This window comes from Thamnophis elegans, chromosome 5 (assembly GCF_009769535.1).
Source record: "Thamnophis elegans isolate rThaEle1 chromosome 5, rThaEle1.pri, whole genome shotgun sequence".
Classification (NCBI taxonomy): Eukaryota; Metazoa; Chordata; class Lepidosauria; order Squamata; family Colubridae; genus Thamnophis; species Thamnophis elegans.
In genome coordinates, this window is record NC_045545.1 from 98012517 (window position 1) to 98083977 (window position 71461).

The 71461-nt window shown below is 47.3% G+C and overlaps 1 protein-coding gene across 1 annotated transcript; it reads left to right on the plus strand.

Moving 5' to 3' along the window:
• The first annotated feature begins 8430 nt into the window (after window positions 1-8430).
• Window positions 8431-53148, plus strand: TPX2 (TPX2 microtubule nucleation factor). The gene is made up of 16 exons (XM_032217349.1): window positions 8431-8573; window positions 21817-21968; window positions 26455-26572; window positions 28348-28476; window positions 30428-30520; window positions 34176-34309; window positions 36463-36617; window positions 38144-38315; window positions 39990-40122; window positions 41876-42092; window positions 43044-43145; window positions 44378-44554; window positions 49190-49336; window positions 50010-50121; window positions 50552-50718; window positions 52782-53148. The coding sequence occupies exons 2-16, from the start codon at window positions 21872-21874 to the stop codon at window positions 52890-52892; spliced, it is 2064 nt and encodes a 687-aa protein (XP_032073240.1). The 5' UTR covers window positions 8431-8573; window positions 21817-21871; the 3' UTR covers window positions 52893-53148.
• The last annotated feature ends 18313 nt before the right edge of the window (window positions 53149-71461 follow it).

Consider the following 71461-nt stretch of genomic DNA (forward strand, 5'->3'; position numbering starts at 1 on the left):
CCAGAACTGGGTTCCCTCCCCCCACCCGAAAGGGCCAGGAGAGCATTTCCTTAATGGGGCATTTGGGGTGGGGTCTTTTCTACAAAATCCCCCCCCCCCAGCCAATATCCAGATTTAGGAACCAAGATCTCAGCAATCATGGCTTGCCAAAGCTGATTCCAGCAAGACACCTTATGGGTGGGTGGGTGGGTTTGATCAGCCCCCCAGGGGGCTTCCCTTTGTTTCCCCGCACCCCCCCCCATCCTTTTTGTCCATAACCTCTAGACACGTTGAACTACAACTCCCATAAGTAACAGCCTGCTGGGAATCATGGGACAGGGTGCCCAAGACCCCACCCCCAAAGCGCCCCATCCTGGAAAAGCTGCCCCCCCCCACCACACTACCTCCCCCCTCCCCTTCTCTCCATTCATTTTCTCAAATATTCAAATTGGGAAAAACCACGCCCCGCTCTCTCCGCGCCGAGCCAATCAGAGCGAGCGGGAGGCTAAAAGGGGAGGGCGCACCGCACGGCGACTTTCATTGGCCGGCGTCCGTGTCAATCACTCCCAATCCCCGCCCTTACCTTGAATAATGACGAAGAGGCCCCGCCTCCGGCCCCGCTTCTCTTTACCGGTCTCGTTTGCCGGCTACCTCTGAGGGGAACCGGCCGGTTCGAACCGCTAGAACGAGCCACCGAATGGGGTCAGTGGCTTCGGCGGTTACAGCTTGGCTTTTTCCCCCCCCCCGCGCACTAAGCAGCAGTTTCCCCGGCGAGTGCTGACTCGTTCTGACCGGCCGGGTGAAGAAATAGTGCGCATGTGCCACAACCGCGCCTTAATGCGCAGGCGAATAACGTAAAGCGGATGGGGCGGAGTCGTTGCTCTAATGCAGTCAACGCGCTTGCTCAGTCTGGCCGGCTGCCCAGAGAAAGGTTGGAGCGCCCTCTGTCGGCTCAAGGCCTCCATGTTAGCATTTTTATATATCTTTTTTTTTTCCTCTCCAAAAATGAAACCACCCCCCCAAAAAATCACAAGGAATTTGGTAGTACTTTCCCCCCTCAATACATTTTATCATAATAAATTCTATTAAAATGCAAAAAGTTTTTATGAGCTGCAGCTTCTTGTCGCCATAGTCCTCCACTTAATGACCACAATTAGCAATAGCAATAGCAATAGTTAGACTTATATACCGCTTCATAGGGCTTTCAGCCCTCTCTAAGCGGTTTACAGAGTCAGCATATTGCCCCCAACAACAATCCGGGTCCTCATTTCACCCACCTCGAAAGGATGGAAGGCTGAATCAACCTTGAGCCTGGTGGGATTTGAACAGCCGAACTGCTGAACTGCAGTCAGCTGAAGTAGCCTGCAGTGCTGCATTTAACCACTGCGCCACCTTGGCTCAATTGAGCCACAATTGAGTGAAAGGACACAGAGTGGAAACCTGCAGAAAATACAGCTCCGCTACACAGTTCTTTCAACGGTTCTAAAAAGGCTCCACACCCATTTGAACCGCTCAGGTGGAGCCTGAGGACACAGAGAAACCTCCAAGTGGCCTCAATGACTCCCTTTAAAAAGTGCAAATGACCAGCTATCTGCAAGGAGCATAAATCCTTCCATTCCTGACCATCCAGTCAGAACTCAACAGACTTTAAGCTATGCAATTGGGGATGAAGACCCTTGGGATGGTGTGGGGGTAGAACAGATTTCCAAAGGAAAAATTGCAGATCACAGGAACCATTTGCACCACTCCGTTGACTCTGAGGACAGAGATAAACCTCCAAGTGGCCTCAACGACCCTCTAAAAGGATGCAAATGACCAGCTGTCTGCAAGGAATATAAATCCTTCCACCCCCACACCATCCAGTCAGAGCTGAAGAAGCTTCTTGGTTGAGAAGTGAAACATCTTTAAAGAAGACACAAATAAACCTCCAAGTGGCCTCAGTGACCCTCTTAAAAGGATGCAAATGACCAGCTGTCTGCAAGGAATATAAATCCTTCCACCCCCACACCATCCAGTCAGAGCTGAAGAAGCTTCTTGGCTGAGAAGTGAAACATCTTTAAAGAAGGCACAGATAAACCCCCAAGTGGCCTCAGTGACCCTCTTAAAAGGATGCAAATGACCAGCTGTCTGCAAGGAGTTTAAATCCTTCCGTTCCCCACCATCCAATCAGAGCTGAAGAAGCTTCTTGGATGAGAAGTGAAATGTCTTCAAAGAAAAAAAAACAAGGAAGTCCAGTTGCCACTTGGGGAAAAAAAGCCCCTTTGGGACAATCTTGACCTGGATGACGAGGAATCTCTACAGACTTTTACCTGTGCAATTTGGGATGAAGGTGGTCCTTGGAATGGGGTGGGAGCAGGAATGGATTCCCAGAGGAAAAAATTGCAGAATGCAGGAACCATTTGCACCACTCCGTTGACCCTGAGGACACAGAAAAACCTCCAGATGGCCTCAAGGACCCTCTAAAAGGATGCAAAGGACCAGCTGTCTGCAAGGAATATAAACCCTTCCCTTCCCCACCCTCCAGTCAGAACTGAAGAAGCTTCTTGGATGAGAAGCAAAACATCTTCAAAGAAAAACCAGAAAGTCCAGTTGCCTCTTGAAAAAAAGCACCTTTGAGACAACCTTGACCTGGATGACGGAGAATCTCATAGACGTTCACGGGCTCCTAGTGATTTTCCAAAGTCACCCAGCTGACTCCAATGTATTTGCAACCTATCTCACCATGGGGGCTATCTCTGGGCAGCTTACAACACTAAAATGGGGGTGATGGGGGGGGGGAGAATAATTTTTTAAAATGTGAACTTAACCGTAGCGAAGAAATAAAATAATAAAAATAAACAATAATACGAAAGGAAGAAAATGGGTAGTGTGAAAATGTCAGCAAAGTGGGAAGTTCCAGGATTTCTGCGGAAATTTGGAAATAGAAGCCGGTGTAGATAGCAAAGGAAGAACAGGGAGGCTTCTGCCAATTCAAAAAAATATAACGCTTTCTTTTTATGACCCTGGAATTCCTTTTTTATCGGGGTGGAGTCGGGGCGAGTAAACGGAGCTGAGCATTGACTGGCCGGATGCCCTTCCTGACACCCATGCGAAGGTCACAGCAGATATTTTCTCTTTGCGCCCTGATAGAGAAACATCTGCCACTGGCTAGGATTGAACTCTCTTACCTTCTGAGTGGGAGGCGAGCGTCATCACCTGTAGACTTCCCCCCTCACTCCAATTCAAGAGGGTTCCACCACAAATCCACGAAGCCCTTATCCGCGGAGACATAAGCGCGAAGACTAATTCACGCCGTTCGAAGCACTAAGGAAAAACGTGACCCTACCGCGATGACATAATCGCGGAGGGCAAATCCGCGCATTCCCAAGCACTCAGTACCCTAAACCTAACCCTAACCCTAACCCTAAAACAAACCCCTAAACCTAATCCTAACCCTTACCTTAATTGAAATCGGCTTTCTACCGCGGCGCCGTTTTAAAGCGCCCTTCTGTTGCCACGCTGTTGTCGCGGCGGTGATGACGCGCGGTGATGACATCGCGGCTTTAGCGACGCGATTTTATCACTGCTATTTTGATGAGCGCGGTTTTGTCGTGCCACGATTCAAGAGTAGAATAAGAGAATGAAATGGTTGCACGCTATTATTATTATCTCTTTTATTCATTAAACATGAAACTCAGTCAACTGAACATTTAAAGATGTGTGTCACAAATACCATGGACTGGTGCTAATGGTTGATACTGGTTGCTTCCAGCGTCCTAGGTATCAACCAAGGACCTTCTTAAAATATAAGATGTTCCGAGTAGCACAGTTTTTTTGCAGTTCCGCTGGTGTTATTGCAGGAAGCTGCAATTTGTTGATGTATCTTGTAAAATTCTTGGACATGGTGCCAAGTGCCCCAATGACAATGGGCATCACTGTTACATGCTTCATCCATAGCCGTGCAGTTTCGATGGCCAGGTCGCGATATTTCATGATTTTTTCTAGTTCTTTTTCTTCGACTCTGGCATCTCCAGGAACAGCGATATCAATAAACTGTACACTTCAGCCCTCTACAAATCGTGATATCTGGCGTGTTGTGCTCCAAATGACGATCCGTTTGTATTCGAAAGTCCCACAAGATCTTCGCCTTCCCATTTTCGATAACTTTTTCCACTTTATGTTCCCATGACTTTCTGGATACAGGTAAGTCCTATTTTTTACATAATGACCAGTGGACTAATTTAGCAACTCGGTCGTGTCCAGCTTTGTAATCAGTTTGCACGATTTTGCTGCGCTCAAGATTAAGTGTGAAACAGTTTCGACTTTGTCGTTGCAAAGTCGGCAGTTTGGATTGTCGGTGGATTTTTGTATCTTCGCTTTCATGGCGTTAGTTTGTCATGCTTGCTCTTGAGCAGCCAGTATTAAGCCTTCTGTTCCTTTCTTGATGGTTCCCATCTTAAGCCATGTCCATGTCAAGTTGTCATCACATTTTCCTTCAATGTTTTTCAAGTGCTGTCCATAGGACCCCCTTCTGACCCCCTTTGTCCCACACCAACACACTCCGAGCCAAAGATAAGTTACGGCATTTAATTAACAGACAGACAGGTCCTTGGCAGCAAACTGGCACAGACAAGCTTGGGCAGCAATCCAGCACAGATAAGCCGTGGCAGCAATCCAGCCTGCCAAGCTCACAATAATGTTCTCCGACATTAGTTCCTGCGTTGACTTCTGCAAAAGGGGCGTGTGCACAAGCAGTCCTTATTATAGTCTGGAGAGGAGCCTAATGACCACCAGCTGAGTGCAATTACCTCCTGTACTTGCGTAACTATTCCTGACGCCTATTAGCTCTTCGGTGCCGGGCATCCAGGAACAACTCACTGCTGAGGTCAGGATCACACTCCCTTGTCTCCTCTCCACTGGTCCAAGGCTCAGGCGCCTCCTGGTGGCCAACCAGCCTCTCTGCGCCCTGCTCGGAGTCGGAACCCTGTCCAGGGTCCTCCACATCCTCCAGAGCTGACTCAGAGGGCCCCTCGCTGTCGGAGTCTGGTGGCAGCTCCAACGGCTCCTGCTGGGCCACAACAGAAAGCCATCTATTTAATCTGTCACCCAGTTGTTTTCCTTATATTCTGCCTTTGTTTGTGTTGTTTTTATAATGTTTTTATAATGACAGTGGGCACCACTGTTACATGTTTCATCCATAATCACATAGTTTCAATGGCTATCATCATCATCATCATCAAATTGATATAAGAGGATAGATCTAATTCTAGACACTGTAGATAGATGATAGATGGGAGTGAGAGAGAGAAGAAAGGGACAGGAGATAGATAGATAGATAGATAGATAGATAGATAGATAGATAGATAGATAGATAGATAGATAGATAGATAGATAGATGATAGATAGATAGATAGATAGATAGATATAGAGAGATAGAGAGATAGATAGAGAGAGAGAGAGAGAGAGAGAGAGAGAGAGAGAGAGAGAGAGAGAGATACAAAATGAGGACCCAGATTGTGGGGCAAGAAGCTGTAATTTGTACTAACCAAGTTTTCTTATCTGGAACTAGTCTCCAGCTTTTTATCAGTTTAGTAAACTTAAAAACTAATAACTCTTTAACATCATTTTAAAAGAAAGAATATAAACCAGATTAAAATACCAAGTAACTATGTTAGTTAACAAATAATAAAACCCATGTTATTTGTCTCTCAATGCACACACACAATTGCAACATATATACACAAACATCTTTTTGTGTTTCTATCTTCTTATTTTTATTTTATTCCTTAAATTTATGTGCATCTCACTCACTAAAGCAACACTGAAGAAAATATATATCTTGTTCTTGTGTATCTTGAATTTAGATGTCTTAAAGTTTTCATCCATAATCACAGTTTCAATGGCTATCATCATCATCATCATCATCATCATCATCATCATCATCATCTGTTGTTTTGCAAGCACATCAGTGCTATCTATACCAGAGACAAATTCCTTATGTGTCTTAACCACACTTGGCCAAATGAAGGATTCCTATTCTATTCTGCCAATTCCTGCCACGTTTGGAGGGTGTTGGGCTGGGAGAGAAAGAACAGCTGAAGCAGAAAGGTGTGATTCTCAGCGATAAAATAATGAAAATATATTTGGGGCCTGCCACATTGCGGGGCTGCGAGTTGCACATAATTGTGTTGACAAAATTAGTGGCTGTGTCTTATTTTTGTTTCAAGGAAGGTCTGCTCATTTGCAATCCAAGAAAGTAAGAGCAAAGCGAGAGGCACCAGATTTTCAGAGACAGCAACGGGGAAAACCGGGAAATGATTTCTCCAGTTCTCCTGGGTGCCTTTTCCCATACACTCAAGCTTCCTGGTTTCTCCAATGTAGGAAGATTTAATGTTGACCTTGCAGGTTGCATCAAGGGCCAGGACTGGACGGAGGAATAAAGTGAGTGAGAGAGAGAGGTGGGGGGGTAGATAGATAGATGATAGAGAACAATATCAACAGCACTTAGACTTATATACTGCTTCACAGTGCTTTACATCCTACTCTTAAGCAGTTTTCTGAGTCAGCCTCTTGCCCCACAATCGGGCAGAAACATATATAGACAGAGAAAAGTGACGGATTACATAGATGGAGAAATCGATCTATTGATATAATGCTAGAGGTACTGTAGATAGGGGATAGATGTGTGTGAGAGAGAGATAGACAGAAGATATGGACAAAAGTGAAAGATTGCATAGATGGAGAGTTACATGGATACAGATGTTATATATACTGTAGATAGATGAGATGATAGGTAATAGATTATAAATAGACGGACAGACAGAAACATATAGAGAAAAGTGATGGAATACATAGATGGAGAGATAGATATAGACAGAGATAGATATAGACAGAGGGTACAGATACTGTGGATAGATGATAGATAGATAGATAGATAGATAGATAGATAGATAGATAGATAGATAGATAGAAAGATAGATAGATAGACAGACAGACAGACAGAAACATAGAGAAAAGTGATGGAATACATAGATGGAGAAATAGACAGATGATAGATCTAGAATTCTAGCATTCGCTGGCTGGGGAATTCTGGGAGTTGAAGTCCGAGCATCTTCACATTGCCAAGGTTGAGAAATACTGCTCAAAAGTCTGGACACCTTTCTGAATTGTGTTGGAGATCTTCCTTGGTTCCAGGTTGCTCCTCTCCTTGATTAGTTTCCATCCATTGCTTCTTGTCCTGCCCTCAGGTGCTTTGGAGAATAGGTTGACAATTCCTTAAACTTCCTATGGACTAGCACTAACTCCTTCCTTGCCTAGTTAGAGTAATGAAACATCTGCAAAATTTCAAGCAAGCTCAGAGAGCACCAAGGACCCCACAATCCTCCTCCTCAAACCTCACTTCTTTCTAGCACTGATGATGTTACCTAGTTGGGTCATGAAACATCAGCAAGAAAATTGCCAAGCTCAGAGAGCACCAAGGACCCCACAGTTGTCCTCTTCCTCCCCCCCGCTTTCCTCTCCCCCTCCTCTTTCTCTCCACAAACCCTACTCCTTTCTGGTAGCGATGTTAGCTAGCTGGATCATGAGAGCACCAAGGACCCCCAGTTGTTCTCCTCCTTCTCCTCCTCCAACCCTATTCCCTTCTAGCACTGATGATGTTATCTAGTTGGGCCATGAAAGTTTGCAAGGAAACCGCCAAGCTCAGAGACCATCAAGGACCCCACAGTCTTCCTTCCCTCCCTCCCTCCCTCCCTCCCTCCCTTCCTTCCTTCCTTCCTTCCTTGATGATGTTACCTAGTTGGGTCATGAAACGTCTGCAAGAAAGCATCCAAGCTCAGAGAGCATCCAAGGAACTACAATTCTCCTCCTTCCTCCCTCCTCCTCTTGCTCCGCCATGCCTTCTCTTTCTCCTCCTCCTCTCCATAAACCCTCCTACCTTCCTGCACTGATGATGTTTCCTAGTTGGGTCATGAGACGTCTGCAAGAAAACCACCAAGCTCAGAGAGCACCAAGGACCCCACAGTTGTCCTCCCCACTCTCACTCCTCCTCCTCTTCTCTGCAAACCCCACTCCCTTCTAGAATCTAGATCTGATGATGTTTCCTAGTTGGGTCATGAGACGTCTGCAAGAAAACCACCAAGCTCAGAGACCCCACAGTCCTCCTCCTCTTCCTGCTCTCATCCCCTCTCTTCTAGCACTGATGTTGTTACCTAGTCAGGCCATGAAACGTCTGCAAGGAAAACCACCCAGAGAGCACCAAGGACCCCTCGTTTCAACCCTGAGCTGCAAATGGATTCTCTCCTTTGAAACTGACCAAGCCCCGCCCACTCAGCTGGCTGGGCTAGCCGGCTCCACCCCCTCCCTCCCTCCTCCTCCTCCTCCTCCTCCTCCTCCTCTTCCCAGCAACCCTCACGGCGGGCGCGGGCGCAAGGCAGGGTGGGAGGCGCGCGTCTCCCCGCCCCCCTCGCGCACTCCGCGTCCAATCGGCTGCCGGGAAGGCCAGGCTGGCGAGCGGCGATTGGCCGCTTTGGAAACGAGGCGGCGGTTTGAAATCTTTTAACGGCGGCGGGCCGTGAGGTAAACTACAAGGATCCTTTCGGATGCCCGCTAGTGAGGTAAGTCTGATTTGAGGGAGGGGGCAGCTCTTCGTCTGGTGGGGGGGGGGGGAATAAGGGGCCTCTTGGGGGGTGGGGGGTGTCACGCCGGGATTGGGAAACGGGGACGCGGTTTTCCTCCCGGTCCGCACTCCTTTTTTTTTTTTTCCGCCCCCTCCTTTCCTCTCCCACCCACCCCCGTCCAAAAACAAGTGGCAGGCAGTCCCGCGAGTCAACCGGGGTGAGGGAGGGGAGGTTTGAGGGAGAGGGGGGTGGTGGTGTCTGTGCGCTCCCCGCGCGCCGAATTCCGGGTGGCTTGGACTACAACTCCCATCATCCTGAGGGTTGTGTGGGGAGGGGTCGTGAGGGGAAGCGGGGGGGGGGGACACCTCGACAGCCTCTCTTCGATGTGGTGGGAAGAGGGAGCCCGATACATACATACATTGCATGGTATTACACAATAACGTCATTTTTTTTAAAACGTGGTATATATTTATTTTAGATCTAACCACCATTGATCATCATTACAACAATGCTGGTTACCCTTTATGATGCTATATAATGTTATCTAACATTGTCACCAAGAAGGGCCTGTGGGTGGCTTGGTTTTTTTGTTTTTGTTCACCCTTTTTTATAATGTTCTTTTAAAAATTGTTGGCGAGTCCTCTCTAAAGAGTCAGTGAAAGTGACCGTATATAAACCATATTTTACATTGTGTACTTTTACCTATGAATATTATCCATTTCCTACATAAATAAAAACATAAACAGGTCCCTGCTATGATTTGCAAGTGTATAAATTATATTTTGCATTGTGTACATTTATCTATGAATATTATCCATTCTCTATGTAAATAAAAACTTAAATAGGCCCCTGCTGTAATTTGGAAGTATATAAACTATATTTTACATTGTGTACATTTACATGTGAATATTATCCATTCTCTACGTAAATAAAACATAAATAGTATAATTTGTGTAAAAAATAGTATAATTTGGTATAATTTGTAAGTATATAAATTATATTTTACATAGTGTACATTTATCTATGAATATTATCCATTCTCTACGTAAATAAAAACATAAATAGGTCCCTGCTGCCTGACTCTCAACCAATAGCAATAGCAATAGCAGTTAGACTTATATACCGCTTCATAGGCCTTTCAGCCCTCTCTAAGCGGTTTACAGAGTCAGCATATTGCTCCCAACAACAACAATCCGGGTCCTCATTTTACCCACCTCGGAAGGATGGAAGGCTGAGTCAACCTTTGAGCCGGTGAGATTTGAACCGCTGACCTGCTGATCTAGCAGTAGCCTGCAGTGCTGCATTTAACCACTGCGCCACCTTGGCTCAACCACTCTGAGTGTTGATCCAATTGAGAAATTAAAAATAGCATCAAAACAGCCTATTGTTTTTATTGTCAAAAACAATAAAGATAAAAGGCTTCTGCTCTCCCTAGAGCAGTGTTTCTTAACCTTGGCAACTTGAAGATGTCTGGACTTCAACTCCCAGAATTCCCCAGCCAGCGAATGCGAATGCTGGCTGGGGAATTCTGGGAGTTGAAGTCCAGACATCTTCAAGTTGCCAAGGTTGAAAAACACTGCCCTAGAGTGTGTGTTTGTTCGTGTGTGTGTGTGTGTACTGGTGGCCAAATCTGGTTTTTTCAGGCTCATGTGTATTTTCCAATGAGACAAACCGAGACAGGAAGATTATTTTATTACAATTTATCTGAATATTCAGAAAAAGGATTCCTCATTTAAAGACCAAACCCCTAACTTTGGAATAGGATTCTTTATTGGCCAAGTGTGATTGGAGACACAAGGAATTTGTCTTTGGTGCAGATGCTCCCAGGGTACACAAAAAGTCAAGGTACATTCATCAAGAATCAGAAGGGACACTTAATAGTGGTTACAGGGTATAAATAAGCAATCAGGAAACAATATAAATATAAATAATAAGGATACAAGCAACGAAGTTACAGTCCTACAGTCATAAGTGGGAGGAGATGGGTGATAGGAACCATGAGAAGACTAATAGTAATGCAGCCTTAGTGAATAGTTTGACAGTGTTGAGGAAATTGTTTGTGCAGCAGAGTGATGGCGTTCAGGAAAAAACTGTCCTTTTGTCTAGTTGTCTTGGTGTGCAGTGCCCTATAGCGTCATTTTGAGGTAGGAGTTGAAACAATTTATATCCAGGATGCGAGGGGTCTGTAAATATTTTACAAGTCCTCAATGGAAGGCAGGTTGGCAGTAATTGTTTTTTATGCAATTCTGATTCTCCTCTGAAGTCTGTGTCTGTCTTGTTGGGTTGCAGAGCCAAACCAGACAGTTATGGAGGTGCAGGTGACAGATTCAATAATTCCTCTGTAGACCTGGATCAGCAGTTTACAACCCTTTACATCTTTTAGCTTACATCCCCTTTTATAGTTAACATAGCAAAGAAATCTGAAAGAGGAAAGTTGATTGGACCGGATAATAGCATGTATGTTTATTAAAATGAACGCCTGAAGAGGAATAAATTGTAAGAAGAAAGTTATTTTAGGGTTCACGAAAGAGATAAGCCAGACCCCAATTTGTACTAACCAATTTTTCTTATCTGGAACTAGTCTCCAGCTTTTTATCAGTTTAGTAAACTTAAAAACTAATAACTCTTGAACATCACTTTAAAAGAAAGAATATAAACCAGATTAAAATACAAAGTAACTATGTTAGTTAACAAATAATAAAACCCATGTTATTTGTCTCTCAGTGCACACACACAATTGCAACATATATACACAAACATCTTTTTGTGTTTCTATCTTCTTATTTTTATTTTATTCCTTAAATTTATGTGCTCACCGTCTCACTCACTAAAGCAACACTGAAGAAAATATATATCTTGTTCTTGTGTATCTTGAATTTAGATGTCTTAAAGTTTTCTACAGGTTTTATTGTTTTTTTCCCAATTAGATATAGATTTTTTTATTGGTATGATTGGACATGGAAGGAATTTTTCTCCTGTCCTTACTCTTCAGAGTAAATACAACAACAAAGTGATAGGTTGTAGATCATAGTTACCATCATTAATCCTAAGGTAGGAGTGATAAATCATAGATAGGAGAAGGTAGTAGAGAAGATGAGAAGGATAATAATACAGTCTACTACATGGGTAAATATATTTAGGCCTAATATACTGCTGTGGGAATCACCTAATTCCCACTGCAGAGTGATGGCACAGGGAAAAAACTACCTTTGTGTCTAATTGTTTAAAATGTTTTTATTTAATTTTTAATTATATGTTTTGAATGGTAAACTGCCCAGAGTCATTGACTGAGATTGGATGGCTGTAGAAACTAAACAAATGAATAAATGTTATTGCAAGTATAGTATAATATAATACATGCTAACCCCAAACATTGGGTTAAATGCCAGGGATGATGGAGATGAGGTTTTTTTAGGGCCTCAATTTTTCTTTAATCGTTGCCCATGTTTTATTATTTTGTCTACCATCCAAATATGGGGGGCAGCCTGTAAAGTGGATTCAGAAAATTTAAAAATAAATATTGCATCTTTATTTCCTTCAGCGCCCGTTGCTTGCTCCTGTGGAGAAAATCAGTTTTCAGATAAAACAGAATCGATTTCACCTTAAATCAAGTTGAAATATAAAGACCTAGGACATTTAGCCTTCAATCTACAGCCTGATATCTTATCGGAATGTTCCCATGGCAACCTATAAATCTGTCCTCAAGGTACCAGGCTGGGATGCCTCTCCTGGGTCATTTGGCAATTCCAAATTGCCCCCTTCTTTTGATTTATTTCTTCTCACTGTTTTGTTAAAAATAAATAGGCAGTAGACTGGCTGGAAGTAACTTTAGATCCATTCCTTATGGAAATATAGGTTGCATCATTTAACACACACACATACACACACACACACACACACACACACCTTACAGTGCATCTCTTTTGCTGGCAGGGTGTCTCGCTATCTTCTCCAGAACTAAAGGGATATTTGCACCTCAAGGTTGAACTGTAGAGTCCTTGGTGCTCTCCGAGTTTGGTTGTTTTCTTGTAGTTGTTTCATGATCCAACTAGGTAACATCATCCGTTCTACAAAGGAGTGGGGTTTCCTGTCTTGTTTATATACAGTACAAGGCTCTTGCCCTGTCAGTGTTGGCGGGCAAGCAAGGAACTTTAAACTCAGATAAATAACCAAACAACAGCCTAATCAAGACAGCACAAGAACCCTTCCGCCAACCCTGGTAGAACCAGCCACTCGTATATAAACAACAAACTCCACCCACCCTTCCAGCACTGATGATGTTAGTTAGGTAATCGAATGTCTGCAAGACTCAACTCAGGAAGCACCAAGGACCCAATGATAAACACTGAAATGAAATTGCAGGCAGTCCTTAAGGCTGTAATGGAACCTACATATTACGGTCATAATGTCAGGGTTACAAATAGCATCCAAAAGTAAATCAGAGTCCAAGGCAGAGTCCTCCCATTTTACCACAATAGAAAATGCGTAGTAGAATAATAGAATGAAATTCAATGGTGAAAAGAGTAAGGTTCTACATTTAGGCAAGAAAAACGAAATGCACAGGTACAGTATAGGTGGTGCCTTCCTCAATAGTAGTAACTGAGAGGGATCTTGGAGTCCTGGTGGACAACCATTTAAATAGGAGCCGGCCGTGTGCAGCAGCTGCCGAAAAAGCCAACACAATTCTAGGCTACATAAACAGAGGGATAGAATCAAGATCCCATTAAGGGTTAATACCACTTTACAAGGCCTTGGGAAGGCCACACTTGGAATTCTGCATTCAGTTTTGGTCACCACGATGTAGAAAAGATGTGGAGACTCTGGAAAGAGTGCAGAGAAGAGCAACAAAGAGGATTAGGGGACGGGAGGCTAAAACATATGAGGAACGGTTGCAGGAACTGGGTATGTCTAGTTTAATGAAAATAAAAACTAGGGGAGACATAATGGGAGTCTTCCAATATCTCAGGGGTTGCCACAAAGAAGAGGGAGTCAAGCTATTCTCCAAGGCACCTGAGGGTAGAACAAGAAGCAATGGGTGGAAACTAATCAAGGAGAGAAACAACTTAGAACGGAGGAGAAATTTCCTGACAGTGAGAACAATTAATCAGTGGAACAGAAGTTGCCTCCAGAAGTTGTGAATGCCCCAACACTGGAAGTCTTAAGAAGATGTTGGATACTGGAACGGTATAGGGTTTCCTGCCTAGGCAGGGGGTTGGACTAGAAGACCTCCAAGATCCCTTCCAACTCTGCTATTATATTGTATAGAAAGTGTGGCAGGCCAAATATCCAAAAGAAAAGATGGCTGCAGGCCTGACACATAACTTGTGACAACCCTAAAATTATTCGATGACCTTTCTTACTTGCAACTCACTGCAATCATTACGTGACAATTGTTAAGCAAACCAACAGTTTCCTATGGGCACGGCTTTGCTGAACTGGAAGTAAATGCTGGCTTTGGGTGAACCCACCATAAAATGCACACTTTTGAATCTGGGTAAAATGTCACCCACCTCACCCACCCACCCCCAACTCCGATAGGTCTGTTGGAATTTTGAATGGTTGCTAAATGACTAGCTGTAAGTCAAGGACTAGCTGTATTGGCTTTGAGCCCTGGAGTTTGAATTCGCGCATTCGAAGGCTCCTTGCTGAGGGCTTTGCTTTAGGGCTTCGCAAAGGAACCCGGGAAGCCTTCGTTTGAACAGAGATGCTGCCCTGGAGGTACCCTCCGCCTGCCAACTTTAGATAAAAGCATGGGTGGGGCCTTTGAATTCTCTGCCTCCCTAACAGGAGTAGAAGTACTACTGGTTGCTAGTTTTAAATAAGGTCCGGAAAAGAATATTTGTAGCTCGGGTTCTCCTTGGCGCTCTCTGAACTTGGTTGTTTTCTTGAAAATATTTCATGACCAGTTAGGTAATACCATCAATGCTGGAATGGAGTGGGGTTTGCAGGGTGGAAGAGAATGAGAAAGTGGTGGTGGTGGGGAGGACGGTTGTCTCCTCGGGGTTCACTCAGCTTGGGTTTTTTTTTTTTTGGCAGACATCTTATGACCCAACTAGAGAACATCATCAGTACTAGAAGGGATCAGAATTCACTGCCTCTTGGTGATTGGCCCAGAGTCAACCAGCTGGTTTTTTTGTGTCGTTCACAGCTAGGCTAAAATGAGAACTCATTGATATCTGAAGCCCGTTTGGGAACCAGATAATGACACTCAGCCTTAATATGGCTGATTTATTAGTATCACTATATAGTCCAGTGTTTCTCAACCTTGGCAACTTGAAGATGCTCGGACTTCAACTCCCAGAATTCCCCAGCCAGCGAATGCTGGCTGGGGAATTCTGGGAGTTGAAGTCCAGACATCTTCAAGTTGCCATGGTTGAGAAACACTGATATAGTCCTTGACTGACAACCACAACAGAGCCCCACATTTCTGTTACCAAGTGAGACATTTGTTAAGTGAGTTTTGCCCCATTTTGTGACGGTTGTTAAGTGAATCGCTGCAGTTGATAAATTAGTAGCACGGTTGTTAAGTGAATCCGATTTCCCCATTGACTTTGCTTGTCAGAAAATCGCAGAGGGGATCGCGTGGCCGCACAACATTGCAACCGTCCGTTCTGTTCTGTTCTGTTGTTCTGTTCTCTAGTCTGGTCACATGGTGGTTAAGTCAATCTGGTTTCCTCATTGACATGGCTTCTCAGAAAGTCCCAAAAGGGGGAATCACCGGGATGCAGCAACGGTCCTTAGTGGGGAAAAGGGTCATAAGTCCTTTTTTTCTGGTGCTGTTGTAACCCTGAATGGCCACTAAATGAACTGTTGTTAGACAAGGACTTCCTTTATGTGTGATTCCAAATCAGTCCTTGTGTTTTAACCACGATTTGTCAGCACATCTAACTCTTCCTTTGTAGTCGATTTAGATAAAGCTGGATGCTTCATTTGCACTAACTCCACAGTGTGCGTATGTGTAAAATAACACACTTGGACTCTCTCCTCTGATTTCCCGCGGCAACCATAATAAGAACTGCAATGAGTTTTTAAGGACTGCAAGACTTATTTTAATTTTGGGCCTTCCTTGGCTTGTGAAATCTGGAAAGATATCTTTAGAAATTGGCAAGAGTTTGTGGCTGCTCATTTAACACCGCTGTATTCTTGCACAAAGCAGCCAAAGGCAGGGTCCTCTTTACGGAATGATTGATCTTTGCTGCAACACGGCGAGAAGAAGGAGGAGAAAGAGGGAGCGGAGCGAATACAGCCTTCCTCTGAACTGCAATACATGCCACCGCTGTTGCATTGCAGATTTCCAAGACGTATATGGGCAAGGAATCATGGGCAACGTAGTGCAAAAGAGGAGAGGTTTAAGGGAGATCCCAGGTATGGAAAAGTGCCAAGCATGCAGTGGCCAATGTCTTAGCATATGAGAGAGAGGAGTCCTTCAAAACTGCTCCCTGGGGTTACATTTGACTAGGGCGAGGGTCAGCAACCTTAAACACTCCAAGAGCCACAAAGATCCTAACCGGAAGCCCCCCATTCAATTCTGGAGCCAACCGGAAGTCCGGTTCCCCCACCATAGAGTCTCCTCCTAGTGTGGCATCCTTTTTCCTTCTACCTGTTCTAACCGAAAGCCCTATCCATTGTGGAGCTGACTGGAAAACCCGCCCCTTGCCATAGAGTCTCTGCCTAGCGCGCTGTGTTCAATTGTGGTCATAAGTTGAAGACTACCTGTATTGTGGACCCAGGGTTAAGCGTCCGGCTCGGTCCTAATTTGGTTTGGAAAGGCTCCAAGATTGCCAAAGGCCTTTTCTCTTTGCTTATCGACCCCTCACTTGCGCCTGTCTGCCTATCCTGGCTCTGCTTACTGGTACAGTGTTGTCATCAAAACACAAACCAGACATCCCAGAGTCAACATCTGAAGAATGAGACAATAACCTATGAAGAAGGGTTACAGGAAGTGGGTAATCTCTGCAGACTTTTAGCTATGCAATTTGGGATGAACACCAATTGAATAGCGTGGGAATAGGAATGAATTTCCAGAGGGGAAAATTGCAAACTACAGGAACCAGGAGCACTACTCAAGTGATCCTGAGGACACAGATGAAGCACCTCCAAGTGCTTCAAAGACCCTCTAAAAAGGATGTAAATGACCAGCTGTCTGCAAGGAATATAAATCCGTCCCCTCGGTCCAGTCAGAGCTGAAGAAGCTTCTTGGATGAGAAGCGAAACCTCTTCAAAACAAAAAACAAGAAAGACCAGTTGTGGTTGTTGAAGAGATGCTGGATGCAACTGATAAAGCCTTCTGGAGGGTAACAGGTAGGAAGAAAATTGGACTGTACATTACCATCAAGTCCCCAAAGGAGGCAGCTGCGTGCAGAGCTACTCGGCTGCGGTATTTGAAATCCTGGCTGTCGAGCTGATTGATGGATTCGGCCTGGCCTGTCAGGAAGGGAACCAGGCTTGATTGAAAAGTGTTAGATTGCTAATTGAAATAACTTGTGAGGGGTCCTTGGTGCTTCCTGGGCTTGGTTCTATTCCTGTCGATGTTTCGTGACCCAACTAGGTAACATCATCAGTGCTAGTAGGGTTTGTGGAGAGTGGGAGGAGGATTGTGGGGTCCCGGGTGCTCTCTGAGATTGTTCAGTTTTGTGACAGTCATTTCATTACCCCGCTAGGTAACAACATCTGAGGTAGGAGGGAGTGGAGTTTGCAAGGAGGAGGAGGAGCCCTTGATGCTCTCTGAAGTTGGTCCTTTCCTTGCAGATGTTTTGTGACCCAACGAGGTAACATTATCAGTGCTAGGAGGGAATGGAGTTGACGAGGAGGAGGAGAATGGAGGAGGAGGACAGGGGACCTTGATGCGCTCTGAACCTGGTTCCTGTCTTGCAAATGTTTCCTTAGCCAAACTGGGTAACATCATCAGTACCTGGAAGAGTGTGGGATTTGTTCAACAGTCAGAAGTGTTGATGAAAACTCTTTAATTTCACAATAGGCTTACCCATAGTTTCAGCTGGTACATCCCATTCCAAACTAAGCAATTTCTAGCAGCCTGTCATACTGACAAATTACTAGCTATCAATAGGCACGTAGACACAAAGAAAATGTAGTCAAAAAAGGGTTCCTCTCCACAAATTTCAAACCCCGCTCCCTTCTAGCACTGATGGTGTTACATACTTCGTTAATGAAATGTCTGCAAGAAAACAACCATGCTCAGGGAGGACTGAGGACCTCACAGCTCTCCTCCTCCATCGTGCACACTCTACTCCTTCTAGCACTGATAATGTTACCTAGTTTGGGTCACGAAATGTCCACCAGAAAACAACCAAGCTCAGAGACCACCCAAGGCGCCCCCATTTCAATCCTGAGCTACAAATATTCTCCTTTATCCGCCATCCGTGGTGCCCCAGTAGTTAGAGTGCAGTACTGCAGGCTACTTCTACTGCATGTCGGCTACCTGCAGTTGAGCAGTTCGATTCTCACCAGGCTCAAGGTTGACTCAGCTTTCCACCCTCCAAGATGGGTAAAATGAGGACCCACATTGTTGGGGGCAAGAGACTGACTCTAAACCGCTTAGAGAGGGCTGTAAAGCACTATGAAGCGGTATATAAGTAAGTGCTATTGCTATTCCTTCCTTCCTTCGAAAGCACTATGAGGTGGTATATACGTCTAAGTATTATTGCTTTATTGAAACGGCTCTTTATTAAATTGGTCTATCTTTCCTCATCTGGGGCCAGCAGTGCCCGATGCAACCTGAAAGAATTCCCTGGCTCAGAAAAAGCCACCCAATATTTTGCCAGGCTGCATGGTGGCAATGAAACAGAGAATTTTTTTTTCTCTTCTCCCAGCGGGAGAAAAAGTTACCCGTCCGTTCCTGGCCCTATAAGATGGGTCATCTTAGGGACTCGCTGGCCGGGGTTTGCAGGAGGCTCAAAAAGTTTCTGTTTTTCCTTTGACACCTATTTTTAACCTGATGTTGCTCAAAGCTTGTTGGGGGAGAGGGGGGCGCGAATTACAGGGCATGCAATGTCAGGGGCATTTATTTTTGGGTTGCTGGGAAGGGAGACACGGATCTGTAGCCAGGACAGGCTGGGGGTGGGCAGCGAAGGAGCCTGGGAAATCCTGGCACCGCTTTGATCTTCCCTTCTGGACTAACGCCCGATTCCAGAAATGGCTTCGATGCCCCTTCGGGCACACCAGAGAAGCAGAGTTAGCCTGGATTTTTAAGCATAAGCCAGCCATGACTGGTAAGGGATGCGGTGGCTCAGTGGCTAAGGGTCTGAGCTTGTCGATCAGAAAAGTCGGCAATTCGAATCCCCAGCGCCATGTGACGGAGTGAACTCCCGTTACGTGTCCCAGCTACTGCCAACCTAGCAGTTTGAAAGCACTCTGGAAATGACCTGGTCACGGAGGGGGATGCCTTCCATGATCTCCCAGCGGTCCACCTCCTGTTGCCTCTTTTGCTCTCCATAAAGAAAGCCGCCATTGTCACTCCGTCACCAAGCGAGGCGCGGCGCCCTGGAGACGTTGCTTGGGCGGAGGGGGCAAACGCCACTGAAATGCGATGCCTGCTCATCATCCTTGGCAGCTCCGCTTGTTGAGCTGAGTGGGCGAGAAGAACGCCGATGACGCAGTTATGATTACAATTTTATTTTTCTTAAAGGGAGGAGTGTTGACAGTAATACGATCCCCTCCCCGGGGGGGGGGGTGAAGAACGGATCTCATTCCGGCCCGGCTGTCAACCTCCATTCGTCTCCTTCAGGCTCCGCTATGTTTCCCTTCCTTTGGGGCGCACAATTTTTGGGGAGGGGGAGGGGAGGGAAGGTTGGCATCTTGTGGTCCAAGGCTTCTGCCCCTTTGCAGCCAAGCGACGCTTGTGTGTGTGGGGGTTGCTCCCCACTTGAAGTTGGCCATCGTCCACCTTTGCAGCGAGGGGAGGCCGGGGTGTAAGGATGAGAGTGGCACCTGCTAATGGCCTGGTAATACACACCTGGGCAATGTGCCCACATGTCAAAGATGCTAGTTGAGTAAAAGCAGATAAATCCCGGGTAATGCCACCCTCAGCCCCAGCTGTCTGTAGGGAAGCTTGCACTCAAAAGCCTTTCTCCAGAGATGGCAGCGATGCTTTATACCTGGGTGACTTTGGGAAGCTCTCGCTGCCACTGTCTTGGGTGGCATCTGATGCCATCTCTAGCTTCTGGTTTAGAAGAGCCAGATATGGCTGGTCCTTGACTTACGACCATTAGTTTAAAGACTGTTCCATGAGCCCAAGACGCTGCAAACACATGAGTCAGTTGCCAAGCATCTGAATTTTGATTATATGACCCTGGGGACGGCTTCAACACTCCTAAGTGTGAAAAAAATGGTCATAGGTGACTTTTCACTCACCTTGTAACTTTGAACGGTCACTAACTGAACTGTTGTAAATTGAGGACTTCCTGTACAGCACTGGAAAATGGACCATTTTTTACACTTCCCGAGCCGCAAATTTCCATTGCTAAGCCAGGCAATGGCTGAGGGAGATTGGCCTCGCTTTACGACCTTTCTTGCTGCAGTTCTTAAGCCAATCACTGTGGTCGTTAAGTTAGTCACATGGTGGTTAAGTGAATCTGGCTTCCCCAATGACTTTGCTTGTCAGAAGGTCGCGAAAGGGGATCATGTGGCCCCGGGACACTGCAACTGTCATAAGCATGAGTCAGTTGCCAAGTGTCTGACTTTGAATCGTGTGACCATCAGGATGCTGCAATGGTCGTAAGTGTGGGAAACGGCTGTAAGTCACTTTTTCAGTCCCCTTCTAACTTTGAACGGTCACTAAACGGATGGGTCGTAAGTCGAGGAACACCTGTATTCAGGATTTTATAAATTGGGAGTAGCAGCCTTTGGGCATGAGAAGAGTTTCAATGGCTCCCATAATGAATCTGGCCAGCAATGAAAGATTCATTGTGATGGAGGCAAATTGCAACACACACACCCAAACAACACACCCGCCACAAACACAACCCCCAGGTTCCACTTTATGGACTAAAAAGACTTTACCAAAGGAAAGAAGGGTAGAGAACTGAATGCCCACAAGGAGTATTTGGACCCTCCGATGCCCAGGGACATCATGTAGCCCTTCCCCTTGGACAATGTCCAGCCATGTGCGGCGCAGCAGCCAAAATAGTGAATATGATCCTTGGTTGCATGGAAGCACGGAATCAAAATCACCTGAAGGATTAGTACCGCTTTGTAACGCCTTAGTAAAGCCACACCTGGAGTATTCTGCATCCCATTCTGGTCACATTACTTTGGAAAAAGTTCAGAGAAGAGCAACTAAGGCAGGGATGGAAGTCGCCTATACCCACGATGGGTGAAGAGGCGTCAAGTACAAGTACAAGTAAGGGATGGCTAACCTTTTTGCCATTGCGTGCCAAAAGCGCATATGCGTGCGCAACAGCGCATGTGTGCATGCCCACACCCATAATGCAATGCTTGGGCAAACCCTCCCCATGTGCACGTGACAACCCCCCCCATGCTCCCCCTGCCCATGCACACATGACCCCTCCTCGTCCCCCATTTGGGGCCTAGCAGGACTCTCTCCAGCCTCCTGGGACCAAAAATGGGGCACCCGGGGGGTCACACCGCACTTACCATATTCCCCCTACTGCCACATATGCATGTGCCCCACCCTCCTGCATGCACACATGTCTCATCTATGCACCCTTCCCCCATGCATGCACAGCAGAGACCCAAAAATGAGCTGCTGGGGGGAGGCATGAGCGCAAGCACGGTGGAGGTGAGCTGGGGCAACGGTTTGCATGCCTACAGAGAGGGTTCCGCTGCCACCTGTGGCACACATGATGATTAAAGTCCCGGAGAGTAAAACATGAATAACAGTTGCAGAATTTGGGTTTGGCCAGACTGGGCAAAATAAGGATTGGGAATGGATTCCAGTATTTGAGGGGCTGCCACGAAGAAGAGGGGCTCGACTTATTTACCAAAGCACCACAAGGCAGGACAAGAAGCAACGGAGGGAAACTAATTAAGGAGAGAACTAGGGAGAAATTTCCTGAGAGTGAGGACAATTAATCAGTGGAACAGCTTGCCACCAGAAGTTGTGGGTGCTCCATCACTGGGGGTTTTAAGAAGAGATTGGACATCCCTTTGTCTGAAGTGGTGTAGGGTCTTCTGCTTCAGCAGGGAGCTGGACTAGAAGACCTCCAAGGTCCCTTCCAGCTCTGTTCCAAATTGTAAACGTGGCCTTTATTGTCCTTTGCAGGTTTTTACTTCAGAAGAATTGGGCACAGCCTGTGCCAGCCGAGGAAGAGATTAAAATGTCTCAGGAAACGTATTCTTATGATGTTCCCGATATGGGCCTTGACTTCAGAGATATGAATGATGACCAGTCCATTAACATTGATGCCTGGTTTGGTGAGTACCCTCTTCACGGCCAGGAGGAGGGTGTGCCGTTTGCCAAGAGGCCAAACTAACTACCGGTCTCTTTCCTGAGCCTTATAGGTGGGAAGGGCAGGGGGCTTTATGCTCCACCCTTGTTTCTCTCTTTATCTCCCACCTTTCTTATTTTTACTGCTCAAGGCAGTGAACATATCCAACACACCCTCCTCCTCCTATTTTCTGTACTACAACAAACCCTGCAAGGTGGGTTGGGCTGAGAGAGAGCAGTGGCCAGTTGGGTTTCACGCCTAAGCGGAACTAGAACTCACTGACCCCTGGAGATTGGCCTAAAGTTCCCTACCTGGCTTTCATGCTTAACGCAGGACTAGAACTCGCTGTCTCTTGGTGATTGGCCCAAAGTCACCCGGCCATTTTTCCTACTTATGGTGGGACTAGAACTCCCTAGAATTCACTGACTCCTAATTTGGCCTAAAGTCCTCTAGATCAGTGGTTCTTAACCTTTTTGAAAGAATCGCCCCCTTGAGCCATTGGGGAAGTTATTATCACCTCCTTCCCCCATCACAACCTCTCAATCACAACACAAGCAACACAAATACAACGATAAGAGCTGAGACAATTATTAACGAAGAAAATCTATGTACACAAAAAGCAAAAAAAGAGAACATCAATGGCTGCCTTGTTCTTGGTGAGCTGACCCCAATTTCTTGATGTCTGGAACCATTTTTGTTAATCTCATTCTTAAATCGCCGCGCTCAGTGATCTTCAACATGTTCCTTGACTTAGAAAGGATCTTTTGGACGGCGTTTCCACTAAGTAGAGCCGAAGTGGCGCAGTGGTTAAATGCAGCACTGCAGGCTACTGCTAGATCAGCAGTTCAGCGGTTCAAATCTCACCGGCTCAGGGTTGACTCAGCCTTCCATCCTTCTGAGGTGGGTAAAATGAGGACCCAGATTGTTGGGGGCAATATGCTGACTCTCTGTAAACCGCTTAGAGAGGGCTGAAAGCCCTATGAAGCGGTATATAAGTCTACTGCTAAGTAAGTGGAAGGAAAGGCTAAAAGAAGCAACTTAACTTCCTCCCACAATTTTGGGTAAGTGTTCCTCATTTTCACCCAAAAGGCTTCGTAGCCGCAACTCTGAAAATGTGATTGGGCTTATTTCAGATCCGTCAGTGGCTCTTTCAGTTTGGGATGAAGTTGTGCAAAGTCGGCTCTGAAAGGATTTAGCACCCAAGTGGGCACTTCCAGATTCATCAGATCCTAGAATCTGGTTTCCGTCTCTTCTTTGAGTTGCTTCAAGTGGCAGCAAAAAAGGTCCCAATCTTCTGCCTGGAGTTGGCGTTCATTACCAAGGCTTGGGAACCGATACAGCTCCTGGCGACTCATATTGCTTGCAAGGAGGTCCAATTTGGAAATAAATGAGCAGATTGCTCCTTTGGCTTTAAGAAAATTGATTTTATCTCCTTGCGGCTTTACGTTCACTTAATTCAGCTTGCCAAAAACATCAGCGAGATAAGCTACATCCAGACGTCGAAGTTTAAGAGAACGGCTTAGACTTGGATCAGGGGATTCAAGAAATTCGACAAGTGTGTCAAAAAGTTCGTGGAATCGCCGCAAACACTTTCCTTTTGAAAGCCCCCTTACTTCGGTGTGCAAAAGGAGACGTTCAAACTCCTCGTCATTTTCTTCACAAAGCTTGTGAAAAAGTCGGTTGTTCAAGGCATTCGACTTAATTTTATTCACAGCGTTAATGATGTAACGTATAGACTCGTGCAAACGGCCACTCAATTTTTTTGAGACAAGGTGCTATCTATGAACGAGGCCATGGACAGTCATAACTCCAGGTGCAACCGATTTTAGATGAGCTTGAAATCCGCGATATCGTCCAACCATGGATGCAGTTCCGTCGGTTGCACATGCCATGACGTTTGTCAAAGGGATGTTTTTCCCATTAAAAAACTCTTCAACCTTTTTCAATATCGAAGAACCTTGTGTCGGTGGCTAAATTTGGAGCAAATAACAGTTCTTCCCCGATCTCTTCATTTCCCTTGATGAAATGGACAATAACAAGGCTCCATTTTCACGAATCGTTGACTCATCAGCCTGCATCACGAATTCTGTACTTTTCAAGGTGTCCATAAGCCTTTGTTCCACTTCAGCAGCCATTTCATCCATTCTTTTTGATACGGTGTCATTGCTCAAAGGAATCGATTGCGTGACAGTGCTTGCTCTGGGCCCCAACATGGTGGCAACAATCTGTTTCACTGCTGGTTAAAAATCAGCGTTTCTCCGATAGTGTGCGGTTTGCCACATTTTGCTATCAACAAAGATACTTCATAGGAACAAATGAGCCCCTTGTCGGCGTTGTGTGACGATTTCCCAAAGAACTTCTCAACAGTGCTGTGACCCTCAAACTTGGCCTTTAAGGATTGGAAAAACGATAGCGGTTTGTCGGCTTTATCCGAATGAATTCTTACCAAATGGTCTTTCAGTCGGGAAGGCTTCATCGCTTCATTTGAAAATGTTCTCTCACAGAGAAGACAAAACGGAAGCTGCACGTTGGAAGGAGATGGAATGAATCCCAATTTTAGGTATGCCCTCGAGTATTGGCGACACTTCCTCTTCTGGGCCATGTTGAGAGATCTTTGTAATGAAAGGCACCAACTGCAAATTAAATTTTCGACTGCACTGGAACCCTATAAAACACACGTGGACGTCGATAAACATAGTTTCAACAGTTACGTTGACTTTACAGCGGACATCGCAGGGGGCAGCAACTCAGCATGCAATGTTTTGAAAGAAGCGCTCGCCCCTCCATCACTGCCCATTCTGGCCAATGGCGCGCCACTGTATGGGTAGAGTGATAGAGGCCGCTGCACAGCGCGCATGAAGATGAGCGATGCATATTCACATATGTACGGCGTTCTGTACTGAAACTAGCTGGAGGAACATTTTAAAACACAGTTCAATCCACTAATAGCGAGCGATCTGATGTTTTTGTACGACAGATATACAGCGGTTCACTGTACGAAAAAAGTCTCAAAAGTGTCCCCAAAACTTTTCACTCCATCGCCCCCATATGCCCCCCCCTTCCATTTCTTTGCCCCCGTGTCGCCCCTTTTCGTTCCATCGTCCCCCTGAAAAACAAAATCGGCCCTTGCGGGGCGATATCGCCCATGTTAAGAACCACTGCTTTAGATGGCTTTCATGGTTAAGGGAGAACTAGAACTCACCATCTCCTGGTGATTGGCCCAAAGCCACCCGGCCAGTTTTTGTGCTTACAGTAGGACTAAAACTCTGTCTCCCAGAGAATGGCCAGCTGGGGTTCATGCCTAAGCAGAACTAGAACTCAGTGTCTCCTGGTGATTGACTTAAAGCCCTCTCCCTGGCTTTCACACTTAAGGCAGAACTAGAATTCATCATCTCCTGGTGATTGGCTGAAAGTTACCCAGCCAGTTTTCCTGCTTATGGTGGGACTAGAACTCCCTGTCTCCCAGTGAATGTCCAGCTGGGTTTTATGCCTAAGAGGAACTAGAAGCCACTGTCTCCTGGTGATTGGCCCACAGTCACCCACAGTTTTTGTGCTTACGATAGGACTAGAACTTCCTGTCTCCCAGTGAGTGGCCAGCTGGGTTTTATGCCTAAGGAGAATTAAAACTCACCGTCACCTGGTGATTGGCCCAAAGTCACCCAGCCAGTTTTCGTTCTTACGATAGGACTAGAACTCCCCGTCTCCCAGTCTGTAGTTTGATGCCTTAACTGCTAAATCAAACCGGCTCTTTAGACTGGGCCCAGTGCTTGATGGTTGGTGGCTGGTGGTCTCCTCGCCTCGTGGAGTGGAGGACCCTAGGATCGTAACTATTTTTGCAGCTGTCCGATCTGCCGCCTTGATGACCCCAAGAGCAGAGATGGGGACGTCGGGCATCCTGCGTAAAGCATTGTCATCAAAGCCTAACCTTCCCTGGGCTGTGGTCTCGCCCATGATGAAATCAGGTGAGATGCTTCCTTGAGACCCAACCAATCAGCTTTCAGGGCTGAAAGAGGTCCACCTGCAGGGCCCATCCAGCCTTTGTTGGTGTTCTTAATCCCACCAACATCATTAATGGGCTCTCAAGGCATCCCTTGGGAGCTGAGGCACCATCCCCTTCTCCGGGCCGCGTCCCAGAGTTCCCCGTAAGCCGTTTTAACTTGGGTACGGCAGATTGTGGGCACTTGGCCTCTGGGGGTGTGTCTCTTGGACCTTAAAATGCTGGGTCTCCCACATGGAAGGGCTTCTGTCTCGTCCTCTCTTGAGGCCACCATCTTGAGATGCTGATATCTCCTTTTTGGTGTGAGGAGAGCAGGTTACGAAAGGTCTCCCCGAATGTTCACGTAGGTCTCTTCCAAAGTATAATTCCGTTCTTCCCCAGGAGGTTAAGAATCCTGGCGAGGACCATGCTTGGTTCCATCTCTTTGCTTTGATCTCTTGCCTGAGAAATATCCTCTATGTCTCCTTACCTTTAGATGACAAGGAGAATGGGAATCAAGAGGTGGAGCTGGCCAACGAAGGCCCAGCCAACGTGGTTCGTTCGATGGAGGAGTGGCACTCAACCAGGCAAGAGAACGCACCACCTCCCGGACGGTAAGACTCTCCTTCTTCTTGAATGCAGCCCCGGATAGAGCCTTCCCTTCTTCGGGAATGGGGATGTTCATTCAGCTTTTGGGCTCCAGAACTGCCTCTAACAGAATAACAAGAGTTGGAAGGGGCCTTGGAGGTCTTCTAGTCCAGCCCCCTGCTCAAACAGGAGACCTTACATTTTTCTGGACAAATAGTTGTCCAATCTCTTCTTGAAAACTTCCAGTGATGGAGCACCTACAACTCCTGGTGGCAAGCAGTTCCACTGGTTAATTGTCCTCACTCTTAGGAAGTTTCTCCTTAGTTCCAGGTTGCTTCTTTCCCTGATTAGTTTCCCCCCATTGTTTCTTGTCCTGCCTTCTGGCGCTTCGGAGAATAGGGTGACACCGCCCCGCGCCCCCCCCCCCCATTCTTTATGGCAGCACCTCAAATATTGGAAGACTTCTATTATGTCTTCCCAGCCTCTCTTTTTGTTAGACGGAATGACAGAGTCAGAAGGGACCTTGGAGGTCATCTGGTCCAACCCCCTGATCAAGCAGGAGATCTTATAGCATTTCAGCCAAGTCTCTGTGTCCAGTTTCTTCTTTAAAAAACTCGAGCACCCACAATTTAATAAATTGGGCAATAAAGATCATAAAATGGAACCAAACTCCCTTAAGAACTATTTTGCTCAGCGACACAAATTTTGGGCTCAATTGTGGTTGTAAATAGAGGACCACCTGTCCTATCAGTATGGAAAGAATGACCAATCCTGTTTGTCCAGCACATTGTCCTCCAAAGGGCTTGAGATTGTCCCGCTTCTGTATCTAGAAATGCTGAACTGTCTCCTTTGCCTTGCGAGAATGGCTGGTGGGATTTGAAGGGGTTGTTCTGACTGAGGCTTCCCCAGCATCACGAAGCCTCGTCCTCGTCCTGATAAACCCCTTTTATTTAATTGACAGTGAATTCCTCTCCAGCCAAGTCTTTCCTCTCCCACAGTCTTCCAAGATAGTTCCCAATTACTGACCTTTATCACGTTTGGAGAGTGGACAGGCCGATAACTTTCAGATGCTGCAATACTTGGCAAGAATGCAGGAATGAACTCATGGCCTCCTGCAAACTCCACTCCCCTTTCGCTCCTCTTTTATTTCCTCTGGGAGGGGCCATTCACCGTCCACCTGTGGCTTTACTCCCAAGTTGACCCCTGTTCTTTAGCTGTTCCCTTCATCTGGCAGCTCTGGGCATGCGCACACTGGGAAGAGGCTCCAGCTGTTCGTCCACCTCACTGATGTCTGCCTCTGAAGGCAGCTGATCACTGTCAGATGGCCCTGGCCCCCTCTCTGCCTCGGACACAGAGCCCTCCCCAGACTCCAGGACTGGCCCAGGTTCCTCCCCAACCTCCTCACTGTCCGAATCTGCTGTCAGATCCGCTGGCTGCTGGTGGGCCACAACAAGGGGCTCCACATCCTGGCATAGTCGAAATGCAACATCCAGCCTTTCTCTGTCAGGGTTCCAAATAGCACCCCAAAATAAATCCACCCATCCAGTTCCGGCCAGGTGCAGAGATGCAGAGACAAAGGATGACCTTGGCTTTCTAGAAAGAATGTTGTTATGGCTGCATATCATCTAACTCCCTACAATCCCTCCTCCCATTTTCCCACCATAGAAAATGCATAGTAGAAGAATAGAAAGTGTGGCAGGGCAAAGACCCAAAAGAAAAGAAAGCTGCAGGCTTGACACTCTCCTCCTCCCTCCCTCCCTCCTTCTTTTGCTCAAGGGCTGTTTTTCTTTCCCCCCTTTAGGGTGGCCAAGAAGCTTTCGGCCCGGCGAAAGAGTGCCCAGCGTCGGATTATGGCCAAAAGCCACGCACAGAAGGTTGCCACCACCTTGGCCAAAAAGCAGGAACCCCCTCCTTTAAAGAAGCAGAAAATGTAGGTCTCTGGGATAACACTGGCACTTAGACGTACGGTAGATGCCGCCCCACGGTGCTTTACAGCCTTTTCTAGGCGGTTTACAATGATGGCATTATTTGCATCTTGCCCCCCAACAATCCGGGTCCTCATTTTACCCACCTCAGAAGGAGGGAAGGCTTAGTCGACCTTGAGCCCATCGGAATTGAACTCTTGACAGTCGGCAGAGCTTGCCTGCAATACTGCATTCTAACCATTGCCTCAACAGATATAGAATAGGTGATGATAGATAGATAGTTGAATGGATGGGTATAGATGAGAGAGAGACAGAGAGAAAGATGATGGAGAGAGAGAGAGAGGATAGATAGAGAGCGGGTTAGAGCATTAGCCCTTAGATTTATATGCCGCTTCACAGTGCTTTACAGCCCTCTAAGTGGTTTACAGAGTCAGCATTTGGTCCCCAAACATCTGGGTCCTCATTTTACCGACCTCAGACGGAGGGAAGGCTGAGTCAACCTTGAGCCAGTCAGGAGTGAACTCCTGGCAGTGGGCAGAGTTAGCTTGCAACGATGCATTTTAGCCACTGCACCACCACGACTCGGAAGGAAGGAAGACTTATATACTGCTTCCCAGTGCTTTCCAGCCCTCTCTAAGAGGTTTACAGAGTCAGCCTCTTGCTCCCAACAATCTGGGTCCTCATTTCACGCCCCCTTGGAAGGACACCCCCCTTCAGCTGGTGAGGATCGAACTTCTGGCAGATGGCAGAGTTAGCCTGCAATGCTGCATTCTAGCCATTGCGCCACCAGATATAGAATAGGTGATGATACCTTGTGTGCCGGATTGCTCTGTCCGATAAAGTTAGGCTTCTGAAAAAAGGAGAATTGTTGGTAACTCGGTGTTAAAATGTCTCCTGAGCGAGGGTGTTTCCTTGCAAACATTTCATGACCCATCTAGGTATCATCATCAGTGCTAGAAGGGAGGAGGCTGTGCAGAGTGGAAAAGAGGGAAGAGGAGAAGGTGGACTGTGAGGTTCTTGGTACCCACTGAGCTTGGATGTTTTCAGACGTTTCATGACCCATCTAGATAGCATCATCGGTGCTAGAAGGGAGGAGGGTGTGAAGAGTGGAGTAGAGGAGGACAACTCTGGAGTCCTTGAGGCTCTCTGGGCGTTTTCCCCGCAGACCTTTCAGTCCCCAACTCGGGAACCCCATCAGAGCTCAGCTCTTCCCCAGAGAATGCCCCACAGCTTTGCCCTCGGGCAGACAAATGTCCATGCAAACCGGGTGTCAGCCTTCCAAATAGCATCCAAAATTAAATCAGAGTCCGAGGCAAAGGATTCCTCAAAGTTCCAATTGATGAAGAGAGCCATGTTGGCACATCTGGGAAATCCCAAATCTGAAAGCTTCCCGGTTTCCCCCACCCAGTTGAAAGTTCTTGCCCCCACACCCACAAGTCCATCCCATGGTCTCCCACTGCCACCCTGGCATCTTCCACCCATCCAGTTCCGGTCAGGTGCAACGGTGCAGAGACAAAGGATGACCTTGGCTTCTAGAAAGAACGTTGTTATGGCTACATAGCATCTCACTCCGTACAGTCCCCCCTCCCAGTTTCCCACCATAGAAAATGCATAGTAGAAGAATAGAAAGTGTGGCAGGCCAAAGACCCCAAAGAAAAGACGGCTGCAGGCCTGACACTGGGGCCATGGCGTTAGTGCAGACTATGAGCGAGCTCCCTGTTCCCTCTCTAGCTCCATCAGGCGTGCCAAGACGTCTGGGCCACATGCAGTGGCCCAAACGGTCAGGTAAGGCTGAATCACCTCCAGGTGCCGGTGTTTGGGTTTCCACGCCCCATGGGCTCACCTTGTCGTGAAGAGGAACACGGTGGGGAATCAAAGGCCTTTCCTTCCTTTCTTCCTTCCCTACGCACACCCTCCACCCTTCTCTCTCTCTCTCTCTCTCTTCTCAAAACCCAGGTCTAACCATCGGGACAACTTGGGGGAAATTGATCTGAACCAAAACGTCTCGCCAGAGAACCCACAAGACCCCGTCACACCCGATGCACACAAGTAGGTGGCTGGGCTTAGAGGTGTGTTTCGTCTGCTGCTTCTCTTTTTCTCCCCAGGATTTGGGTGCTTGTGTGAATGCGCATTGGGGCACGCAACACCCCATTGTGTGTGGGGGGTGGGTGGGTTAGGGCCGGTTGTAATTAAAAAGGCTTGTTATATGCAGTGAAGTCAGGAAGAAGCCTTGAGATCAAGGAGTTTGTAAAATCCGTTTGGAAAGCTGTACAGGTAGGCCTCGGCTTACGACGGTTTGCTTAGCGACCATTCAGCGTTGCAACGGCGCTGAAAAAAAGCAACTTCTGACCAATTTTTTCACACGACCATTGTAGAGTCGTGTAATCAAAATTCAGACGCTGGGCAATTGACTCTCATTTATTTACAAAAAAAAATATTTTTTATTCTCTTGCATACCATTGTACGAATACATTCACATAATTATTATTATTCTTTGCATTTACCATTCTTATACATTTGTTATTCCATTTCATAGGTTATAATACACAGTTTAGGTTGTTTTATTTACCATCCCTTCCGCCTGTTGTAACACCACCTTCTTTTCCCTTTCTTTTCTCCCTCCTCTACTTTCTTCCTTCCTCCTCTCCTTCCTCTTCCCTTATCTCTCCCCTACTCCTACTCTTCTCCTTTCTACCCTCTCCCCTTCTCTTTCTCTCCCTTCCACCCTCCTCTCCTTCCCCTTCCTTCTTCCCTTACCTCTCCCCTACTCTTCCTCTTCCCCTTCCTACCCTCTCTCCTTCTCTTTCTCTCCCTTCCACCCTCCTCTCCTTCCCCTTCCTTCTTCCCTTACCTCTCCCCTACTCTTCCTCTTCCCCTTCCTACCCTCTCTCCTTCTCTTTCTCTCCCTTCCACCCTCCTCTCCTTTCCTCTTCCTTCCTTCCCTTACCTCTCCCCTACTCTTCCTCTTCCCCTTCCTACCCTCTCTCCTTCTCTTTCTCTCCCTTCCACCCTCCTCTCCTTCCCCTTCCTTCTTCCCTTACCTCTCCCCTACTCTTCCTCTTCCCCTTCCTACCCTCTCTCCCTTTCTCTCCCTTCCACCTTCCTCTCCTTTCCTCTTCCTTCCTTCCCTCCTCTTCCTCTCCTCTGCTCTCCCTTTCTTTTTCCGTTGTTATAGGTGTCTCTTTCAAATCTCAGTTTATGTTTCCTTGGGATGGTATTTCCGCAAACCCAAATATAATTTAGTATCATTTCTTATTTCATTACCTTTGCTAATCTATCCTATGTTTTTCCCCCTTTATATCTTGCTCTTGAATATATAATATATTTAATATTTTCTTTTCTGTTTTTGCCTTCTTTCCCCCCACCCCCACTTTTCAAGGATAAAGGGGCAGTCGTATTTATGACTTTTTTTCGACCTCCTGACAAGCCAATTCGATGGGAAAGCCGGATTCATTGAACAACAGTTTGACTTGTTCAGCAACTGCTGTGATTCACTTAACAACAGTGGCAAGAAAAGTCGTAAAAAGGGGCAAAACTCACTTAGTAATCGTTTCAATTAGCAACTGAAATTTTGGGCTCAATTGCGGTCGTAAGTCGAACACTATTTCTGATGTAGTGCAGGACATGCAAAAGCAGCTTTCCCCAATCTGGTGTCTTCTAAGCATGTTGGACAATAGATAGTCCTTGACTTACAATCATTCGTTTAGTGACTATTTGAAGTTACAACGGCGCCAAAAAAAGTGACTTCAGATGGGTTTTCACACTTACGACCATCACAGTATCCCCATAGTATCGTGTGATCAAAATTTAGACACAAGCAAAGTCAGTGGGGAAGGCAGATTCACTTAATGACTGTGATGAGCTTAACTACAGGTCCTCGACTTGCAACAGTTCCGTTAGTGACTGTTCAAAGTTATAACAGCACCCGGAAAAGGGACTTGTGAGCATTTTTCACACTTACAACTGTTGCAACGTCCCCATGGTCATGTGATTTACATTCGGATGCTTCACAACTGACTCATATTTGTGACGGTCGCAGTGTCCTGGGGGGGGGGTCATGTGATGCCCTTTAACTACAAATTCAACTACAGTTTTGTTGTTCTGACCAACACAAACCATAGGGAAGCCATAGCTGTGTTACTAATTGACATATTACTAACTAACTGGTTACTAACTAACTGGGTATGTCTAGTTTAATAGAAAGAAGGACCTGGGGGAGACATGATAGCATCTTCCAATATCTCAGGGGTTGCCCCAAGGAAGAGGGAGTCAAACTATTCTCCAAGGCACCTGAGTGTAGAACAAGAAGCAATGGGTGGAAACTAATCAAGGAGAGAAGCAGCTTAGAACTGAGGAGAAACGTCCTGACAGAACAATCAGTGGAACAGAAGTTGCCTCCAGAAGTTGTAAATGCTCCATCACTGGAGGTTTTTAAGAAGAGGTTGGATAGCCATTTGTCTGAAACGGTATAGGGTTTCCTGCCTAGGCAGGGGGTTGGACTAGAAGACCTCCAAGGTCCCTCCCAACTGCTATTGTATTGTATAACTGTTACTGGTTCATAGCCGTGATACTAACAGCCTCTGCACTATTCGATTCACTTTCTCATGGCAAGAACAGTTGTAAAATGGGGCAAAACTCACTTAACAACTTTCTTGCTTAGCAACGGGAACGTTGAACCTAATTGTGGTCGTACAGCAAGGACTACCTGTACAGCTGCCAGAATTGCTAGCCTGCATGACCAGCAGTTAAGAATGCTGGTAGTTGAGCTCCAAAAATGGAAAACCCACGGTTGAAATAAATCCTTGAATTTGTGGAAAGGACTTTTGTTTGGAACTGTTACCCTTCACGCAGACACGTCGTATCCTGGGGAACTCTGAATGTTCCCTGCGACAGATAATCCTGTGTCATCTTTTTAAAGTTATAAAGGTAGAAAGCAACAGAAATCTCTCCAGGCTCTGTGCAACAAGACGGATATCAAGAACACCTGAAGCCATTTTGTGTTCTCCTAATGATCTGTTGCAGAGGACTCCAAACTTGGCCACTTGGGGACTTCAACTCCCAGAATTCATGGGAATTGAAGTCCAGAAGTTTTTAAAGTTGAATTCTGGGAGTTGAAGTCCAGAAGTCTTAAAAGTTGAATTCCGGGAGTTGAAGTCTTAAAAGTTAAATTCCAGGAGTTGAAGTCCAGAAGTTTTTAAAGTTAAATTCTGGGAGTTGAAGTCCAGAAGTCTTAAAAGTTGAATTCCGGGAGTTGAAGTCCAGAAGTCTTAAAAGTTGAACTCTGGGAGTTGAAGTCCAGAAGTCTTAAAAATTGAATTCTGGGAATTGAAGTCCAGAAGTCTTAAAAGTTGAATTCTGGGAGTTGAAGTCCAGAAGTTTTAAAAGTTGAATTCCGGGAGTTGAGGTCCAAAAGTCTTAAAAGCTGCCAAGCCTTAAAATTGAATTCTGGGAGTTGAAGTTTTAAAATTGCCAAGTCTCAAAATTGAAGATGAAGTTTGGAGACCCCTAATCTCTCACAATCTCTCTCAACCTCAGCAACATTCAGCTGTGTGGACTTCAACTCCCAGAATTCCCCAGCCAGCTGTGGCTAGAGGAAGAGGACATCCCTCTTGTTGGTCTTCTGTTACAGGGGGGTGTCATTGAAATATATGCTGGCTCGAGGCAGCTCATTCACTTAAAAGCACCATCGTGTTTTCCTCTGCAGGCCGAGAGGTCCCTCCACTAAGGGGAAGTCGACAGAGGAGCTGGAGCTGGAGAAGATGCAGCAATTGCAACAGGAGGTGGTGGAACTGCGGAGGAAGAATGAGGAGTCCCTCAAAGCAGCCATTGCTGGGCCAGGTGAGACCTTGGTGGGGTTGGGAGACCATTTCCCCTGAGAGATAAGACTCTTCCATTCTGGTTTTGACAAGACGTTCTAGTAGAAGAGACAATTTGTGGCTCGCATGAATTGTTTGGTCCTTGAGGCTTTCTGAGGTTGGTTGTTTTCTTGCAGATGTTTCATTAGCCAGCTAGGTAATATCATCAGTGCTAGAAAGGAGGAGGATTCGTGAAGTGAAGGAGGCAGAGTGGACTGTAGTGGCCTCTCGGTGGTTTTCTTGCAGACATCTCGTTACCAAACTAGGTAATACCAATACTACAAGAGAGTGGGGCTTGCAGAAAGGAGTCGTCCTCGGTGATCTCTGAGTTTGGTTGATTTCTTGTAGATGTTTCATTTCCCAACTTCTTTAGTGCTAGAAAGGGATGGGGTTTGCTGTCTTGGTGCAGTGGTTAGGGTGCAGTACTGCAGGCCACTTCAGCTGACTGTTATCTGCAGTTCAGCGGTTCTAATCTCACCGGCTCAGGGTTGACTCAGCCTTCCATCCTTCCGAGGTGGGTGAAATGAGGACCCAGACTGTGGGGGCGATATGCTGACTCTGTAAAGCGCTTAGAGAGGGCTGAAAGCCCTATGAAGCGGTATATAAGTCTAACTGCTATTGATATTGATATTGATATCCAATTCCTTCTAGCACTGATGAAGTTCCCTAGTTGGGTAATGAAATGCCACCAAGAAAACCACCAAGCTCAGAGAGCCCCAAGGACCTCAAGTTCTCCTCCCCCTTCTTTGCAGCACCTAGTAGTAGTTTTTTGCAAAAAACCCAAAACCCCAATGGCCCTACAGTCCTCCCCACCTCCTCTTCCTCTTCTTCCTTCTCAAACCTCCTTCTCTTCTAACACTGACTATGCTCCCTACCTGGGTCTTGAAATGTCTGGAAGAAAACATTTCTAGAAAGAGTGCACAGAAGAGCAACAAAGACAATTAGGGGTAAAGGTAAAGGTTCCCCTCGCACAATTGTTCTAGTCATTCCAGACTCTAGGGGGCGGTGATCATCTCCGTTTCAAAGCCGAAGAGCCAGTTCTGTCCAAAGACGTCTCTGTGGTCATGTAGCTGGCATGACCAAACACCGAAGGCGCACGGAACACTGTTTATTAGGAGACTAAAACCTACGATGGACGGTTGCAGGAACCGGGCATGGCTAGTCTAGGGAAGAGAAGGACCAGGGGAGACAGGAGAGCATCTTCCAATATTTGAGGAGCTGCCCCAGAGAGGAGGAAGGGGGCCAAGCTATTTCCCAAAGCCCCCGAAGGCCAGACAAGGAGTAATGGATGGAGACTGATCCAGGAGAGATTCAGCCTAGAAATAAGGAGGAACTTTCTGACAGTGAGAATAATCAACTGAAGTTGCCTTCAGAAGTTGTGGGAGCTTCGTCCCTGGAGGCTTTGAAGAAGAGACTGGACTGCCATCTGTCAGAAATGGTGGAGGGTCTCCTCCTTGACCAGGGGGTTGGACTAGATGAGCTACAAGGTCCCTTATAAAGCCCTTCATGGTACTGGACCTGGGTACTTGAGAGACCGCCTGCTGCCAATTACCTCCACCAGACCGATTAGATCGCACAGATTAGGCCTCCTCCGAATCCCATCCGCCGGCCAGTGTCGACTGGCGACTACTCGGAGGAGAGCCTTCTCTGTGGCTGCTCTGACCCTCTGGAACGAGCTCCCCGTGGAGATTCGAACCCTCACCACCCTCCAGGCCTTCCGCAAAGCCCTTAAAACCTGGCTGTTCCGACAGGCCTGGGGCTAAAGAGCTGTTGCCCCCGTCTCGAATGGTATGACTGTTGTGTGTTTTAAATTATGTATTGTTTTGTGGCGTTTTAATTTTGTTTGTACCCCCCCTTCCCTGGTTTGAGTTGTGAGCCGCCCTGAGTCCCCTTCGGGGGGAAAAGGGCAGCATATAAATAAAATCAACATTCAACATTCAACATTCTTCCAACTGTTAATTTGTTAGACCCCCCAAGGACCCTACAGTCCTTCCCCTCCTCTTCTTCCTCCTCAAACCTCCCTCCCTTCCATCACTGATCACGCACCCTACCTGGGTCATGGAAAGCCTGGCAGCCGTTTGCTTTTGACCTGCGGCCTGGCTGACGCTTCTGCGATCTCCCCTTTTTCCTGGCCAGGGCAACCCGTGAAGACAAGCAGCCACATTACCAAGCCCATGGATTTCCACTTCTGCACCGACGAGCGGCTCAAGCAGCACGGCGAAAGCCAGCCGGCCGCTGAATATAAGGAGGTGGATTTCATAGGCGCCCTAAGAAAACACCCCCCGTCTCCGGTGAGAGCCTGCAGGCTGGGGAGGATTGGGGTTGGAGGGCCACTTGGTCAGAGCGGCATGTTGCAGGGGCAACGAAGGGCAGGGAAGCCTTGGGGTGGAAAAACGGAACAAGGCAGGTTTGAGCCCCGTGCGGGTAGTCCTCGACTTGCGACCGCAACTGAGCCCCAAATTTACTGAAGGGAGAGGTTTGTTCACCACATTCGGCTCCATTTTGCAACCTATCTTGGCACTGTTGTTAACTGAATTACGTGTACGATTAGACCTCAGCTTATGACTGCAACTGAGCCCAGAATTTACGTTGCTGAGTGAAACATTGGTTAAGCGAGTTTTGGCTCTTTTTATTGCCTTTCTTGCCACATGTGTTAAGTGAATCCCTGCTGTTGTTAAATGAGTCACACAGTTGTCGAGTGAATCTGGTTGACTTTGCTTGCCAGAAGGTCGCAAAAGTTGATCATGTCACCGCGGGACACTGCGTCCGTCATAAATGTGAATCACTTGTCAAGCATCCGAATGCAAATCAGGTAACCCTCTGGATGTGATGTGAAATGGGTGTGAGAAAAGGTCACGACTCGCTTTTTTCAGTGCCGTTATAACTTTGAACGGTCACTAAATGAAGTAAGTCAAGGACTGCCTGTAGTTAATAACATGGTCGCTAAGTGAATCTGCCTTCCCCACTGACTTAGCTTGTCAGAAAAAGGGGATCACGTGGCCCCAGGACCCTGCAACCGTCATAAATATGAGACTGTTGCCAAGCGTCTCACATTTATGAATTTTGAGCACGTGAATGCTGCAATGGTCATAAGCGGAACATTTCCTAAACAAATGGTTGTTTAATTCCTCAACTTACAACAGTTCATTTAGTGGCCAAAGTTAGGACAGCACTGAAAAAAAGTGACTTATGACCATTTCTCACACTTATGCCCATTGCAGCATCCCCATGGTCACGTGATTTACATTCGGACGCTTGACAAGTGACTCACAGTTATGACGGGGTCCCGCCATCCCCTTTTGGGACCTTCTGATGAGCAAAGTCAATGGGGAAGCCAAATTCGCTTAACAAAGGTGCTAGTAATTTAACAACCGCAGGGATTTACTTAACGACAGCAAAAAAGATAGTAAAAATGGGGCTAAATTCACTTAACAACTGTCTTGTTTAGCCACATAAATTTTGGGGCTCAGCTGTAGTCATGAGTCGAGATCGACCTGTACCTCTTAATGTCCCCTCCCCGTGTCAAAAATTGGAATTTTGTAAAAAAAAAAACGAAGCCATAAGGTGACAGCAAATTATCTTCATGCATTCTTAAAATAAGAGGCAATTTTTCACAGATTTGTCTCTTCGTCCCTTCTCACCCCCCACCCCTCATCCCCTGGGTAGTTTTTCGGCCATCTCCGGAGTTACAGCCGGCTTAAATTTCACTTGCGGCGAGCTGGAAGATGGGGGAAGATTGACCGGCTGATCTAATCGAAATGGGTGATGGAAAAATACACTTAAATTGAGAAATTACGATGCAATCCTCGTTTTGCAGTCCCGGCTGAGCAAAGGACCCACAATCCCGAAGCCGTTCAACCTCTCCTGCGGGAACAAACGCAAACTGGACGAAGCCCCCGCCAAATACATCCCGCTGGCCCAGCAGGTGGAAAACTTTCAGAAACGCACCCCTCAGAGATATCATCTGCGGAGCCGGAAGGAGGACGAAGGTAAGGTCTCGTTTCTGTGGCCTCTGTCGCGGGCTGTTTTACGTCAGTCCAGCCAATGGTGGCTTACTCCGTCAATCAGGGCCCAGGGTTCTGAATGATTTGTGAAGTGTTGAACCCGTGCCCGGCTCCGCTTCCTTCCAGGGCGTAGGCGAAAATGGCTGGGATGGTTAGGTTTGTTGGCAGGACATCTTGAAATGTCTGATGGGGGAGGATTAACGCAGGAGTCTCCAAACCTGGAAACTTAAGACTTGTGGACTTCAACTCCCAGAATTCCTCAGCCAGCCACGCTTGTGTTCTCTCGATTATCTATTGCGGAGGTCTCCAAACTTAGCCATGTCTGGACTTCAACTCTGAGAATTCAGGGTTGGCTGGCTGGGCAGAATTCTGGGAGTTGAAGTCCAGAACTCTTAAAGTTGCCAAGCCTTAAAGTTGAATTCCACAAGTCTTAAATTTGCTGAGTTAGGAAATCCTTGAAAGCACGAAAGGGCCAGCTACTATCTTCGCATTGCAGAGAAGGGTGCGTTTTCCTTCCACAGACCAACTGTGAATTGTGGGGAAGGGGTTTCCCCTTAGGTTGAGAGAACATAAAGTGTGCTTTTGAAACAGATCCAAGCTACGTGACCCTCGACTTAACAACTAATTGAACCTGGATTTTTGGTTGTCAGTTATGATTGTGGTAGACCAGGTCACCATATCACCGGGACTGATTTGACAAGGTTTTTTTTTTAGTGACCATTAAGTGAACCTATTGCTCATTGTCAGCTAGCGACCCCCAGGGGGAGAGCCTTCTCTGTGGGAGCCCCTTCCCTCTGGAATGAGCTGCCCCCGGAGCTTCGTATAATCCCCGACCTCCGGTCCTTCGGACGTGCCCTAAAAAGTTGGCTTTTCCAGCAAGCCAGCCTGGCCCGAACAAAACATCAAAGTATTGATTACTGTTAATTTTTAATTTGAATTCTTTTTAAAAAAATGTGTCATTGTCAATTTTAATTGGGTTTGGGATATCCTATTTAATTTCTTTTTAACTTTTGTAGTATGTGTTTCTTTTAATGTTGTACGCCACCCTGAGTCCTTGGGAGAAGGGCGGCATATAAATCGAATAAACCTCAACCTCAAACCTCATTTGGTCTGGTGGTTAAGGTGTCAGACTGGAAAGTGGGAGAAAGTGAGTTCTAGTCCTGCCTTAGGCATGAAAGCTGGCTGGGTGACTTTGGGCCAATCACCAGGAGACGGTGAGTTCTAGTCCTGCCTTAGGCATGGAAGCTGCCTGGGTGACTTTGGTCCATTCATCAGGCGGCAGTGAGTTCTAGTCTTGCTTTAGGCATGAAAGCTGGCTGGGTGACTTTGGGCCATTCACCTGGAAACTGGGAGTTCTAGTTCTGCCTTACACATGAAAACCAACTGGGCAACTCTGGGCCAATGACCCGGTGACGGTACAACTGGCAAAAAATTGGTTGGGATTTTATCCTTCACTTGTGTCTAATTTCTGGCATCTTAAATTCATCCTCACGTTTGGGGCACAATCATTTTTGGGGAATAAGTTGAATTCATAAATCAATCAATAAATTTGAATCCACTTCCTCCCTCACGGTGTGTATATAAAACTCCAAACACTTAGCCTCACCCTTTTGCCTTTTAAATGCTGATGCTCTTCTCTCTCTCCTTTCTTTGGCCCAGGTCCAAGCAGGCCTTTAAAACCCCGACTGACCAACCCCAGAACTCCCCACCTGGAAACCAAGAGCCGTTTGAGACCCACCAGCTGCAAGAGCACAGCCGAGCTGGAAGAAGAGGAAATTGCCAAGCTCCAGCAGTGAGTTTTTTAAAAATGTATTCGCTGAGTAGATTGGACTCCAGTGTGTGGTGAACAAAACATTCAATCAGAATAAGGCTGGAAGGGACCTTGGAGGTCTTCTAGTCCCACCCTGTGCCCAAGCAGCAGACTCTATACAATAATTTCAGACAAAGGGTTATCCAATCTCTTCTTAAAGACTTCCAGTGATGGGGCATTCACAACCTCTGGAGGCAACTTCTGTTCCACTGGTTAATTGTTCTCACTGTCAGGAAATTCCTCCTCAATTCTAAGTTGCTTCTCTTCTTGATTAGTTGCTTCTTGTCCTGCCTTCAAGTGATTTAGAGAATAGCTTGACTCCTTCTTCTTTGTGGCAACCCCTGAGATATTGGAAGACTCCCATCATGTCTCCCCTGGTCCTTCTTTTCATTAAACTAGACATGCCCAGTTCCTGCAACCGTTCTTCATATGTTTTAGCCTCCAGTCCCCTAATCATCTCTGTTGCTCTTCTCTGCACTTTCTCCAGGGTTTCAACATCCTTTTTATAGCGTGGTGACCAAAACTAGATGCAGGATTCTAGGTGTGGCCTTACTAAGGCTTTATAGAGTGGTATTATACCTCCCTTGATCTTGATACTATCCCTCTGTTAATGCAATTTAGGATTGCATTGGCTTTTTTTGGCTGCTGCTGGTTCCTGTTTAACTGGATGTCCACTAATCATATCAGTGAATTCTGGTTAAGGCTGGTTTCTAGCATAGCAGAGGCCTTCCTACATCCAATACTTAAGGTTCAGCCTAGCTCTTGGAGATTCGAAGTATGTTTTCTTCATAGGCTAGCATGTCTCCTTACAGTTCTGTAAAAACAGTGGGCTCTGTTTCCCACACTTTGAATAAGCTTACTTTCAGCTAATGGGTAGGATCTCTATGTTCTGCATCCAGTTTTGGTCACCACATTGCAAAAAAAGATGGAGATTCCAGAAAAGGTGCAGAGAAGAGGAACTAGGATAATTATGGGATTGGAGGCTAAAACATACGATGAACGGTTGCAAGAACTGGACCAGAGGTGGTATTCAGCAGGTTCTGACCAGTTCTGGAGAAGTGATAGAGGAAATTTTGAGTAATTTGGAGAACCGGTAAATACCGCCTCTGGCTGGCCCCACCCCCATCTATTCTCTGCCTCCCGAGTCCCAGCTGATTGGGAGGGAATGGAGATTTTGCAGTATCCTTCCCCTGCCACGCTTACCAAGCCATGCCACACTCACAGAACTGGTAGTAAAATATTTGGAATCCCACCACTGAAGTGTACTTGGCTTGTCTAGGGAAGAGAAGGACCAGGGGAGACAGGAGAGCATCTTCCAATATTGGAGGGGCTGCCACAGAGAGGAGGAAGTGGGGTCAAGCTATTCTCCAAGGCACCTGAAGGCCAGACAAGGAATAATAATGGATGGAAACTGACCAAGGAGAGATTCAACCTGGAAATAAGGAGAAATTTTCTGACAGTGAGAACAATCAACCCATGGAAGAGAAGTTCCCTTCGGAAGGTGTGGGAACTTCATCCCTGGAGGCTTTCAAGAAGAGACTGGATTGGCATCTGTCAGAAAGGATGTAGGGTCCCTGCTTGGCCCGGGGGGGGGGGGGGGTTGGACTAGATGACCTCCAAGGTCCCTTCCAACTCTGTTAACCTGCAATCTGTTCAGTACCCTGAACCCCAGAGCACCTGACTTCATGCTGGAGAACCTCACCGCCTGCTCCCCCACCCCCGTCCATCCCAACAGGTACCGGTTCAAAGCGCAGGAACTCAACCACCGCATCTTGGAGGGCGGCCCCCTCCTGCCCAAGAGGCCCCAGGCGAAAGAGCTGACCAAGCCCATCGGCTTCAACCTGGAGATCGAGAAGCGGATCCAGGAGCGGGAGACCAAGAAGGTTCCGGAAGAGGAGCACTTCGAGTTCCATTCCAGGCCCTGTCCTACCCGGATCTTGGAAGATGTGGTGGTAATTGAGGGGTTTGGGTTTCCCATCTTTCTCCCAAAAAGGTTTTACCTGAATAGTGTGAGGAACTGGTAGTCCTCGACTTACAACCCATTCACTTAGTGACCGAAGCTACAACAGCACCTGAAAAAGTGGCTTACGTCCGCTTTAACACACTTATGACCGTTGAGCACCCCCATGGTCAGGTGATTAAAATTCAGACGCTTGGCAACTTGACTCATATTTATGACGGTCGCTGTGTCCCAGATCATGTGGTCCTCTTTTTGCCATTTTTTTCACACTTACGATCGTTGCAGCATCCCCATGATTACGCGATCGAAATTTTGCTGCTTGAGAACTGACTCTTATTTATGACGGTCGTCGTGTCCCAGGCTCACATGAGTCCCCTTTTGCGACCTTCTGACATGCAAAGGCAACGGGGGGGGAAGCCCGATTCACTTAACGACCCTGCGACTCACTTCACCACTGCAGTGATCCACTTAACCACGGTGTCAAGAAAGATCGTCAAATGAGGCAGGAATGTTGCGCTTAGCAACAGAAAATTTGGGTGGGCCTCCCTTGTGGTTCTTAAGCCGAGGACTCCCTGAAATGGTTTTTATCAGCCCCCCCCCCCCCGTCAATGTCTTTGTGGCATTTGATGAGCTAAATACGTTGGGGATCCACCCAGTCCCCTGACTGGACAGAACGGGGAGAGATCCTCAGAAGGCAAAGTGATCTCGTTCCAAGAAGAACAGAATATTTGTCGGATAAAGGCCTAAATTTTGGGGGGTGGTCAGTGCTTGATTGTAGAACGATCTGTCCATCCTTGTCTCCTTTTGCGCCAAGAGACGGTCACAGGTCTCCGGCAAGGAATCTGATGCGCTTGGTGGGACCCTGGCTGGGTCTTCTCCTTCCCGTGGCTGAAGCAGGCAGACACCCCCCCCCCATGACTTCCTCCCCTTCCTCTTTTTCCAGGGTGTTCCGGAGAAGAAGCAGCTGCCCATCACAGTGCCCAAGTCCCCAGCGTTTGCTTTGAAAAACAAAGTGGGAGACCTGTTTAAAGAGCAGAAAGAAAAGGTATCGGTTGGGCGTCGGGGCTGGTGGGCATGGCGGGGTATCTCTGCCCATGGTTGAGGGGCTGGTTCCTGCCTCCAGGGTGTTCTGAAGCCCCGGTTGATCTCCCTGGGCTGAGGAGGTTTTATGCAGCTTCCCCGGACCGGTGTTGGCACTGAAAACTGGTTTTCACTCCCCTTCTTAACAAATCCCACTCCTTTCTAGCACTGATGATGTTCCCTAGTTGGGTCATGAAATGTCTGCAGGAAAATAACCCAACTCAGAGGGCACCAAGGATCCCATACTCCTCCTTCTCTCCTCCTCCTCCTCTTCCTTCTCTTCCTCCTCCTCCCTAAACCCCATTCCCTTCTAGCACTGATGATGTTACCTAGTTGGGTCATGAAACATCTGCAAGAAAACCACCAAGCTCAGAGAGCATCAAGAACCCCACAGTTGTCCACCTCCTCCTTTTCCTCTCCTCCAGTTTTCCTTCTCCCCTCTGGACACCCCACTCCCTTCTATCGCTGATGATGTTACCTAGTTGGGCCATGAAATGTCTGCAAGAAAACCACCCAGCTCAGAGAGCACCAAGGACCCCACAGTCCTCCTCCTCCTCTTCTCCCTCCCCTTTTTCTCCTCTTCCCCCTCCACAAACCCCTTCTAGCACTGATGGCGTTAACTTGTTGGTTCATGAAACATCTGCAACAAGAACCCCACGCTCAGAGAGCACCAATGACTCCAGTCGTAGTCCTCCCTCTCTGCAGCCCCCTCCCCCTTCTATCCTTGATGATGTTACCTATTTGGATCCTGAGATGTTTGCAAGAAAACCCCCAAGGGCCTTTCTCCTCTTTCTCTCCTCTCACCCTGATTCCATGATCAAAATCTGGGCATTTGGCAACCGGCATCTGCTAACAATGGTTGAACTGCCCCAGGGCCATGTGATCGCTATTGGCGACCTTCCCAGCAGGCTTCCAGCATACAAAATCGACGGAAGAAGCCAGATTCACTTAGTAACCACATCACCTCAGCAAGAAAGATCATAAAATCAGGGGTGACTCCTTGAAAACGGCCTGCAACGGATATTCTGGTCCCAGTTTTCGTCATAAACGGAGGACCACCTGCATTGGGCCTGGCGCTGATGCCAGCGATACATCTGCCCATGCCAAGACGGGTGTCCCTGGGTCTCCCCCCATAGTGGGCTGGGATTCTCTCCCCTCTTTTTCCATGCGACCTGCTGATGCCGGGGTCTCTTGCAGGTGGAGGAAGTGGCCCATGTGATAAAAGCGAAGCCGATGCCCCACCCAGGGGTGCCCTTCAAACCCAAACCTGCAGAGCCGAGGCTGGTGGAAAGCTGCCCGTTCTCTTTTGACGCCCGGGACAAGGAGCGGCTGCTTCAGAAAGAGAAGAAAATTGAAGAGCTGCAGAAGGAGGAGGTAGGCGCCAATTAAAGGGCTGCTTCCTTTTTATTATTTATTGGTGGGATTTATTGGCCCCCCTGTCTTGTCATGGGACTATAATTAAAAAAAACAAAAATGAAAGGAGTGTAAGCGGAGCAGAAGTAAAATAATAGAACAATAAAATAATGACAAGAAGAATGCAGGAAGTCCTCGACTTTGCGACCGTAACTGAGCCCAAAGTCTCGGACGCAAAACGAGGGCGTTGAGTTTTGCCCCATTTTAGAACTGTTCTTGTCACCGTTGTTAAGTGAATCACTCCAGTTTTCAGTTGTTAACATGGTTATAACATGAATTGGGCTTCCCCATTGACTTTGAGACTTAGAGTAACTTGTCACCAATCAGCATACATGAAAAGAGCCGAGGTGGCACAGTGGTTAGGGTGCAGTACTGCAGGCCACTTCAGCTGACTGTTATCTGCAGTTCAGCGGTTCTAATCTCACCGGCTCAAGGTTGACTCAGCCTTCCATCCTTCCGAGGTGGGTGAAATGAGGACCCAGACTGTGGGGGCGATATGCTGGCTCCGTAAACGGCTTAGAGAGGGCTGAAAGCCCTATGAAGCGGTATATAAGTCTAACTGCTATTGCTATTGCTAAAATGAAATTTCATTGCACACAGCTCCCTACTTCCAATATATACTGCATAACCATGACAAATCAATAAATAATATGCATGTACCCACTTATATTCTATGACACTGAGAAACAATAGTCTAGTCCAGGGATGGCGAACCTGTTTCGCCTCGGGTGCCAAAAGCATGTGCGTGGGTTCTCTCGCGCTCGCTCATGTGCCCACCGCCATAATTTAATGTCCCACCCCCATGTCGTGACCCCTGGGCATATGTGTGACCCCTGCTGCCCTGTGCACTTTCTAGGAGCCTGGGGAGGTCAAAAACGCCCCCCCCCCCACCAGAGGCCCTACAGAGGCCAGAAACGGCCCGTTTTCCAACTTACGGTTTGCGTGTTGGGCTGTTTTTCACCCTTCGGAGGCTTCACGGAAGCTTCCTGAAACCTCCGGAGGACGAAAAACGGCCAAAAATCAAGACCAAAATCAGCACGAAGATCAAGACCACGCACTGACAGGGGAACGCCTCACGTGCCCTCAGAAATGGTTCCGCAGAAATGCTTTGAAACCCCCTCCCAGAAGGGAGCATGTATTCAGCTCTTAAGCCCAGAACGCTTATAAGCAGCATCCTAAATAATGGGAAGGGAACTTCCTATAATCTTCTCCGCTCCCCTCACCACTCTCTGTAGGGACTTTCTATCTAAGGCACTGCAGCCACCCAACCAAACAGGGATGCAGTTTGTTAAGACGCTCTCAATCGTGCCTCTATCAAAAGTGGCCAGGACATGTCCTTCTTAGCCGTGAAAGCCAAATGGGTAGTCCTGGTCCAATCACAAGAGAAAGTGATGTCTCGCCCCACCAAGGTACGGAAACCAACTGGGTAGCCTTTGGGCCAAGTCCCCCCCCTCCTCTCTCAGCCCGACCTACATCACGGGGTTATTGTTGTGGGGAAAATAGGAGGAGAAAGTTATGTTGGATATTTGTATTTGTATTTATTTGTCTTGTATGCCGCCCACTCCCGAAGGACTCCGGGCGGCTCACAATAGACAAGGGAAGGGGGAAAACTAGACAAAGACAACACTTTAAAAACAAAACCGCGACATTCACAATTTCCGCGGGGCTGGGTGTTTCACAGACCCCCCCGGCCTGCTGGAGCAGCCAGGACTTGGTGGCTTTGCGGAAGGCCGGGAGGGTAGTAAGGGTCCGGATCTCGACAGGGAGATCATTCCAGAGGGCAATGGGATATGTCCACCGCCTTGAGTTATTTGAAAAACTAATAACAGTGGGACATAAACAAATAAATAAAATCATACTTGAAATAACCAAAGTAACATCAGACAAAATCAATGGGAAAAACCCATTGCAGCCGAAAGTTGCTTTTTCAAGAAGCACCTGGACTTTCTTGGTTTTTTTTCTTTGAAGACATTTCACTTCTCATCTAAGAAGCTTCTTCCGCTCTAAACTGGATGGGGGGCGGGGGGAGGATGGAGATCTGCAAGGAGTATAAATCCTTCCAGGCCCCACCAATCCAGTCAGAACGGAAGAAGCTTCTTAGGTGAGTAGCAAAACGTCTTCAAGGAAAAACGAGGCAAAGTCTTGAAAAAAAGCCCTTTTTGGGGACAACCATCACCTGGATGACGGAGAATCTCCCAAGTGACATTGCAGCCTAACTTTTATGAACGCTTCTCTCCTGGGCTCCTCCTTCCACCCAACCGCGGCCCTAACACTAAGCTGGACTCTCGCACATGTACAGTAAGGGATGCCTCTTTTCTCTTGGGCTACAAAAGCACTCAGACTATTTGCACCCGCCGCCAAAGGTCTAAAAGTGACGTTTGAGAAGTCAGGAAGAACGTCTCTCCCTCCCTCCCGGCCCTGACCCCTGCGTTTCCTGCGGCTCTTTCAACACTTGTACTGCAGGGAGGTCTTGGCTCCCGGGACATTCGTGCCGGTTTTCCAAAATGTCAGGCGATAAGTGAACGGCAATCTGGACACGGAAGTACAAAAGTTCCCTTATCAGCTGAGGTGGAGCTTGTCTTTCCTAGTGGCTTCTGGCTGCCAGATAGTCAATGGCATTACAAACTTTTTGTCACACTTCAGGTCAGGGCGGGACGTGATATGGAGTTGGACTAGAAGACCTCCAAGGTCCCTTCCAGCTCTGTTCCGAATTGAATAGCATGCTGCTTTGTGGAGTCGTTCCCAGAGGGGGGGCTGCTTCAGGTTCGCATCAGTTCAAATGAACTCATAAAAATTCTGCACAGTTTTGGCAAACCAGCAAATCCCACCACTGGCTGGCCTCGCCCCCGGTTGCTTTTTGGCCTGCTTTCCGGAGTGGGGTTTTTTTGGCTTTCAGGCCAAAAACAGCCCGAAAAATGGGCAGGGGCGGGGCCAGCCAGTGGTGGGATTAGCCCCAACCGGCTGAATCCTACTTCTACCTTTGAGGGGGGTGGCCAGGAGGCAGGGCAGATCAGTGACGTCACCCACCCAGTCACATGACCAACCGGCCACGCCTATCCAGCCAGAGAACAGGGGGGTTGTGTGTGGGCACAGCACACCCATAATTCTATGCACGCGACACACACTCCCACATGTGTGCGTGACCACCACCACCCTGTGCATGCGATGGACCAGTTTTCAACTTCCCCAGGCTCCAGAGGCTTTCTGGGAGCCTGGGGAGGGGAACGGATTTCTGGTTTGCCCGTAGGGCTGTATCTGTAGGGCCGTTTTTCGCCCTCCGGAGGCTTCGGGAGTCTTCCCTGAAGCGTCCGAAGGGAGAAAAATGGCCCGACACGCAAATCCCGAACTTCCGGTTTGCACATTGGGTTGCTTTTCACCCTCTGGAGGCCTCAGAGAAGCCTCCGGGGGGCAAAAACGGCCAAAAATGAAGGCTGAAGTCAGCTGGCCGGAGCTGACAGGGCAACGTCTCGCGTGCCACCTGTGCCATGCGTGCCATAGGTTCTCCATCACGGCCCTAGATCATTCCAGTCTCTTCTTAAAGCAGTGGTTCTCAACCTTCCCAATGCCGCAACCCCTTTAATACAGTTCCTCATGTTATGGTGACCCCCAACCATAAAATTGGTGTCTCGGTTCCTAAGACCATCGAAAATATGTGTTTTCCGATGGTCTTAGGCGACCCCTGTGAAAGGATCATTTGACCCCCCCCAAAGGGGTCCCGACCCACAGGTTGAGAACCACTGTCTTAAAGACTTCCAATGATGGAGCACCCACCACTTCTCCAGGCAATCTATTCCATTGATTAATTGTTCTCGTTATCAGGAAATTCCTCCTTCGTTCCAGATGACAGACAGTCCTCGATTTACAACAGCCCTGAAAAATGCTGTTGCTATGACCGTTTTTCATACTTACAAACAACCGTTGCAGCATCCCCATGGTCACAGGATCAAAATTCAGAACGCTTGGCAACGGTCTCGTATTTACGACGGTTGCAGTGTCCTGGGGGAGCGGGAGGGGGGCACATTTGTGTGATCCTCTTTTGCAACCTGAGAGGCAAAATCAATGAGGATTCACTTAACAGCCATGTTGCTAACTTAAGAACTGCAGTGATTCGCTTAACAAATGGGGCAAGAAAAGTCGTAAAACGGAGCCCAAATTTTATGTTGTTAAGTGAGAAATTTGTTCAGTATTTTGCCCCGTTGTATGACCTTTCGTGCCACAGTTGTTCGGTAAATCGCTGCCGTTCTCAAATCAGTCAGCCGGTTCTTAAGCGAATCCGGCTTCCCCCTTGACTTTACTGGTCAGAAGGTCCCCAAAGCGGATCACGTGACCTGGGGCACCTCGACCGTCATAAATGTGGGTCAGTTGTCAATCATCTGAATGTGGGCCACGTGACCCTGGGAATTCTGCAACAGTTGTAAGTGTGAAAAAGGCGTCGTAAGTCCCCCTTTTCAGTGCCGTTGTACATTCGAACGGACGCTAAGTGAACTATTGTAAGTCGAGGACTGCCTGCAATCAGCGGAAAGGCTTGCCTGCAGAAGTTTGTGAAAGAAAGCAGCCAGCAGCCTCACTCACCAGGTGTGTTTCCTGCCTTCGCAGGCGCCCAAGTTCAAAGCTCACCCCCTGCCACAGTTTGACCACATCAACCTGCCCGAGAAGAAGGTGAAGAGTGTCACGAAGCCGGAGCCCTTCCAACTGGCCATCGATGCCCGTGGAGCCGTCCGGCAGGAGATGTGGCAGAAGCAGGTAAGAGGGCAGCAGTGGGTGTGTAGGTGGGAGATATGGCAGGATCCGGGTGGGCTTCAAGGACATTGTGAGGGTTCCAAATAGCATCCAAAAGTAAATCAGAGTCCGAGGCAAAGGATTCCTCAAAATTCCCATTGATGAAGAGAGCATGTGGGCACATCTGGGGAAACCCAAATCTGAAAGCTTCCTTGTTTTCCCCCACCCAGTTGAAAGTTCAAGTTCTTTCCCCCCACACCCACAAGTCCATCCCATGGTCCAATCTTCCCCTGCCACATTGGCAGTTCCACCCGTACAGTTCCGGTCAGGTGCAGAGATGCAAAGACAAAGGGTGACCTTGGCTTTCTAGAAAAGATGTTGTTATGGCTGCATATCATCTAACTCCATACAATCCCCCCTCCCGTTTTACCTCCATAGAAAATGCATAGGAGAATAATAGAAAGTGTGGATGGGTGGGGCACACCCAAAGTTTCACCCTCTTTTTTGGGGAGGGGTGCGTCTTATACTCCAAAAAACTACAGTAAGCCCTTTTACTGGTTCAGTAAAGTCACTCAGCGACTGTCTCGCTCAGCAGCAAAAATTTGGGGCTCCCTAGCCGTCGTAAGCCAAGGACTGCCCGAATTTTTCTTCTGTTGGATGTCTCCTTTAAACCTTTCTCCCCCTCCCCCCCCCCCAGCTGAAGGAGGAGATGAGGCGTCAGAAAGAAGCCGCTGTCTTTAAAGCCCAATCCAGCCAGGTTTTGCACCAGGAACCTTTCGTTCCCAAGAAGGACAGCAAGATGCTTTCAGGTGAGGCCGGGTCTTCAAGTGTGACCCACCTGATGTGGTTTGGAGTTTTTGAAGAAGAGACCGGGCAGCCATTTCCCTGGAGTGGGACAGGGTAGTCCTCAACTTACAACACTCCAGGGGTGGTATTCAGCCGGTTATAACAGGTTCTGGAGAAACAGAAGCGGAAATTTTGACTAGTTCAGAGAACTGGCAGATAGGCTGGCCACGCCCCCGCTGCCTCCCAGCTGATTCTTCGTTTGTTGCCCTGAACGGGAGAACGGAGCTGGAAAGTGGGTTAGTGGGGCGGGGAGGGAGGGAGGGAATGGGGATTTTGCAGTAGCCTTCCCCTGCCACACCCACCACGCCATGTCCACCAAGCCACGCCCACAGTTTAGCCAGCTTCAGGGTTGCCAGTTTCTCAAACTGGTGCCTGTCCTTTCTGGTTGTACAGCACCGGACAATTTCGAGCTGGCCACCGATCGACGGGCCAGGGAACGTCAGGAGTTTGAGAAGAGGTTAGCGGAACTGCAGGCGGAGAAGGCCCGGCTGCAGGAGGCCACTCGGCGGGTGGAGGAAGAACGGGCGAAGGAGGAGATGGCCAAGCTTCGCGAAGAGCTGGTAAGAGCTGCGCTTTGGAAGGGAAGGACGACGGGACTTCCTCGCTCCCAAATCTTAGGGTTTACAATCCTTATTCTTAGCTGACCTCACAATCCTTATTCTTAGCTGACCTCCTGCAGCTGCTCTAATCCAACTAGAAAGTGGAAATTTTCACCATCTCCCCAGTTGCATAGAGTCTTTGACTTACAACGGTTCATTCAGCGACCAAAAGTTACAACGGCACTGGGGGGAAAATGGGATTGTTTTTCACACTTACGAAGGAGGCAGCATCCCCACGGTTTATGTGATTAAAAATCAGGGGCTGGGCAACTGGTTCATAATTATGACGGTTGCAGCATCCCAGGTTTCAGGCGGTCCCCTTTCGCGACCTTCTGACCAGCCAAAGTCAACAGGGGAAGCCGGATTGACTTAACGACCGTCTTCTTAACATCAGGAAAGGTCGTAAAATAAGGAAAAACTCATTGAACAATTGTCTCGCTTAGCAAAGAGAAATTTCGGTCTCCCGGTTATTAAGTGAATCTGGGCTCCCCATTGACTGCTCGCCAGAAGGTCACTAAAAGGGGATCGTGTGACCCTGCAGTGGTCATAACTATGAACCAATTTCCAAGCATCTGGATTTTGATCACATGATCACGGAGATGCTGTAAAGGTTGTACCCGTGAAAAAATGGTCATCAGTCACTTTTTCCAGTGCCGCTGTAACTTGTAAAGGTCACTAAATGAACTGTTGTAAGTCGAGGATTACATATATTTGGATGGCTGCAGCATTAATGGCAGAGGTACACAACCCCCAGGATCTGGACCAGTACCAGGCTGTGACCTCTGGGCTATGCAAGCAACAGGCCGGCGACTGATGCTTCATCTCGATTGCACACAAAATCATTCTCCCATCTCCTGTCCCTGGTTTGTGGAAGGCTATTTTCTTTCCGAAACTGGGCCCCGGTGACCGAAATGTTGGGGACTGCTGATTGATAGCATGCTAGCTGGGGAATTCTGGGAGTTGAAGCCCACCCCTCTTAAACTGGCCAAGGCTGAAAAACACCGCTCTGAACTGTGTGCCAAGGTTCCAAGCAATACATCCCATTCAATAAGAACTCCGAGGCTGCCAAATTCCTCAAAGAACATTTTATTAGAACATATGAAATTGGCATGTTCCTGGTGGTGTGGCCCGCCAGCAAAACTGGCAGCAGATTCGGACAGAGGGGAGGTTGGGGAGGAAGATGGGCCAGTCCTGGAGTCTGGGGAAGGCTTGGGCGAGGGCTCTGTGTTGGAGGCAGAGAGGGGGCCAGGGCCGTCTGACAATTATCAGCTGCCTTCGGAGCTGGACATTAGTGGGGCAGAAGAGCAGCTGGAGCCTGTTCCTTGTGTGTGCATGCACAGATCCACCAGGAGAAGGGAACAGCTAAAGGACAGGGGCCGACTTGGGAGTAAGGCTGCATGTGGATGATGAACGGCCCCTCCCAGAGGGAATAAAAGAGGAGCAAAAGGGGAGTGGAGTTTGCAGGAGACCATTAGTTTGCTTAATTTGTTTGGAGACTCCTGGCCAAGTTCTGCAGATATCGGCCTGGCTGCTCTCCAAGCCAGATAAGGTCTGTGACCGTAAATCCTCCCTCGAAAGACTTTGCTGGATGAGAATGAGCAGAATTCCCAACCAGTTAATAAAAGGGGGTTTTGTCGGGACAAGGAATCTGCTTCATGCTCTTGGGAAGCCTCGGTCAGAACACCTGTTGAAAAACCGGCTCTAGGTTCCCGCTGGTTTTACACACAATTAAAAACAAAACTTTTTCACACAGACACACACACACACACACACACAGAGCCTCCAGTCACATGATCCAATCAGCATACAGTCCAGCCAACTTCAGGGTTGACACTGTCTTTTCAAAATTTCATTTTTAATGTGTGCCAGTGTGATCAGAGTAAAAAAATGACAAAGTTGTCTCTTTTTTTTGTCCTGTCCTCCTTCTCCTTGTCTTTCTCTTCAGCAAGCATCTCTTTCCAGAACGGGCAAGGTTGCCCTTGTGACCTCACCCTCACCCAAGTGTCCCTTCTTTCTCCTTCCAGGTGCACAAGGCCAACCCCATCCGCAAATACGCCAGTGTGGAAATCAAGGCCAGCGAACACCCACTGACCGTGCCACGCTCCCCCAATTTCTCCGATAGGTTTCAGCGTTGAGCCTTGAGGCCCGTCCGAGTGCCAATGCCCCCCGAGGGCCAGGGAGAAGGGGGTCCTCCTTGGCGTTGAGATTTTCCCCCCATTTAGCTGACACACAGATACGTCTTTTTTTCAGCCTGTGACTCGAGGCCTCGAGACTCATTGCCAGTCCCTCCCCTCCGAAAAGACACCCCCAATTTTATCGTTTTATCATACCTTTGGATGAGCCTTTGTATTTATCTGCATTAAATAAAAAATATAGATGAGTAAAATTCTACACTGGAAAGGTTTCTTTCAGTGTGTGTGTGTGCGCGCGCTATTATATTCTTATGTCCTGGGGGGAGCATACCCCATGGCAATAGCAATAGCAGTAGACTTATATACCGCTTCATAGGGCTTTCAGCCCTCTCTAAGCGGTTTACAGAGAGTCAGCATATTGCCCCCAACAATCTGGGTCCTCATTTTACCCACCTCGGAAGGATGGAAGGCTGAGTCAACCCTGAGCCGGTGAGATTTGAACCGCTGAACTGCTGATCTAGCAGCAGCCTGCAGTGCTGCATTTAACCACTGCGCCACCTCAGCTCTTGGGAGGGGGCACCTACCCTTTTTTGTATACATCATCTCTTGGCTGTGGATTACCAAGTCAAGACGTGTTTTGGCAGTCCTGGGGGGGAGGGAGAGAGAGAGTACGTGCGCGCATTGCTGATTAGTTGCCATGCTCGGGGGTAAGACACCCCTAAAACCCTCAGGGTGTGTGTTCTATTAAGATACAGCCTGTTGTGCCTTAAAACAGCTTCTACCGTACTGCTGTAAAATGGCTTCTACTGTGCAGTGCAGAGGAGTTGCACTGGTAACGGCTTCACAGTACTCCACAAGGGGGCTCCCTCTGGTAAGAGGGAAAATCCAACATTAGAAATTATGTTTGGTCCGGAGATTTTTCCCCTATAAATAAATAAAAACCAGGGCAACACTGAGTTATTGGCTAGTCTGCTATAGGTTTTAAGTGCCATTTTCACACTTACGACCGTTGCAGCATCCTGTGGTCACGGGACCCAAATTCTGATGCTTGGCAACTGGTTCACATTTATGACAGTCGCAGTGTCCCGGGGTGGTGGTGGCAGTGGTGTCACGTGATTCCCCTGTAGCGGCCTTCCGACAAGCAAAATCCATCGTGGAAGCCCGATTCGCTTAACAACCGTGTTCCTAACTTACCCACGGCCGCGATTCACTTAACATCTGTGGCCAGAAAGGTTGCAAACACGGAGCAAAACTCGCTTTAATCATCTCACTTAGCAAGGGAAATTTGGGGCTCAATCGTGGTCGTAGGTTGAGGACTATCTCTATCAACTGGAAGGAAATTAATCCAGGAGATAAGCAACCTGGAATTGAGGAGAAACTTCCTAACAGTGAGAACAATTAACCTGTGGAACTGCTTGCCACCAGACGTTGTGGGGGCTCCATCACTGGAGGTTTTCAAGAAGAGACTGGACAGCCATTTGTCTGAAATGGTCTAAAGTCTCCTGCTTGAGCAGAGGGCTGGACTAGAAGACCTCCAAGGTCCCTTCCAACTCTGTTATTCTGTCATTCTGTAAGGGTCTCCTGCTTGAGCAGAGGGCTGGACTAGAAGACCTCCAAGGTCCTTCCAACTCTTGTTATTCTGTAATTCTGTAAGGGTCTCCTGCTTGAGCAGAGGGCTGGACTAGAAGACCTCCAAGGTCCTTCCAACTCTTGTTATTCTGTCATTCTGTAAGGGTCTCCTGCTTGAGCAGAGGGCTGGACTAGAAGACCTCCAAGGTCCTTCCAACTCTTGTTATTCTGTCATTCTGTAAGGGTCTCCTGCTTGAGCAGAGGGCTGGACTAGAAGACCTCTAAGGTCCCTTCCAACTCTTGTTATTCTGTAATTCCGTAAGGGTCTCCTGCTTGAGCAGAGGGTTAGACTAGAAGACCTCCAAGGTGCCTTCCAACTCTTGTTATTCTGTCATTCTGTAAGGCTCAATTGCTTGAGCAGAGGGCTGGACTAGAAGACCTCCAAGATCCCAGTTCTATTCTGATTGATTGATACTTAACTGTCTACTAAGCCCAGTCAGCTGGCTGGCTGGAGAATTCGGGGAGTTGAAGTCCACCGATTAATTTGGAGTTGCAAAGTTGAGAAAGACAAGACTCCTGCCTCCCCGTCTATAAATACCTTTTACGCTCCGGTTTCTTTTTATATATGTGCCACCGAGCTGCTTCTCCCTTCGATCCTGGCCCAGCTCCCCTCCCTCCACCCATATTTTTTTCTCCACCAACTTCACTTTCTTCCAAGACCCCCATGATGGGGGGGGGGGCGGGAGGGGGGGGGGCTTGACCCCCATTTCCCTAGACCCAGCTTCCAAGCACGGCTGTTGACAAGGAAGTTTGCAAAATGCCAGCCTCTTGACTCTTTCCCCGGCGCTGATACGGGCTGTTTTTTTCTTCTCCTGACACTTGGCATCGCCGGGGGCTCCACATGACCCACGCCGGGTGCCAAAAAAAAAAACCCTGGGTATTGTGTTCATCGCAGGGCAAGCTGGACCCCAGATGCTCTAGCCAAGCAATGTGCTGGCACCAGGAGACGGCGGCTTTTTTTAGCTAGGCTGGCATGGTCGCTCCCGAAGCAGAGTTGCTGAGTTGATCTTACGCCTCCTCGGATCTGCAAATCTGGCCGGAGGTTGGGGGGGAAGAACCCCCCCGTCCCACCGATGGCCGACGGACGGACACATCTGCCTCTCCTGTCCCAGCAAGGTGTGGCGTGTATCACGGAGCAGCCGGGTTTGCAGGTATGTGAAAAGTCTCCTGTTTTGCAATGCCCACCCAGCCGCCTGGCATCAGGCTGGCACTGGGGCTCGATTTAGCACGGATATCGGGTTTCTCTCCCCCCCCCCCTCCACCCCAGGAAGGGGAATGAGGAGGGGGCTGCCCAACCGGCTTTCTCAACCCCACCACCCCCTTGGAAAGAGCAGGAAAGGTTATAGGGTGTCCCGCGCCGGTTGTGACGACAATGTCGCCACGGGAACGGGCATGCTTGAGTCCGTGCCAGCTGTCCCCAGGACAGGCGGTGGCTTCGGCCGGATTGAATTGCCTTGCTTGCCAAAGCCCTTTTGCAAGAGTGATGCAAGCTCCAGCGAGCTCGGGTTCAGGTAGAGAGTCCCGTGGGCTGGAGGCTCTACTGGGCCTGATACCCGCACTTCACCTAAACTATCACCCTCACAGGGAGAGAGAGCCAAAGAGCAAGTAGTCCTCGAATTACGAACACGACTGAGCCCGACATTTCTGCTCCTGGTGGATTTTGCCTCATTTGATAGCCTCTGTTGTTAAGTGAATCACTGAGTGACACGGTCATTAAGTGAATCCACCAACACCACCCCGGACTTTGCTTGTCGGAAGGTTGCAGAAGGGTGACCCTGGGATACTGCAACCGTCATAAATATGAATCACTTCTGGGTATCTCTAATGAAAAGAAGGACTAGGGGAGACATGATAGCAGTCTTCCAATATCTCAGGGGCTGCCCCAAAGAAGTGGGAGTGAAGCTATTCTCCAAGGCACCTGAGGGCAGAACAAGAAGCAATGGGTGGAAACTAATCAAGGAGAGAAGCAACTTAGAATGGAGGAGAAATTTCCTGACAGTTAGAAGAGTTAACCAGTGGAACAGAAGTTGCCTCCAGAAGTTGTGAATGCCCCAACACTGGAAGTCTTTAAGAAGACGTTGGATAGCCATTTGTCTGGAACGGTATAGGGTTTCCTGTCTAGGCTGGGGGTTGGACTAGAAGACCCCCAAGGTCCCTTCCAACTCTGCTATTGTATTGTATTGTATAAACTCTAGAAAGAGTGCAGAGAAGAGCAACAAAGAGGATTAGGGAGACTAAAACATATGAAGAACGGTTGCAGGAACTGGGTCTGTCTAGTTTAATGAAGAGAAGGACCAGGGGAGACATGAAAGCAGTCTTCCAATGTCTCAGGGGCTGCCACAAAAAAGATTTGGGAGGTCAAACTATTCTCCAGGGCACCTGAGGGTAGAACAAGAAGCAATGGGTGGAAACTAATCAAGGAGAGAAGCAACTTAGAACTAAGGAGAAATTTCCTGACACTGAGAACAATCAATCAGTGGAACAGAAGTTGCCTCCAGAAGTTGTGAATGCCCCAACACTGGAGGTTTTTAAGAAGATGTTGGATAGCCATTTGTCTGAAACCGTATAGGGTTTCCTGCCTAGGCAGGGGGTTGGACTAGAAGACCTCCAAGGTCCCTTCCAACTGTGCCATTGTATTGTATTGTATAAACTAGTTAGTTAGTTCTAGTTAGTTAGAACTAAAAGTTCAACTAAAAGTTGAACTAAAAAAAAAAACTAAACTGTATTGTATAAACTCTCTTTCGTGCATGGAAAATAATTACTATTTTAGAATCCAAAGACTGTGCTACGACTCTCCCCTCCCTTCCACTGCATGCATTTCCTGCTGTTTAATCCTCTTAATTTTAAAACTTTTTTTTAATGAATTCAATGTTAATTCTTAGGGGTTTTTTTCCCCCCTTCAATTTTTTAAAATTTTCATTTTAATTCTTTTGCCAGCCGCCCAGTGTCACTGCAACAGGAAAAGGGCTGGCATAGAAATGTAATAAATACACAAGAGATAAGATCGATAAATACATGGAGGAGATAAACGAACCTAGCAAGGGCTCAGGCAGAAGGGATAATCGCTCGTTCATGTGGTGACCGTTCGAAATTAGGATGCCGGAAAAAGGGACGTAGGGCCCTGTTTCACACTTATGACCATCGCTGAGTCCAAATGTTGATCACGGGCATGTGATATCAACATTTGGATGCTTGGCAAGTAAACAATACCATACAATAGCAGGGCCCTAATCCTCTTTGTTGCTCTTCTCTGCACTCTTCCAGCTCCATTATTCTGTAATTTCATAAGGGTCTCCTGCTTGAGCAGGGGGCTGGACTAGAAGTCCTCCGAGGTCCCTTCCAGCCCTGTGGTTCTATGTTCTGTCATATCCCCCCCCTCAACAGCTGTCAAATTTCTACTTTTTTGTGTGCAAAATAATCTCAGTCATCCAGATCATGATTGTCCCATCACAACCATGATTTTTTTTTTTTCAAGAGCCAACTGGAGTTTCTCGTTTTTCCTTGAAGACGTTTCTCTTCTCATCCCAGAAGCTTCTTCAGCTCTGACTGGAGGGTGGGGAAGGGAAGGATTTATACTCCTTGCAGACAAAGCTGGTCATTTGCGTCCTTTTAGAGGGTCGTTGAGGCCACTTGGAGCTTTACCTGTGTCCTCAGGGTCACCTGAGTGGTGCAAATGCTTCCTGCATTCTGCCATTTTTCCCCCCCTCTGGAAATCCATCCAGCTGCTTTTTCAGGCGCAGAGTTGATTTTCTTAAAAGTCCAACCCTGGATATTCCTTTTTTCCGCGCGCTTCAAAGTTTGGCATGGCAAGCCAGCTCCGATAACGGGTGGCTGTTGCTTTGGCCCTCGCGAAGCCCTGCTAATTAGACAATAGGCCTCTGTGGTTGTTGCCCGGATCTCTCCGATTAAGGCTAATCAGGCGCATCGCGTGGTGGAGGACAGGTGTTAACTCACTGCTATGTGGCAGACAACAACATCCCCTCTCTGAACCGTTGGCTGATTCCTCAGCCGGCTGTGGTTTTTCTCACCCAAGGAATGGATGGGGGCACTGAGATCCCCTGTGGAATAAAACACCAGGGGCAACGCGGGCGAAATTTGCACGAGGAGCTTCACATTTTCCACTGGGTATCTTTATTTTATTTTTTTAAAGTTGTTTTCCCCGTGCTTGGTCTGTATAAGGGAAAATCCCTAAACAAAGCATTGTGTACAGCTTTTGAAAACTCAGAATAACAGAGTTGGGAAGGGACCTTGGAGGTCATCTAATCCAACCCCTTGCCCAAGCAGGAGACCCAACACCATTTCTGACAGATGGCAGTCCAGGCTCTTCTTAAAAGCCTCCAGTAATGAGGCTAAAAAGTTTTGGAAAAGGATCAAAAATTGGCTGGAAGCAATAACGGGGGGTGAAAATAGAATGGAAACCTGAAGGTTTTTTTTATTAGGAATAATGTCTGTGAAATGTTTGTTCCCCTTCCCTTGGCTTTTGTTCAGCCGCCCTGAGTCCCTTCAGGGAATAGGGTGGCTTACAAATCGAATAAATTCCAATTCTAATTCCAATTCCAAATACAAAAAAGAAATCCAGTATTTAATACTATATATAATTACGGCGGCAAGGATTGCCTTTGCCCAGAAATGGAAAAAAGAAATTAATTCCAAGCGAAGATGAAATAATAAGAAAGGTTATGGATCGTGCTGAAATGGACAAACTAACTAAAGAAATCCAGGGAAAAGAAGAATCAGAATTCTACCAGATAGGGGATAAATGGTAGAGGTGGATGGAGGAAAGAAACAAGAATCAATGAAGGAATATAACAAAACTCAAAAAAATAATAGTTATGAGTATAATAAGAGGGTTAAGAATGGTGAAATCCAAATGAAATGCAATAGAAGGGGAAATAATGTAAGGTGAGCGGTATCGATTGATGATTGCTATTATAAAGAACAGGAAGTTCCTGTTCGTATTGTATTGTGTAAATTTGGTGTACGTCTAAGTTTTGTGTGTGTGTATTTTACATGTTTGTTAATAAAAATCCAGTAATGAAGCTCCAGCAACTTCTGGAGGCAAGTCCTTCCGCTGATTAGAATAACAGATTAACAGACTTGGAAGGGACCTTGCAGGTCATCTAGTCCAACCCCTGGCCCAAGCAGGAGACCCTGCATAATTTCTGACAGAGGTCAGTCCGGTCTCTTCTTGAAAGCCTCCAGGGATGAAGCTCCCACAACTTCTGAAGGCAGATGAGCTTATTTTTATTTGATTTATTTAATTTATTGGCCGCCCATCTTACCACAGGGTAACTATTAGATATTATCCATCCAAGATAAAATCTGAATCCAAAATATTAGATTTTCTCCATCTAAGCTTCTGTTTAACAACAACAAAAGAGAAGACTGCATTGGAGTAAACCTAGCCATCATATCACGGGCAATTTTATAGTTTGATAAAAGAAACAAGGAAGGTTGCTAAGCTTTGGGGAATAGGGACTGAAAGTCACAGCCATGGCTGGTGCATAGACAGTTTGGTCTAGTGGTGCTTGCTGGCCTAAGAACCAGGAGACTGGGAGTTCTAGTCCCACCTTAGGCATGGAGGCTGGCTGGGTGACATTAGGCCACTCACCAGGAGACTGGGAGTTCTAGTCCCACCTTAGGCATGGAGGCTGGCTGGGTGACTTTGGGCCACTCACCAGGAGACTGGGAGTTCTAGTCCCGCCTTAGGCATGAAGGCTGGCTGGGTGACTTTGGGCCAATTACCAGGAGACTGGGAGTTCTAGTCCCGCCTTAGGCATGAAGGCTGGCTGGGTGACTTTGGGCCACTCACCAGGAGACTGGGAGTTCTAGTCCTGCCTTAGGCATGAAGGCTGACTGGGTGACTTTGGGCCACTCACCAGGAGACTGGGAGTTCTAGTCCCGCCTTATGCATGAAGGCCGGCTGGGAGACTTTGGGCCACTCATGAGGAGACTGGGAGTTCTAGTCCCGCCTTAGGCATGAAGGCTGGCTGGGTGACTTTGGGCCAATTACCAGGAGACTGGGAGTTCTAGTCCCGCCTTAGGCATGAAGGCTGGCTGGGTGACTTTGGGCCACTCACCAGGAGACTGGGAGTTCTAGTCCTGCCTTATGCATGAAGGCCGGCTGGGAGACTTTGGGCCACTCATGAGGAGACTGGGAGTTCTAGTCCCGCCTTATGCATGAAGGCTGGCTGGGTGACTTTGGGCCAATCACCAGGAGACTGGGAGTTCTAGTCCCGCCTTATGCATGAAGGCCGGCTGGGTGACTTTGGGCCAATCACCAGGAGACTGGGAATTCTAGTCCTTCCTTAGGTGTGAAAGGTGGCTGGGTGACTCTCTCTCAGGAAGCCCACCTCACAGGGTGGTTGTTCTCCTGGGGAAAACAGGAAAGAAAGAGCATTAGGTATTTTCGCCGCCTGGAGTCATTTACAAACGATAATAAACCCAGGATAAAAATCAAATAAAAACTTCAAATATAGGCAGCCCCGATACATCCCTAAGTGTGGCTTACTTGATGCCCCCAAATGAAGCAAACTGGCTTTCTAGCACTTATCAACCTTACTTTGCAGGGATGTTATTATGGGTTGGGGGGAATAGGAGACCTAAATAATATCTTGCCTGGTGAAGAAATGGCAGGATGTTTATTTAATAAATGGCAATGCTGCCATTTCTGCTCACTGAGCTTGGAATCTGTAAATCGAATGGAGAAATTCTGCTTGGAGGGGGGGTGGGTTGATCCCTTAAAACAGGGGTGTCCAAACTTGGGAACTTGAAGACTGGTGGACTTCAACTCCCAGAATTCCCCAGCGGGGAATTCTGGGAGTTGAAGTCCACCAGTCTTCAAGTTCCCAAGTTTGGACACCCCTGCTTTAAAACGAACGGTTTGCTTTTGGGGAATTATCTCCAGAGGGAAACATGGGAACCCTCGAACTCGGCGCAGCTCTCAATTCTGGGGTATTTTTGTGGCGGGGTTGAGGAATGCCCTGGCTCTGTCCCTCCCCAGTCATTCTGCGGCAAATTCTTGCAAACCACTGCTCCCTTTCCCTCTTCTCGAAAGCCCCGTGAAACGTCTGGTTGGAGTGAGAAATGGAATAGGAAAACAACAACACCAAACAATTGGCTGGGATTTATCCCCCGCCTTTGCGAGCAAAACAGCAAAAGGATCAAAATAAAACAAACAGCTGTAGCCTCTTCAATGTGATAAATAAATAAGCATCTTGCAAAGCCGCAAAAAGCCTCTTCAGGCGTGTTTACGACATCTGCCGTTCCCTCCCCGGCTTCCTTGTCATTTCAGCCGCCACAAAAATGGACACACACACACACACACACAACCACGCTCTCAGAAATGGCTCATCCAACCTGTTTCAAGAGCTTTATTAGTTACCACCAGGGGTGGGTTTCTCGCCCTGTTCCAACCGGTTCGGTTGGAACGGGGCCGGCGGCGTCCTCGTGCACGCGCGCAGCGCATGCATGCGTACTAGCGTCTGTGCGATGCTCCAGGTGCTCCTGGAGGATCGTGCGGGCGCTGTATGCGTCCTGCGCATGCGTGGAAGCGCAGAACTTGTCAAAACCGGGTAAGGAACGCGGGCGGGTGGGTGGGCCCTTCGCCGTTCCCGGAAGTTACTTACTTCTGGGTTCGCCGACCAACCAGTTCGTGGGGACCGTCGCGAACCGGTTGAAACCCACCCCTGGTTACCACCCACAAGTGGAAGCCCATGGGTGTGGGTGGGGGGGGAGGGTTAGTGTGAGGGTTAAGGTTAGGGTAATCGTGAGGGTGAGGGTTAAGGTGGGGGTGGGGATTAGGGTGAGAGTTAGGGTTAGGATTACAGTTAGGATTAGGATTAGTTACGGTTAGAGTTGGCGTGAGGGTAGCGGTGAGGGTCAGGGTTAGGGTCAGGGTAGCAGTGAGGGTGAGAGTTAGGATGAGGGTTAGTGTGAGGGTGGGGGTAGTAGTGAAGGTTAAGGTGAGGGTGGGGATGGGATAAGGGTGAGGGTTAGGGATAGTTTTTGTGGGAGGGTTAATAAGGGTTAGGGTAGCAATGAGGGTGAGGATTAGGGTGTGGTAGGATAAGGGTAGTGGTGAGGGTGAGAATTAAGGTGGAGGGACTTAATTATAGCCGTGATAGAGTCACCACTAGCAGATGTGAAGGACCAGGATGAAGGGGAGACCATCATGAAGAAAATCTATGTGGTTACCAAGAGTCAACTATGACTTCACACTCAATGGAACATCATCAATAAGACTGGTGGAGAGAGCACCATTAGGATGGCTGAAGGACCAGGATGGGCACAGATCATCCTAGAGGACAATCCATATGGTTGCTAAGAGTCAAGAGTGACAATGTCAGGACCAAGTGGCTTTGAGAAGTCCATCACACTGGGAAAAGAAGAAGGAAGGAAAGAGAAGAAGAGAAGGATGATCCAAGCGGAAGGATTCCATTATAGTAGTGGTGAGGACACCATTCTTGAAGTTTAGGAGCACATTTGTCACGTAGGAAATCTATGAGGTTTCTAAGAGGTGACATTGAGTTGATAGAACATCCATCCATCAATCATCAATCCATTCATCAAACAACCGAAGACCCATCTCTTTTGAGAAGCCCATAATGCTGGGAATAGGTGGAAGGAAAGAGAAGAATGGATGGCCATCAAGAAGGTGGTGGACAAAAGATACGTTTGTGGTGGGGATACCATTAGAAGATCTGAAGGAGCTCCCACAACTTCTGAAGGCAACCTCTGTTCCATGGGTGGATGGTTTTCACTGTCAGAAAATTCCTCCCTATTTCCAGGTTGAATCTCTCCTTGGTCGGTTTCCATCCATTATTCCCTGTCTGGCCTTCAGGTGCTTTGGAGAATAGCTTAACCCCTTCCTCTCTGTCCTCGACTTAATGACCGCAATGGAGCACCCCAAATTTATGTTGCTAAGTAGAGTCACTCCAATTTGGAAGGTTACAAATTAATAATTTTCAGTAGCTTCTCTCAAATATTGGAAGATGCTTTCCTGTCTCCCCTGGTCCTTCTCTTCCCTAGACTAGCCAGGCCCAGTTCCTGCAACTGATAGATAGATAGATAGATAGATAGATAGATAGATAGATAGATAGATAGATAGATAGATAGATAGATAGATAGATAGATAGATAGATAGATGATAGATAGATATACATATATATATATATATATATATATATATATATATAGATAGATAGATAGATAGATAGATAGATAGATAGATAGATAGATAGATAGATAGATAGATAGGCAGGCAGGCAGGCAGGCAGGCAGGCAGGCAGGCAGGCAGGCAGGCAGGCAGGCAGGCAGGCAGGCAGGCAGGCAGGCAGGCAGGCAGAGATGGAGGGGACCTTCTAGATCATCTAGTCAAACCCCCTTGCCCAAGCAGGAGACCCTACACCATTTCTGATGGCAGTCCAGTGTCTTCTGGAAAGCCTCCAGGGATGAAGCTCCCACAACTTCTGAAGGCAACTTCTGTTCCTTTGGTTGATAGTTCTCACTGTCAGGAAATTCCTCCTTATTTCTAGGTTGAATCTCTTCTTGTTCAGTTTCCATCCATTCTTCCTTGTCTGGCCTTCAGGGGCTTTGTGGAATAGCTGGACCCCCTCCTCTCTGTGGCAGCCCCTCCAATATTAGAAGATGCTCTCCTGTCTCCCCTGGTCTTTCTCTTCCTTAGACTAGCCAGGCCCAGTTCCTGCAACCTTCCATCGTATGTTTTAGCCTCCAGGAAAACACTGGTCTAGTCAGGGAATTCTGGGAGTTGAAGTCCACAGATCTTAAGTTGCCAAGGTTCCAAAACACTAGCTTGACTAGGGAATTCTGGGAGTTGAAGTCTATCTATCTGAAAACATGATGGCTGGGGAATTCTGGGAGTTGAAGTCCATTGACCTTAAAGTTGCCAAGTTTAAGAAACACTAGCCTAGCTGGGGAATTCTGGGAGTTGAAGTCCATCTATCTTACAACACGATGGCTGGGGAATCCTTGGCATTAAGGCGGCAGATCTTAAAGCTGCCAAAATTTGAGAAACACTGGCTTAACCAATCCACCATCCAACCTCCCTAGCTTTTCCCTTCCCGGTGCCTTGACCAATTCCCTCCGGACGTGGCACCACCCTGGCATTTCTCTGCCCAACTGGCCAGTTTAAATAAAAAGACAAGCGATTCCATTCTGCTTGTCCTGGCCTCGACCCAAGACGGCTGGGAGGTCCGGGTGGGGGGTAGGGGGGATCTGTTGAGTCGAGCCCTGAAATACACCCCCCCCCCCCGCCGCCTGCTCGCCTGTCTTGAAGCTTCAAAACGGGCCGCCGTGGCTGCTTCTTCAAGGAAGGTCCCGGTTTGACGGGCGTCAAGAGTTCACTAGGGATGGTGCGTCATTTTCTGCTTTCTGTTTGCTGAATTTCTCCTCCCCGTCCAGCCTGGCAGCAGAATGGACTGTCCTTTGAACTGGGGCCAGCAAGAACAGGTGGCCAAAGAGACAGCGAGCAGCGGCGGGATCATAATTCTGCCCAATGCCTTAGGTAGAAGAGGCTTCCCCTCTCCCTGCCCTAAATCCGGATCTGTTACGTGGGGTATAGAAGGGGACGCGGCCGAAGAACCTCGCCGACAGGGACGGCGGTGGACTTCTGCTCGGCAGCCTTGTCCCGGGGGTGGTGAGGACGCCACACGGAGGGCTCAGGACATCTCTACTCTCGGCCTCTGGGTGAGTTCCTTGCAGGGGCTCCTCGCTCAGGGTTACCTGCCCAGGTCAACTCCAGTGGAGGTGGTCCAACCAGCTGGTTTGGGTGGGTGGGTGGGTGGGTGTTCCCCCCAAAAGAAGCCCATGGGAGACTTTTCTGGTGTAAGCCCAGTTGATATGGGCAGCTAAGTTTTCAAGGTACCACTGCCCACTTCTGCTGTGGGCTGCTTGATCTCAAAACATCTCCAGAACTTGCTGGAGGACTTCAGCCAAATCCTTCTAACGGTGGTCGGGCAAGGCGAGATAAAGCCAGGGTTGGCTTGGTTGAGGGTAACCAGGGCTGAGTCTTCAACCTTCGTTTTGTGTCGAATGAGCTTTTTCCAGATGGGACCATGGCTCGGGAGTCCACAAGGCCCCACATGGTCCCTTCTTTCTGCTCAGCTTTCGGCCCAATCTAGTGGCCGGCATCTAGAACCTTGGAGGTGGTCTTTTAACTCAGCTGCTCTGACTGGCGCTAACTTGCACTTCTCCGGATTTTCTGGATCCGTGGATTATCTGCCGTCAAGTCGGACGACAGCTCCCGGGGACGACAAGTATATATTTCCTCCATGCTGGGATTTTTCTAGGGCGCATGAAAAAGTTTTGGAAAAGTGGGATATTGTCTGCAACCGCATGCAGAGATTCCTGGGGGGGGGGGGCGCAGAGGGTCTTATTTTTCTGATGCATGGCAGGGCTATTCGGGCCACGGAATGATTTCCAAAATAGCGGAAAGGCTTAACCGATCGAGAAGGGAAGACCTCGCGACGCGGCACCAACCGAAAGCCAAATGCAACTTTATGTAACGAGGAGTTTTCCTAAGGTCTCTGCGGTGGGGATGGTGGGGTTAAGAAATAGTGGAATGGAATGGAATAGAATGCAGAGTGGAGTAGAATGAAGAATGGAATGGAATGGAATGGAATGGAATGGAATAGAATAGAATGCAGAGTGGAATAGAATGAAGAATGGAATGGAATGGAATGGAATGGAATGGAATAGAATGCAGAGTGGAGTAGAATGAAGAATGGAATGGAATAGAATAGAATGCAGAGTGGAATAGAATGAAGAATGGAATGGAATGAAATAGAATGCAGAGTGGAGTAGAATGAAGAATAGAATGGAATGGAATGGAATAGAATAGAATGCAGAGTGGAATAGAATGAAGAATGGAATGGAATGGAATGGAATAGAATGCAGAGTGGAATAGAATGAAGAATGGAATGGAATGGAATAGAATGCAGAGTGGAGTAGAATGAAGAATGGAATGGAATAGAATAGAATGCAGAGTGGAATAGAATGAAGAATGGAATGGAATGGAATGGAATAGAATGCAGAGTGGAATAGAATGAAGAATGGAATGGAATGGAATGGAATGGAATAGAATGCAGAGTGGAGTAGAATGAAGAATGGAATGGAATAGAATAGAATGCAGAGTGGAATAGAATGAAGAATGGAATGGAATGGAATGGAATAGAATGCAGAGTGGAATAGAATGAAGAATGGAATGGAATGGAATGGAATGGAATGGAATAGAATGCAGAGTGGAGTAGAATGAAGAATGGAATGGAATAGAATAGAATGCAGAGTGGAATAGAATGAAGAATGGAATGGAATGGAATAGAATAGAATGCAGAGTGGAATAGAATGAAGAATGGAATGGAATGGAATGGAATGGAATGGAATAGAATGCAGAGTGGAGTAGAATGAAGAATGGAATGGAATAGAATAGAATGCAGAGTGGAATAGAATGAAGAATGGAATGGAATGAAATAGAATGCAGAGTGGAGTAGAATGAAGAATAGAATGGAATGGAATGGAATAGAATAGAATGCAGAGTGGAATAGAATGAAGAATGGAATGGAATGGAATGGAATAGAATGCAGAGTGGAATAGAATGAAGAATGGAATGGAATGGAATGGAATAGAATGCAGAGTGGAATAGAATGAAGAATGGAATGGAATGGAATGGAATAGAATGCAGAGTGGAATAGAATGAAGAATGGAATGGAATGGAATAGAATGCAGAGTGGAGTAGAATGAAGAATGGAATGGAATAGAATAGAATGCAGAGTGGAATAGAATGAAGAATGGAATGGAATGGAATAGAATAGAATGCAGAGTGGAATAGAATGAAGAATGGAATGGAATGGAATGGAATAGAATGCAGAGTGGAATAGAATGAAGAATGGAATGGAATGGAATGGAATAGAATGCAGAGTGGAATAGAATGAAGAATGGAATGGAATGGAATGGAATAGAATGCAGAGTGGAGTAGAATGAAGAATAGAATGGAATGGAATGGAATGGAATAGAATAGAATGCAGAGTGGAATAGAATGAAGAATGGAATGGAATGGAATGGAATAGAATAGAATGCAGAGTGGAATAGAATGAAGAATGGAATGGAATGGAATGGAATAGAATGCAGAGTGGAATAGAATGAAGAATGGAATGGAATGGAATAGAATAGAATGCAGAGTGGAATAGAATGAAGAATAGAATGGAATCGAATGGAATAGAATAGAATGCAGAGTGGAATAGAATGAAGAATAGAATGGAATGGAATGGAATGGAATAGAATAGAATGCAGAGTTTAATAGAATGAAGAATGGAATGGAATAGAATGGAATGGAATAGAATAGAATGCAGAGTGGAATAGAATGAAGAATAGAATAGAATAGAATGGAATAGAATGGAATGGAATGGAATGGAATAGAATAGAATGCAGAGTGGAATAGAATGAAGAATGGAATGGAATAGAATGGAATGGAATAGAATAGAATGCAGAGTGGAATAGAATGAAGAATAGAATAGAATGGAATAGAATGGAATGGAATGGAATAGAATAGAATGCAGAGTGGAATAGAATGAAGAATGGAATAGAATGGAATAGAATGGAATGGAATGGAATAGAATAGAATGCAGAGTGGAATAGAATGAAGAATAGAATAGAATGGAATAGAATGGAATAGAATGGAATAGAATGGAATGGAATAGAATGCAGAGTGGAATAGAATGAAGAATGGAATGGAATGGAATAGAATGGAATGGAATAGAATGCAGAATGGAATAGAATGCAGAATAGAATAGAATAGAACAGAACTGAATTGAACTGAAAGGGAACTTGGAAATCTTCTAGTCCAGCCCCCTGCTCAAGCAGGAGAATCTCTACCATTTCTTTTAGATTAACCGTGTAGATTAACAGACTCGGAAGGGACCTTAGAGGTCATCTATTCCAGCCCAACCCACCCCCACACCAAGCAGGAGACCCTACACCAATTTCTGACCAATGCAGTCCAATCTCTTCTCGAAAGCCTCTAGGGATGAAGCTCCCACAACCTCTGGAGACAAGCAGTTCCACTTGCCCTGACTATTAGAAAGTTTCTCCTTCGTTCTAGGTTGCTTCTCTCCTTGATTAGTTCCCATCCATTGCTTCTTGTCCTGCCTTCTGGTGCTTCGGAAAATCATTTGACCCCCCTCTTCTTTATGGCGTCCCCTCGAATACTGGAATCCTGCTACCCTGTCCCCCCCCCCCCCTAGTCCTTCTTTTCTCCAAACTAGCCAAATCCTGCAGCCGTTCTTCGTATGGTTTCGCTTCCATCCTCTTCGATCCTCTTCATTGCTGTTCCTTAAAAGGCCAGGAGGCTGGCATGGTGCCTCTCTTGGCACAATTTATTGATTAACGAAGCGGAAAGGGGAAGTGATTCCTTAATCAGCAGCCGGGTGGTGAATGAGGGCGCCGAGTTGTTCCGTTTGAAAAAAATGCCTTCGCTTCGGGTGCCCCTCCGAGAAGGAATGGCCCAACTATATTAAGACAATGCTAGTTGCCCGTTACATGATGTCATCTCCTACTCATCCAGGATTAAACCCTGGTTTAGGAGCAGAGAGGTTCGCAGGGGGGCATGTAAGTGGCAGTGGAATCGAAGCAATATTTATTTTGGAAGTTGCAACGGGCACTGGAAAAAAGTGACATATGACCTTTTTTCACACCTACGACCCAGAATGTGGGTTGCTACCGGTTCGTACTGGTTTGGGCGAACCGGTAGTGGAGTGCTGGCTTCGGTGGCAGAACCGGCAGCGACCCAGGCTGGCCATGCCCCCCTGAACTGATTCCCTGGTCACCACTGGCGCTGCCAGCATGTTTATTTTTTGTCCTTTTAAAATATTCTGCACATGCGCAGAACTATTTACAAGCAACTGTGCACGCTGGCGAAGCTCACCCGCAGTGAACCGGCAATAACATTGGCAGCAACCCACTCTTGCTACAACCATTGCCGCATGCCCAGCAGTGGTAGGTTCCTCTCCACGTCGGTACCGGTATGCTGTGCCCGGGGCCAGGCATCCTGGTCGTGCATCAGAGGTGGGTTCCTAACGGTTCGCACCGGTTTGGTAGAACCGGTTTGTCAAAACTACCGAACCGGTTAGAAGAGGTTCCACCAGTGGACCCGGAAAGCAGGCCACACCTACAGAAGAGGTTCCAAAAATTTTTGAAACCCACCACTGTCGTGCATGCACGCTGTGCGCATGTGTGCACTCCACCCAGTGCTAGTTGTAACTTATAAAGCCCTTCATGGTATTGGACCTGGGTACTTGAGAGACCGCCTGCTGCCAATTACCTCCCACAGACCCATTAGATCACACAGAGTAGGCCTCCTCCGGGTTCCGTCCACCAGCCAATGTCATCTGGCTACTACCCGGGGGAGGGCCTTCTCTGTGGCAGCTCCGGCCCTCTGGAATGAACTCCCCGCGGAGATTCGGACCCTCACCTCTCTCCAGGCCTTCCGAAAAGCCGTCAAAGCCTGGCTGTGCCGGCAGGCCTGGGGTTGATGAGTTCCCCTCCCCTCTCGACTTGTGTGGTTGCGTGACTCTTGCTTATTTTAATTATCTGTATTTTGTTCTATGTTCCCCTTTTCCCCTTTTTGAGTTGTTCGCCGCCCTGAGTCCTTCCCGGAGAAGGGCGGCATACAAATAATAAAATTCAATTCAATTCAATTCAATTCACCGCCCCTGCTGCTCGTCCAACACCCAGCTGCTCGTCGGCGGTCGTGCAGGCACCCTGCGCTGTGCTCACATACGCAATTGGCCCGGAACCTACCACTGATCCCCGCACGGACGTAATCAAAATTCAGACCCCTTGCAATTGGTTCATATTTATTTTATTTTATTTGCCATTCAAGGTTTTTTATTTTTTTTTAAATACAAATTACACGTGTTATAGGGACAAAGAGGGTCTTTCTTTTTGCATCCTCTCATTTACACTTTCTGCCAAATTATTCCCTTGCATTATTATTTTTTAACTTTTTTTAAAAAAAAATTCTTTGAATTTTTATTTTATGCACATAAGCACATCAACAGAACACATAAACACATTAACAAAAATAACCACATAACTTAAAAACAACATAGGAACAATAAGTTCCATCGTATATCATACCGCAGTTCCGAATCGGTTTCTTTGCAGTTAGTGTTTTCCCTTCTATACATTTCTATCTTGCGTTCGTAATCTCCTTGTTCGTTATCCATTTTTATGTACAATTCTTTATTTATTTATACTTAGCTACTTATGACCAAGTATTATTTACCTATATTGTGCTTTATATTTTTACTGTCATTTATTCTCTTACATACAGTTCTAGGTATACATTCACATAGTTATTCTTTTTCAATGCCATTCTTATATTGTTATTATTCCATTTATTTATTCCATTATTCCATTTTGCCCACTTTGGACCAGGGGATAAATGGGGAACTCATCAAATTTGCAGATGACACCAAGCTGGCAGGAATAGCCAACACTCCAGAAGACTTAAGGCTTAAGATACAGAAGGATCTTGACAAACTTGAACATCGGGCACTATCTAAACAAATGAAATTCAATGGTGAAAAGAGTTAAGGTTCTATATTTAGGCAAGAAAAACGAAATGCACAGGGACAGTATAGGTGGTACCTTGCTCAATAGTAGTAACTGTGAGAGGGATCTTGGAGTCCTAGTGGACAACCATTTAAATAGGAGCCAGCCGTGTGCAGCAGCTGCCAAAAAAGCCAACACAGTTCTAGGCTGCATCAACAGAGGGAGAGAATCAAGATCACGTGAAGGGTTAATACCACTTTATAATGCCTTGGTAAGGTTGCTCTCTCTTGGTTGCTCTTCTCTGCACTCTTCCTAGAGTCTCCACATCTTTTCTACATCGTGGCAGCCAAACCTGAATGCAAATATTCCAAGAG

Coding starts and splice junctions, on each gene's coding strand:
- TPX2 (XM_032217349.1), top strand. CDS start 21,872: ATGTCTCAGGAAACGTATTCTTATGATGTTCCCGATATGGGCCTTGAC. Junction 34,310..36,462: donor AGCAGCCATTGCTGGGCCAG/GTGAGACCTTGG, acceptor TTTCCTGGCCAG/GGCAACCCGTGAAGACAAGC. Junction 43,146..44,377: donor TTAAAGAGCAGAAAGAAAAG/GTATCGGTTGGG, acceptor GGTCTCTTGCAG/GTGGAGGAAGTGGCCCATGT.